At 36.0% G+C, this 71,283-nt stretch overlaps 7 protein-coding genes across 8 annotated transcripts in view; 4 read left to right on the forward strand and 3 right to left on the reverse strand.

Annotated features, from left to right (window-relative positions):
* Positions 1–12,601: 12,601 nt before the first annotated feature.
* LOC112747870 (uncharacterized) lies at positions 12,602–13,087 on the forward strand. Its single transcript, XM_025796078.1, has one exon. It carries the CDS (start codon positions 12,602–12,604, stop codon positions 13,085–13,087), a length of 486 nt encoding a protein of 161 aa, XP_025651863.1.
* A 10,409-nt stretch (positions 13,088–23,496) lies between these two features.
* On the forward strand, positions 23,497–26,078 carry LOC112749042 (vicilin-like seed storage protein At4g36700). The gene is made up of 5 exons (XM_025797310.2): positions 23,497–23,816; positions 23,890–24,053; positions 24,132–24,212; positions 24,293–24,607; positions 24,686–26,078. Exons 1-5 carry the CDS (start codon positions 23,540–23,542, stop codon positions 25,826–25,828), a joined length of 1,980 nt encoding a protein of 659 aa, XP_025653095.1. The 5' UTR covers positions 23,497–23,539; the 3' UTR covers positions 25,829–26,078.
* A 634-nt stretch (positions 26,079–26,712) lies between these two features.
* LOC112749044 (probable protein phosphatase 2C 80) lies at positions 26,713–30,067 on the reverse strand. Its single transcript, XM_025797313.3, has 5 exons — positions 29,645–30,067; positions 28,831–29,471; positions 28,281–28,593; positions 27,536–27,685; positions 26,713–27,194 (listed from the first exon to the last, which is right to left on the reverse strand). Exons 2-5 carry the CDS (start codon positions 29,355–29,357, stop codon positions 26,898–26,900), a joined length of 1,287 nt encoding a protein of 428 aa, XP_025653098.1. The 5' UTR covers positions 29,358–29,471; positions 29,645–30,067; the 3' UTR covers positions 26,713–26,897.
* Positions 30,068–32,430: 2,363 nt separating this feature from the next.
* Positions 32,431–36,383, reverse strand: LOC112749043 (zinc finger protein ENHYDROUS). 2 transcript variants are annotated; one of them, XM_025797312.2, is made up of 5 exons: positions 35,340–36,324; positions 34,832–35,228; positions 34,416–34,741; positions 33,646–33,795; positions 32,431–33,492 (listed from the first exon to the last, which is right to left on the reverse strand). In XM_025797312.2, exons 1-5 carry the CDS (start codon positions 35,461–35,463, stop codon positions 33,017–33,019), a joined length of 1,473 nt encoding a protein of 490 aa, XP_025653097.1. In that variant the 5' UTR covers positions 35,464–36,324; the 3' UTR covers positions 32,431–33,016. The 2 variants fall into 2 exon arrangements, with proteins under 2 accessions (XP_025653097.1, XP_025653096.1); XM_025797311.2 differs by having other exon boundaries at positions 32,431–33,795; positions 35,340–36,383.
* Positions 36,384–44,451: 8,068 nt separating this feature from the next.
* Positions 44,452–48,046, forward strand: LOC112747871 (protein FAR1-RELATED SEQUENCE 6-like). The gene is made up of 6 exons (XM_025796079.1): positions 44,452–44,541; positions 45,366–45,425; positions 45,529–46,265; positions 46,353–46,753; positions 46,879–47,840; positions 47,933–48,046. Exons 1-6 carry the CDS (start codon positions 44,452–44,454, stop codon positions 48,044–48,046), a joined length of 2,364 nt encoding a protein of 787 aa, XP_025651864.1.
* Positions 48,047–61,256: 13,210 nt separating this feature from the next.
* LOC140179100 (uncharacterized) lies at positions 61,257–65,418 on the reverse strand. Its single transcript, XM_072217716.1, has 5 exons — positions 65,411–65,418; positions 64,291–65,253; positions 62,975–63,940; positions 61,975–62,459; positions 61,257–61,564 (listed from the first exon to the last, which is right to left on the reverse strand). The coding sequence occupies exons 1-5, from the start codon at positions 65,416–65,418 to the stop codon at positions 61,257–61,259; spliced, it is 2,730 nt and encodes a 909-aa protein (XP_072073817.1).
* Positions 65,419–69,604: 4,186 nt separating this feature from the next.
* LOC112749056 (uncharacterized) overlaps positions 69,605–71,283 on the forward strand; it is a 7,587-nt gene continuing 5,908 nt past the window's right edge. The window contains exons 1-4 of the mRNA XM_025797326.3: positions 69,605–70,122; positions 70,214–70,282; positions 70,376–70,483; positions 70,739–70,807. Of these exons, the coding sequence (XP_025653111.1) occupies positions 69,727–70,122; positions 70,214–70,282; positions 70,376–70,483; positions 70,739–70,807 (642 nt within the window). The 5' untranslated portion in view covers positions 69,605–69,726. The remainder of the gene's footprint in view (positions 70,123–70,213; positions 70,283–70,375; positions 70,484–70,738; positions 70,808–71,283) is intronic.

Consider the following 71,283-nt stretch of genomic DNA (forward strand, 5'->3'; position numbering starts at 1 on the left):
TCTAAATTTTAATATTAGAATAAAGGTTAAGTTAGGTAATTAATGATTTTCTTGAACAACATAAATAACCACCAATCAAATAAAAATACACTACACTTTTAAATTACCTATTTAAATTTTAATATTAGAATAATCATCCGTACACCTAGTGAAATGAACATCCGATATATCTATTGTTTACATTGTTTAATATTTTCATTGTTTACCTATATTTTTCCGTAGAATAACTATCCGCACACTTAGTGAAATAAATATCCAATATATCTATTATTCACATTATTTAATATTTTTATTATCTACTTATACTTTTTCTTGCAGTAGATAAGAACTCTCTCTTATAATTATTTCTTTGTATTATGTCTCTTTCCTTCTTAATAATACAAATATGATTAAAACTAACTTTAGTTAATTTAATAGTTAATATATTAATCCGTTTGAGTAAATATTTAGTGTTTTAATCTCATCTTATATATACAATAATTCATTGACTAATTATAAAGGTGAACTCTATTATGCCCTCTCTAAAATAAAGGGTAAATTATCCCTTGTGACATATACCATGATTATTGATAAATTATATTTCAACAAGAGTTCTAAAGTTCGAATGAAATCGTCAAATCTAATTGCTATCTCTAATACGATTGCTAGAAAATCCTAAAAACGAGAGAGTTAAAAAACTTATAGAAATTTTTGATATATTAGTTAAAAATTTATTGTTTTTATGACTAACTAATATTTTGGTTTGTTTTTGTTATATAGTTATACAAGGCTATGAGGGTTGGTTATCTGAAGAAGAGTATCATTGTTGATTTGACTGAATTTTAAGAAAAATACTAGGAAGAAAATCTTAGAAAGGAGAAAGCTGAAAAATTAATAGATGTATACAAGGCTACGAGGGTTAGTTATCTGAAGAAGAGTATCATTGTTGATCCGACTGAATTTTAAGAAAAATACTAGGAAGAAAATCTTAGAAAGGAGAAAGTTGAAAAATTAATAGATGTGCTCGTTAAAACGAGAGATCGAAAACATATGAACAAGTTTAAAATCCTAACCTAATTGATTGGAAATAGTGCTTGAATTTGAGAGGAATTATGGTTTTAAAATTAAAGAAGAGATGTATTTGGTGCGGATTATAAAAATAACACTACTATCAAGTTTCAAGAGAAACATCGCGTCAATTAAAAAGAAAAGAGAAGATAACGTGAATCTTAAAACTCCGGTAGAAGAATAATTTATGAATAATCACTGTATATGTCACAAGGGATAATTTACCCTCTATTTTAGAAAGGGTATAATAGAATTCACCAAAAAATATACATATCATTAAAAAACATAGTTACCGCTATAATTTTCTTTTCCAAAAATAAATGTAAGACATGTAAGTTGAAGTTTATTTCTAACTGAAATAATATTCCCAACACCATTTATAATTTCTTTTGTTACGATATTACATAATTAGACTTTCTCCAATCAGATTATTTCTGACGAACTCAAGTTTTTGCATGCTCGTGTTCCATTGAATCAGTTCTTACAAAATGGTAGTGGTAAGCTTAGCTTTATTCTTGTGTGGAAATTAACGTAACAGATCCATGACTGGTGACATTTTTTATTTCCAGGATACTTTGTTTTTTCATGGAATACTATTAACTAGCTTTTTCCTTGCCTTATTTGACATTTTAATCCTTAATTCAATATCACAAAGCTTAATCACTTGAATCTTCGAGTCGACGACTTCACAAGAATAGTTTAACTAGGAACTTAATTAAGGAAGCACTCCTTGTGCTGAAATGGTAATTAATTATAGTATTTATTAAAAAAGGTATAATTATAGTAATTTCCTTAGGTAATGCAACTATCTAGTACAATTATATTAATTTAAATAAATTACATTATCATTTTGGAATATGCATCTGGGTATTTATTATTTAACTTGTTTAATGATCATCAATGTAAACTTAACAATGAAGTAGAGAATACATACTCGTGATGTTTGAGTGGGATTTGTTATGTTCATTTTATTTCCTTATCATTTTCACTTTAGTTAAGGGTCGGTTTATTATTATCATATTTAATAATGGACGATAATACTAAAGGAACCATAAAAAATAACTCTAAACAATTTAAATTTATCTTATTCATAAACATTATTGTTTTACGATTTAAGCACTTAAGCCACACAAAAAAGAGCGAGAGGGAAACATAGACGTACTTGTCAAGATTCCAGCAGCGTTCACACTAGCTATGGGTTATGGCCAATGAAAATCACTAATTTTTCTATGATTATCTACCGTTTTCATCTTAATATAATAGTAACCTTCACTTTTAGGCACATTAAAAAAACGATTATATTACGTATTATTAAAATCACTTATTAATATAAAATATATATTAGAATATAAATATATATTAAAAATAAATTAAATTATATATATTTATATATAAATATATATAATTAATTTTAATATATAAATAATATTTTTATTAAAAAAATAATTACACATAATTAATATTCATTTACATTAATTTGTTTTAATAAATCGAAAAAAAAAACATCAATTGCCTTAAAATGAGTATATATTATTAAATTTTTGTCAGTAAATTAAAGTTATCATAAATATTATTTTTTAAATTTATTTTAAATGTGATTTTCTATTTTACATTTATTAATATTGGATAATTTAATATCACATTTATGCACATTAACTTTTTGATATTAAATTTTAATTACTTAATTAAACATTTTTTGAGAATTATTTTTAGAAAAATATTACATAACCTACAAAATTTATTATTTTTTATTAATATTTAGTCAATAAAAATATTTTTATATTAAATTTTAACTAAATTAGTAGAAATTTGCATATAGTTATTATTCATACCTTGACCCAAAACTCAAGCCAGACCCCAAAAGCAGAGAAAGCCCAAAAGGCAGTTACCAAATAAGCCGACCTCCTAGGAGGTCGGACAAAAACGCTACCAAGTGACAACTCCCTCCTGAAGGAGTTATAACTAATCCCTACTATCACTCACCTACTTCTAGAAGAGATCTCAACAACCCCTAGATAAAAGGGGATGGTTATCCACCACTAATGGTGGAACTACTCCAACGGTGGTTATTGGCTCATCACCTATAAATACCCTGACTCCTTTCAGGTATACTTAAGATCCAATCTACTATAAATCTGCTTGTACCCTTGCTGACTTAGGCATCGGAGTGTCTTGCAGGTACCACCACATCTCCCCACGAACAACTCGGACGCGGCCACTTGACACAGGATAAGTTAGACACTTCCTCACTAGGAGTCTCGACCTCACGTTCAGGCCCAAATTCCATCCAATTTCAGATAACCCTCGGAACATTGGTGTTATTGCTAGGGACATGGGATTAACACCCTATGGCGGACGATCACTTGAAAGACAGACGTACAACGTCCGAATCAGATCCAGAGTACCAAAATTAGGGGAATGATGACCAAGCCATCATGATACCCACTCAGAGAACAGAAGGACCACATGGTGAATGCACCTCGAATCCTCTTCGTAGGAGAATCAGTTCTGAAATTCACCACCCAGAAGATGAAGATCAACCCCATTCTATCGAACTTATGGGACTAGTGCACGGACATCACGGCCGACTTGAACAACTCAAACAGGAGATAGAGCGACAAAGGGAGGCGGAGATAAATCTGAGGAAAGAAATTAAACGACGGAGAGAGTTGGAAGAAAAGTTCTCAAAGTTGGAATCCGACCTTCGAAGTAGGAATCCACGCATGACTCGGGAAGACACCCCTTTTAGGAGGGGAAGACACTTTCATCGAAGACATCATGCGGGCAAGGATTCCTAGAAACTTTAAAAACCCTGACATGAGCTTTTATGATGGAACGACCGATCCGAGGCACCATTTAAGCAACTTCAAGAGTCGGATGTATTTGGCCGATGCCTCAGATGCGACTCGTTGCAAGGCCTTCCCAACAACCCTAACCAAGTCGGCCATGAAGTGGTTTGATAATCTGCCACCTAGGTCGGTCACCAGCTTCGACGACCTCGTAAGAAAATTCCTCATCCGATTTTCAATTCAAAAAGACAAAGTCAAACACGCACCTAGTCTGCTTGGAGTCAAACAAGAGATCGGCGAATCCCTTAGAGACTACATGGAGAGATTTAACAAGGCATGCCTGGAGATCCAGAATTTATCCATCGAAGCGGTAATAATGGGGTTAGTCAATGGTCTCCGAGAAGGACCTTTTTCCCAATCTATTTCAAAGCGTCATCCGACCTCTTTAAATGATGTAAAAGAGTGAGCTGAAAAGTACATTAACATTAAGGAAAATGTCAGGCTATGAGAACCTAATTTCCAACAAGCATAACCTTATCAAGCTCGAGAAAAGGAGAAAGAACCCAAAAAGAAGGAAGAATACAACTCAGAAAAACCAAGGAGGTACCACAATTACACCCCGCTGCGAGTTTTCCTTGTAGACGTTTATAGGAAAATTTTCCATACCGAGAAAGCTATATGGAAATTTCACAAATAACTGTTACGACTTAAAAAATGTGATAAAAAAAACTGGCCAGAAAACGTTGGTTGGATAAATATCTCATAGAAATGTCGGACAGTCAGGGAAAGAGAAAAAGGGATGATGAAGACACCGGCCGAAGAGATCGGCCCACCCAAACTCCAAAAAGACATATCCACATGATAACGGGTGGATATGCCGGAGGAGGGCTAAAAAATTCATCCCGAAAGAGACACATAAAAGAAGTCTATCAAGTGGAGGAAGAAACTTCCGACTTTCCAACCATTTCTTTCACAAAAGAAGACGTGCAAGGTATAACACCCGGGCATGATGACCCCGTGATAATCACCATAATACTTGCTAATGCAAACCTTCATAGGATCTCGGTGGACCAAGGAAGCTCAGCTGGCATTCTATTCAAGCTTGCTTTCAACAAACTAGGGTTGGAAAAGAAAGAACTGAAGGCATACCCAGACACCCTCTTTGGGCTAGGGGATATGCCTATCAGACCATTGGGCTTCATTCCCTTACATACTACCTGTGAAAAAGGGATGAGGTCCAAAATCCTGAGTATTGACTACATTGTTGTTGATGTAGCTTCAGCCTAGGGGTGCACAAGACCCGGTCCGGCCCGAAGACCCGGACGGGGTCCGGTAACTTCGGGGCTAATTTGGCCCGGCTTTGTTATGACCCAGTCAGACCCGAGGTTTCAATAAATGGCCCCGGTTATTTATTAAATCGGGTTCGGGCCAAGTTTCGGGTCATCCGGCCCCGGCCCGTTGGACCCGTGCGTGCAGTAAGAAAAAATAAAAAAAATATGCACTATGTTTTATTGTTTCTTGGCTTTGTGTTTAATGTCCACAATTTCATTTTTCAGGACTCAGGCTTCACACTTCACAGCCCAATAGCCCACAATAACAATATTCAGGGGTTAGGGCACACTTCACAGCATACAACACACTCTTTCAGTCTCTCACTCTCTCTCACTCAAACTCGTTTCCCACTTCCCCTGAGGCGCAGCGCCGTAGCCCCAAGCCCCCAACGGCCAACGGAAAGCTTCCTCTTTCTCCACCAAGTCTAATCAACCACCACAACTGCTGACCGTCAAACACCGCGCGCACTAGTAACTCGCATTTAATCATCTCTCAGAGACTTAAAGTTCTCACCAACGCAGTGTTCATCACAAGACGCAGAGCAGGTAATTTGTTTTTGCTAAAAATTATTGATTTTCATTTTTTCTTGCAACTACTAGCCTATTGAGTGCTAAATATTTCACCTATTTTGTTTGTTTTGTTAATTTTTGGAAAGAACTAATGAAATCGTTGATGTTTTTCTTGCTATAATTGGTTTAATTTTGAGAAAAACTAACAAAATTGATTTTTTTGTGTTTAATTTTCTGGTTTGTATTTTGAATACTTCAATGATGAGAGTTACGGGTTAGGTGAAAGTAGGAAGAAGTTATTGATTAGAGATAGGAATTAACAATTGAGAGGAATTGGGAGCAGGAAGCCAGGAACAATAATTTGCAATTATAATTATTGGCTGCCTTAGCAAATTCTTGGAAGTAGGAAATAGGAACAATAATTTTTGTTTTATAATTTGCACCGCTAATAATTATAATTGATCTCTTCCACTTAAAATTTGATTGTTATTTAAAAATTGAACTTCCTGGTTTGTGCACTACTGCACTTTATGTTATTGTGTAATAATGCTTTGGTAAGTATTGAGTAATGCTTTGGTTTGATCTCCCGCTAATAATGCTTTGGTGAGTATTGAGTAATGCTAGCTGTTCTGCCTCTATCCTTACGTGCATTTTAACCTACCTTCAATTATTATCTATGGCTCTATGCCTTATTTCACTTAAGTTTTACAATAATAAGAATGAGACCGACATACTTATGAATTCTTTTTTGGATTAGTAAATTAAACATTTAATTCTTTTTGCATTTGTTATTGTTAAATGATGAGACTGAACAGTGAACAGTTGTTTAAGTATGCTCAGTTTTATTTAGATATATTGAATTTATGATAAGTTATTTATGTTTAGTTTTTTTTAGATATATTGTTATATGAATCTTTTTTATGTTTAGATAAACACAAATGGGAGGAGGAGATCCTAGTTCTATTGCAGTCCAAAGTAATGAGGACAATAAAGCTATGGACATAGAGCATAAGGTTGCTGCTGTCGAGGGACAGCAGGCTAACGAGGGACAGCAGGCTAATGAGGGATAGCAGGCTACTCGCAAGGGGAAAAAGTCTTATGTTTGGACGCATTTTAAACAGCTTCCATTTAGCGAGACCAATGGAGAGCACAAGGCCAAATGTAATCACTGTCGAAAAGTATATCTATGTCATCCAACTAGACATGGCACACATTCTTTGAATAAATACTTGAAAATTTCTCACAAGTGGATATTTACAAAAGCAGGCAAAAATGGGACACTTCATGGTTATATGCCTAAGGTTGGTGAAGAAGGTGAAGCCGACAAAACTTTCAAAGTCAATGGCTATAGCGTGCAAGATTGTAGGAAGGAAATGGCTGAGTTTATTATCCTTGATGAACAACCTTTTAAAGTGGTCGAAGGGATTGAGTTTCGCAAAATGATTAATCGATTTGAGCCAAGATTCACTGTACCATCCAGGATGACAATGTCAAGAGATTGCTTTCAGCTTTATTTAGATGAGAAGAAAAAACTTAAAGCTTGGTTGGCAAAGTCATGTGCTCGAGTTTGTTTGACATCAGATTGTTGGACATCAAATCAAAATTTTAGCTACATGAGCCTAACTGCACATTTCGTTGATGATGAATGGAAGCTACAAAAGATAATTCTCAACTTTTGCTTGATTAAGAACCACAAGGGAGAAACAATAGGGAGAGAAATTGAGACATGTTTAAGAGAGTGGAGAATTGAAAAGGTCTTCACAATCACATTAGACAATGCATCTTCAAATGATGGGGCTATCACTTACCTTCAAAGAAAATTAGCTGCAAGGTGTGGATTGGTGTGCAAAGGAAAATATTTACAAATGAGGTGTTGTGCTCATATTCTCAACTTGATAGTGAATGAATGAATTAAAGAGCAACATGCCTCCATTGAAAGCATTCGGAATGCTGTTAGGTATGTTAGATCTTCTCCCCAAAGAATTAAAAAATTTAAAGAATGCATTGAGGCTGAGTTGATAGAGTCTAAAAGTATTGTTTGTTTAGATGTTCCAACTAGATGGAATTCCACCTATCTAATGTTGGAACATGCTGAAAATTTTGAAAAAGTTTTTGATAGACTTTATGATCAAGAAACTGATTTTTTTAGATGGTTTGGAGAGGATAGTGGGGGTAAAAAGAAAGTTGGTCCATCCACGGCACTTGATTGGCAACATGCTAGGCTATTCATTGATTTTTTGAGAATCTTCTATGAGATTACTTTGTGTTTCTCATCTTCTTTACATGTTACTTCAAACAAATGCTTTCATGAAATTGCATCTATAAATTCTCAACTAACATCTTGGAGCCACAACAATTCTGAATTATTAGGAACTATGGCATGCTCTATGAAGGCTAAATACGATAAATATTAGGGACCAGTTGACAAGTTTAATCCTTTGATACTTGTTGCCGTTGTTTTAGATCCTCAATACAAACTTGATTATCTTTCTTGGTGTTTGGAGGATGTATATGATAAGGAAGTGGCTACTAGTATGACTAGTTTTGTGAAATTTACATTGGAGACATTGTACAAATTTTATTCAAAAAAAATTGTAGATAAAGTTTCTGATGATGGTGTCAGTTCCTCTAGAGCTGTTTTGGATGATAAAGACAGTAGTCAGTCTAGTGCTAGGTGTGTTGCTGCAAATAGAGTGAATTTGTGGAAAAAATAAAAGAAGGAAAAAGCTAATGCAGATAGAAAATCTGATGTTGAGAAATATTTGGCCGAAGATCCTGTGGACGTCGAAGATGAGAATTTTGATATATTGGCTTGGTGGAAATTAAATGGATCAAAATATAGAATTCTTTCTCCCATAGCCCGTGATGTCTTTGGTATTCCAGTTTCAACTTTTGCATCTGAATCATGCTTTAGTATCGGTGGGCGTGTGGTTGATCTTTATCGTAGCTCTTTGTCACCAAAAATGGCAGAAGCTTTAATCTGCACTCAAAGTTGGTTGTATCCTTCTAAGCAGATATTTGAAGAACTTGAGATTGATCAATTTGACAATAGTGACAAGATTGTTAATGGTATATTTACTTTATGATGTCTTTACTTTTTTTTTATTATTTAATTTAATTCATATGATAATCTTGAGAGACTAATTTTTATGTTTTGCAGATGTTACTAACACATCCACACAACAAGAATCAAGTTCACAACCTTGAGAGCAAGCTACGAATCAAATGAATTTTATTCTGTAGTTGTTTGCTACTTAATAGTTTGTTGTTATTGGTTGGTATGACACTATAAATTATTATTATTATGTTAATCTTGTGTTGGTTGTTAACTTTGTTTTAATTGTCTTTTGAACTTTGAATGTTTAGTGTGTAATTGACATAATTATTATTATGAAACTTTAAATTATTATTATTAGATTCTAAATTATTATTATGTGAATGTTACAATGTTATGGAATAATTATTTTCCAAAATTTAGAGGTTCAAAAGATGTAGAATCTAATTTTTGGTGATGTCGTGATAAAGTTGATCAAGACCCGGGCTTCACCCGGTCTAGACCCGGCTTAAGTGTGGCCCGAAAGTAACACGATTTCATCGGGTCTAGGGCCGGGTAAGGGTCTCATAAACAGACCCGGTCATTATTTAGGGTCGGGTTCGGGTCACGGCGAACCCGACTTCACCCGGCCCCATGTGCACCCCTACTTCAGCCTATAACGCTCTGATAGGTTGGACGACCCTGAATCGACTAGGAGCTGTTGTCTCCACCCCTCACCTCTGCATGAAATTCTCGACACAAGAAGGGATTGCTATGGTAAAGGGAGATCAAAAGTTAGCAAGAAAATGCTATAATGAAAGTTTGAATCTGTGTGGCAAAAGTAAAGAAGTCAATTCAATTGAACTCGGTGGAGTCCGAGGAAGAGATGACCTAAGACCACAGCCTGAAGGAAAGACGGAGTTAGTGCAGGTCGGAGATGAAGTCAGAAAAAATACCAACGTAGGAATAAGTGCTTGTTTGGGCACTATTATTTTGATAAAAAAGATCTTTTTTCAATGAAAAAATATCTTTTTTTTTATTTTTTAGCGTGTTTGGCAAATTTCTAGTAGTAAAAGTAAAAGTACTAGAAAAATAAAAAAATATCTTTTTTGAGAAGCTGTAATTTACATCTTTTTTTAAAAGATATTTTTTTCCTTAAAAAAGATATTTTTCATGTAATAAATAAACAAAAAAGCACTTTTATATTGTTATACCTAAACATAATTGATAAATAAAAAGATCTTTTTGTATGAGATACCGAAACATAAAATTACTTTTACTTTTCCTTAAGATCTTTTAAAAAAAAGATAACTCGAAAAAAGATCTTTTTTTAGAAGTTCACACAAACAAGCCCTAAACCTAAGGGCAGATTTAAAAGAGGGTCTCATCAAGCTCCTACGCAAAAATTTCGACCTCTTCGCTTGGAAAGTAGCCGACATGTCTGGAATTGAACTTGAGCTCATGATTCACAGGCTAGCAGTATATTCTGGGTCCTGGCTTGTTCAGCAAAAAAGGCGTAAACTTGGACCTGAACGAGCTCAAGTGGTCAAGAAGAAGTTCAAGCATTGCTAGAAGCCGGGTTCATCAGGGAGGTTAAATACCCATTATGCTTAGCAAATGTCGTGTTGGTAAAAAAGTAAAATGGGAAGTGGAGGATGTGCGTCGACTACACCGACCTCAATAAAGCCTGTCAAAAGGATCCATTCCCTCTTCCCAATATTGATACTCTAGTAGATTCATCTTCAGGATATCAGTACTTATCTTTTATGGATGCATACTCAGGATATAATCAAATCCCGATGTTCAAGTTGGATCAGGAGAAGACGTCATTCATCACTCTAAGAGCAAACTACTGTTACGTGGTCATGCCATTTGGTTTAAAAAGCGCCACATATCAGATATTGATGAACAAAATGTTTGCACCTCACCTCGAAAACTTAATGGAAGCATATGTAAATGACATGTTGATAAAAACCAAGAAAGAAGCAAATCTCCTGTCCGATCTCTCACAAGTATTTGATATCATAAGGAAGCATGGAATGAGATTAAATCCCACAAAGTGCACCTTTGCGGTGAAAGCAAGAAAATTTTTGGGGTTCATGCTCACACAAAGGGGAATTGAAGTCAATCCCGACAAGTGCAGAGCTATCTTAGATATGAGGAGCCCGACCTGTATGAAAGAAGTCCAACAGTTGAATGGCCAGCTTGCGGCACTATCCAGATTTTTGGCAGGGTCAGCTTTAAGATCCTTGCTTCTTTTCTCACTACTCAAAAAAGGATTCCAATTTGAATGGACTCCAGAGTGCAAAGAAGCTTTTCAATAATTCAAAACCTTTTTAAGCCAACCACCCATCCTTACTCAGCCTAAAATAGGGGAGGAACTGGTACTATACTTAGTCGTCACTAACAAGGCAGTAGCTTTAGCTTTGATACAGGAAGATGAAGACGGACAACACCCCATCTACTTCACCAGCAAGGTCTTACAGAGACCAGAATTGAGGTACCAAAAAATAAAAAAATTTGCATATGCCTTAATCCTGGCGTCTAGAAGGCCCCGAACTTACTTCCAAGTACACACCTTAAAGGTCTGAACTAATCAACCCATGAAGCAGATCCTCTAGAAAACAGACATAGCAGGTCAGATGGTACGATAGATCATAGTGTTGTCCAAGTTCGACCTAAAATATGAAACTTGGACAGCCATTAAGACCCAATGCCTCACTGATTTTTTAGTAGAATACATTGGTGACAATGCTGAAACCTCCATGACCTAGAGCCTATATGTGGATGGATCTTTCAATAAAGTCGGGAGCGGCGCTGGCATCATCTTGGTCAGCGAAGAAGGGACTTAAATTGAGCTCTCCCTAAAATTTGAATTTCCTGCTTCTAAAAACCAGGTCGAGTATGAAGCCATGATTGCAGGCTTAAAACTTGCCAAAGAAGTCGGAGCAACAAAGGTCGTAGTCTTTAGTGACTCTCAGATAGAAACCTCTCAAATTAATGGAGAATATCAAGCGAAGGACCCCAACATGAAAATATACTTAGAGAAAACACTCGAACAACTTCAATAATTCCTTGAGACGGAGATCCGACATATAGTTCGAGAGCTTAATAGTAGAGTCGACGCCCTTTCCAAATTGGCAAGCACTAAGCCGGGAGGAAATAACAGGAGCTTGATTCAAGAAACTCTCAAAGAGCTATCAGTCAGCAAAACAGACCACAAGTCGGACGTATTACCCATCTTCGGCATGAATCTCGGATGGATGAATCCCCTTATCGAATATTTGAAATTCGACATCCTCCCCAAGGAATAGAAGGAAGCCAAAAGAATCCAAAGGGAAGCACAAAACTATACCTTAGTGCACAATGTCCTTTACAGAAGAGGGTTATCAACGCCCTTGCTAAAATGTGTCCTGACTTGCAGAACTGAAGAAGTCTTGGAAGAAATACACAATGGCATATGTGGGAACCATCTCGGAGCTCGGTCACTAGCCCAAAAAGCAATCCGAGCTGGATTCTATTGGCCGACCTTACAAAGAGATGCGATCGATTTTGTCAAAAGATGCTCTCCTTGTCAGATGCATGCTAACTTTCACGTCGCTCCTCCTAAATAACTCATCAGCATAACCTCCCCATGGTCTTTTGCAAAATGGAGGTTGGACCTACTCGGGCCTTTCTCCCAAGCTCCTGGACAAGTTAAGTACCTTATCATGGGAGTGGATTACTTCATCAAATAGATTGAATCTGAACCATTGGCTATTATCACGGTCCAAAAAAGCCAAAAATTCCTGTATAGGAATATTATTTCTCGGTTTGGGGTCCCACACTCCATCACCACAGATAATGGTACTCAGTTCACCGACTCTACTTTCAGGAGCTTAGTGGCGAGTATGAAGATCAAACATCAGTTCACATCGGTGGAGCATCCCCAAGCTAATGGACAAGTAGAAGCAGCAAATAAAGTTATATTAGCTGGATTGAAGAAAAGGTTACAAGATGCAAAGAGAGCATGGGCAGAAGAACTTCCACAAGTCCTGTGGGCTTCTCGGACAACTCCTCACCCGACAACTGGGGAGACACCATTCCGACTTGTATACGGGGTAGAGGCCATAATTCCTGTTGAAGTCAATGAACAAATTCCACGGGCAAGATTCTATGATGACGTAGAAAACATCCAAGCCCATAAAGAGGAACTCGAACTCCTCCCAAAAGTCCGAGAACAAGTTCAGATAAGAGAAGCCGCGTTAAAGCAAAGAATGTCAACCAGATACAATAAGAAGGTCATTCAGAGAAGATTCACCACAAGCGACCTCGTTCTGATAAAAAATGACATCGGGATAACCAAGTCGGGAGAAGAGAAGCTCGCTGCTAATTGAAAAGGACCTTTCAAGATAACTGAAGTCTTAGGAAAAGACTACTACAAGGTGTCTGACCTAAACAGAACCGAGCTCCCAAGGTCGTGACACACATGCAACATGAAGAGATATTATAGGTAGAACTGTAGAAGCGCACTTTGCTCCCTAATGTACTCTTTTTTCTGACTTCATGGTTTCTTCTCGAAAAGGGTTTTCCTGGAAGGGGTTTTAACGAGGCATCAAAGCAGGGGCTAGGGGAAGAAAAAATTACCACCCTTAGTAGTCTAAGTTTTGATAGTCTAAGTTTTGATATAGCTGACTTGTAAGAAGAGATCGGCCATCCGAGTATGACAATGGAAAGGTCTTGAAAACAGATTCTAAGTTAAATAAGGGTAATCACTCCCGGCATGCAACAAAACTTTATGAAGCTTCACAAATAATCAAAATAGCAACTTCAACACATATATATGAAGTATTTAAAGAAGTTGTTAAAAAGGTTGCTAAAACCCTAGGAAAAGGGACTGGCATCCACAAATGTATGCAAAAAACATACAAAAAAGGTGTTTGTAAGGGATCCACAAGTCGGGCCTTGTAAAAAGCAAACTAAACAGGACCAATGAGAGGATTCTGATCATCAGGAGTCACGACAGTAGAGGAAGTCGGCATATTCTCCTCGGTCGGAACGACTTCAGGCTGAGGAGAGGAAGTCAGCTCGGATAGAACGACTTCAGGTTGAGAAGACTCTCCGATAGGCCCCCCCCGAAGCTTTCAGATCGGACAATTGAATGTCCCCTTCTTGAGGAGGAGGAACGATTTTCCCATCAATCACGACTATGTCTGGGTTAAGAGGTGAGATGTCCAACTCGGGAGCAATAACCCGAAGCTGAGCGTTCAAATTTTCAAGCATCTCCTCCATACCCTCCGCAACCGACTCCGCCAACTCGGGGTACTCATCCCTAAGTCGGTTTACCTCTTCATGCAAGTCCCAATTTTCTCCGAAAACTAGGGTATAATCTTCCTGGGTTTTCTTCTTCAGACTCTCAGCCAAAGCATAAGAAGCTGCAGCCTACTTCTCACTTTTCGAGCCTTAGTGAGGTCAAATTCCAACTTAGACTTCTCCTCTTCCCACTCGTTCTTTGCTTCACGGAGGGAGGCCACCTCGGCTTGCAAAGCCTCCAAAGAGCTTTGAGTAGCATTCAAAGGAGTCTTTTATATTTCCTTTAGTAAAGCAGAATATACCCCAGCCGTCTGAATCTCACCTCAAATCAAGACTTGAAGATGGTTTTGGATCGAAACATCATCCATAGCAATGAAGCTATGAGGAAGGATATATTTGTCACAAAAACTCACCCCATCAAAGCCAGTATCATAAATATGACACTTTCAAACTCTGAGGTCTTTCGTTTTTTAGAACTCGGATCCGAGACAAGAGGGACGGGAGGGGTAACAACAAAAAGAGGAGGAGGAGGAGGAGGAGGAGGAGGAAAAACGGATACCGGCTTAGGTTGAGATGAAGTTCTTGAGTTTGACTTATTCGGGGAAGGAGTATCCGACCTTCCAGAGTTGTGGAGTCGCAGGACCCGAGCTTTAGCGTTCCTCTAAGCCTCTTGAACTTTCTGGTAAGCTTTTGAACCACTCTTCATTTTTTTTCACAAGAACATTGATAGTTAAAAATAACTCGGATCAATAAACAAGTATTTACAAATAATATCAATAACTACCTAGCTCAGTACGAACATAACTCGGCTTTCCGAGAAGAAATTTCTTCGTATCAAGGTTTAGAGCTCGTCCCCAAGCCTCTCAGAAGAATTCTACAATAGCTTCCTCAACCTCATCCAAATCTACCAGGTTATACTTATCAATAGGAGTTGACTCTATCCAATATAATTGGATGCGAGGTTCATTATTTTCATCCAAGAAAAAAGGACGGTGACCCTCAGCAGCTCGAACTTTAAAATAGAAATTTTTGAAATCATGGAATGACTCATCAAAAACAGAGAATACTTTTCGACCTTGTATAGCTCAAAAAGAAACTCATTGTTGTTTATTGGTGGAACTGAAAGGTCTTATGGGTTGAAATAAGAAGAAAAAGACCTTTAGGGAGATCGGAAAGTTAAGCTCACGACTTACGAGCTGGTAGATTTTCAAAAAATCCTAGAAGTTCGGGTGAAGTTGGGTGGGAGCCACTTTACAGAAAGACAATATGTCAATTTCAAAGTCGGAAAACGAAAAAACCACCCCAAGTTGGGTAAAAAGGCAGTCATACATAAAAATAAAATTAGGCTCCGATATGATAACTCGGTTAAAACACATTTGGTCCTCAGGTTCAGGGAAAACTATCTCATATTTCCCTTCATCATCCCTAAACTACAAACCCTATGGTGTCTACGGAAATCATCTACAAAAACATTATCTATTACAGAACTGCGAAAAGAACCGAGATATCTACCAATCTCAACAAATCTTCGGGGACATTGAACGACATTTTCGAGACAATTGAACGAGACATATAGAAGAGATATATCTACATTATAAAATAGAAATTATCACTACGAGTCAGAAACAGGCAAAAAGCCTTTTTTTCAGACAAAAAGAAGCAACAACAAACATAGAAGGAGCACCTTTGGAGAAAGAAAAATGACATTGTTGTCAAAAGCCAAACAATTTTATTTAGGGGCATCACAACATGCAAAGAAGACAACAACGGTGTCACAACAGTACAATAAACCAAAAAAGAAATATGGAAGAATCAATTTTCATGTAAATACAAAAGGCAAACACTACGAAAACAACAAGTCCAAAAAGTAGCAATGTCAACAAACAAGATTTCATATTTATGCAAGATTTTCTAGTTCTAAATCAAATGCACAAAATAGTTCGCAAAAAAACAAGAGCAACCACACAGTAAACGTACAAAGAAAAAAAGAAAGGCCAACTTAGAGGAAGAAGTAAAGGACCCCTACAAACAGCAAATAGCAAATGAAAGATCCTAACACCTCAAGGAACAGCACGAGAAGATGCTCATCACTAGAAATAGAATGCAAGAAGGAAGTTCTTTGCAGAAGAAAAACGACGAATGGAAAGAATAGAAGGCGAAAAGCTTGAGAGAGAAGATGAAAAAACGAAAAAAGAAGAATGAGAAGAAGGTAAGGTATTTATAAGTCCCAATAGGCAAAAATGTAAAACCACCCCTCATTTAAAGACGTGTACAGTTGTTACCAATGTAACCGTACCTAACGTGTCAAAGTTGAAAGGAAACAGACACAATGGTTGACGTTTCAAAATCACGTAAGGTTTCCAACTTGAGCACGGAGATCCAAAAATCCCGACATGATAATCCTACTTACCAATACTTGTCCGACTTCTCACATGCTTGAGTACGACCTAAGTAAAAGATCGGAATCAAGTAGGGGCACTATTCATATCCTGGCCAAAAACTCAAGCCAAACCCAAAAATAGAGAAAGCCCAAAAGGCAGTTACCAAATAAGCCGACCTCCTAAGAGGTCGGACAAGAATGCTACCAAGTGACAACTCCCTCCCGAAGGAGTTATAACTAATCCTTACTATCACTCACCTACTTCTAGAAGAGAGATCTCAATAATCCCTAGATAAAAGGGGACGGTTATCTACCACTAATGGTGGAACTACTCCAACGGTGGTTATTGGCTCATCACCTATAAATACCCTGACTCCTTTCAGGTATACTTAAGATCCAATCTACTATAAACCTACTTGTACCCTTGCTGACTTAGGCATTGGAGTGTCTTGCAGGTGCCACCTCTCATGTCCCTACGAACAACTTGGATGGCGGCCACCTGACACAGGATAAGTCGGACGCTGCCTCACTAGGAGTCTGAACCTCACGTTCAGGACCAAATTCCATCCAATTTCAGGTAACCATCGAAACAATTATCTTCGTTGAGAATCGTTAGATAATTTATTATTTTTGATTAAATTATTATCTAATAACTTTTAATTATTAATTTTATATGAAATCAACTACATGTATGTAAAATTTCATCTTTTAAATTCTAACAGAACAAATATAAAGTATTGATTTAAAATATTAATTAATAATAAAAAAATTAACTCTTTAATATTTATATTATTTTAAACATGATCAAACCCAAATTTAATAGTTAAATTTTAAATTATTTTTTAAAAAGAAATTAAGAAATGGGGTAATTGTAATTATTAAGTGAATATTTTTCCTAAGATGAGACCCAGCAGATGACGTGGAATTATGACGTAATTGGTTAAGGGTTGAGATGTTAAAGGGCCCCACTGGTAAAGTTTTGGTCGGATATGCTCATATGCATGGCTTGCTATTTGTTGTTGAATGGGGTAAGCGCGTGAATCGGGTGGCGCGTGGTATGGCAAGAAGCAAAGAGTGATGAAGGGAATATGTTCGGAGGCATGATATTGATACGTGACAGGGCATCGATTTTCTTTCTTTGTTGTTAGATAAATAAATACGTCCGTTCATTTACGTACCCAATAGACACCCCAAATATCCTTATCTACTACCCTCTATTATTTTGTTAAAACATACAACCATTATATACTTTATACTTTTTTCAAATTTATTTTTTCTCTCTATCATTGTTCATGCCCACTTTAACAGAAAGTTTGGCCACCTAAAAAATAAAGTGCCTTTTATCTCCATTTGCTTATCAAAATATAAAGTTAATAATCAAAATAGTTTTCGAAAAATAATAAATTTGGTTAAATAATAATATGTAGTTTAATCATCTTGCGACATATTGTGATCTAAGTCGTCTAACTGAAATGACCAATTTAATTCACAATTATAATTTTTAAAGATTATTAGCGTTTGATGTTTAAAGAGACTAATTATTAACACACAATCTTTTAAAATTCATTTTTACCATTAACCCTCGAGAAATATTACTCCCTATGTTATACTATGCATTTAATGACCAATTTTCTAGGATTTCAATTTTCTTAAGAATTGGTTGTTATTGTTAATCAAATAATTAGTCATATAGTAGTATATATAATCTCTTAGAATGGAATCAGACATTCTAGCAGTAAATTAATAAAAAAGATGTTGTTTACACTACTTTGTGTTTGTATCTCTTTGAATATTTTTTTATAGTATAAAAGATAAAATGTTTATCTGATTTTATTTTTTTAATCAATCACTTTAAGATTTAATATTAAAGAAATGTATAAAATATATACAAAACTAATACACATAATATTCCGCTAATCAAACTAATTTGGGGCATGTGGTGGAATAAACTAATACACATAATACTCATACATACTATAGTTTTGAAGGATCCAATGCTAGTTATCCGTTGTAAGAAAAAAAAAAGTTATCGATCTCGTTTGTTCTTGTATATTCTTCTCTAACCATACAATATTACTTTTTTTTTTCCTTCTCTTTTTATCCATATAATAAAAATAATAATTTTTGACATCCTATTCCCCGTTTTATTCATTAAATTTTGGAAATTCAATTGCACATAATTCAGCCAAGAGTTGATGAGAGATTCTATATGCATAACTAACCCTAGGTCAATTCTGTTGTCGATGTTGAATTTCCCAATTAGCTTATTTGTTGTATTTCTAACAATAGATAAATAAAAAGTTAAAAACACATGCCTATAAATACTCCCTGCTCATGAATTTTTGTCTTTGGTAGTTGTGGATTTTGATCATATCTATCGTAGTTTTAATCAAATTCGTCGCGCTAATAATCGCTGTCAGATTCTATTTAGCAGCGATTTTTAGAAACTGCTGTTAAATATCCGTCGTTATCTGTCGATTTTCTTGTAGTGATTTTAGGGTTATTGTTTCGTGGTTATACAAGGGTATGTTTAGAAATATTAATTGATAAGTGGTTGTGTTATTAGTTTTTCTGATAATTAGTATCTATTTTATTTGGGATGCTTCAGTTTACACATTGAAAAAAAAAAATCAAAATTGGTTAGAAAAGGAAAAGCATGCAGAGATAAAGAATTACGCAATAACCAAACGTGTCTGAAGTTTGCATGAGTTGGATTGCTCAATACTGATTAAAGTACACAAAAAATAAAAAATATTGAAATAAATTACTCCATCATGCATGATTCGATTACGATTCCAAAATCATAGAGCTAATGAGTGATACTTTGTGTTTTTTAAAGGTAGTGTGAAGCTAATCTGATTTTAACGCGAGTGTTGTGTGTATATATGAATATTATAATCTTTATTAAATACGTGTATATAAAAATAAAGATTTATGTATGTATAGTTGCCTTAGCGATTAAGGTTGTAAGGAAAGAAGAAGAACACGAGCCTGACGCGGTGGGGATAGAGAGGGAAGCTTGTGTGAGACAAAAGAAGAGAGAGAGAGAGAAAGAGAGAGGAGTTGAAGGAGTAATAAGAGAGATTCTAGCTTATATCATGGGTCACATAAAAAAAAAAGTGCCTAGGTCCATTCACCTCCACTTCCACTCCAAAAGGAAAAGAAAATAAAAACAAAAGGCTAAAAGGTTGAGAGGGTTGAGGAAGTGGAGGATGTGAGTTTTCTTTTCTTTCTTTTTTTTTTTTTTTTTGGGTGGAATAATAGTGGAGGATCTTCTATCTTCTCTTATATATGGTATGATGCATGGCACACACCCAGAGCTTTTTTACCATATGGGATCCATAAGGATATGTTGTTGTCTTTCATAAGTATAAAGATACACTCATTATGTATTATATTCAATTATACTATTAATGTTATTTGATGGGCACATTTTATTTTTTTATTTTTTGGTAGAAAAATAATCACATTTTGGTGGAAGGGAAGGTGATTATATTCCTACTCCACAAAATTACGTGGTCTTCTTTATGTGATATAATGTGTGTTATTGATGTGAGACACTATGGAACACGTTTGTGGTGTGAGATGAAAGTCTGAATTAGATTTGTTCTTCTGCTATTTGTTTTGTTTTCGGCCACTTCAATTTATGACGTTACCAACTCAGATGGTTCACTTCTAAAAGCAGTTTTTGTCGTCCGAATCACAAATAGTTTCGTTTCATTTGAGATAAGACTGCCTCCATCATTTTCCTTCTCAAGTTTTACTACTATATATAGAAGATGTGTTTTCTTGTAAATTAGTATTATTAAGAAAAACAAAAATGAAATTTGGGTGTCTACTCATAACCAAAAATAAAAATCAAATGACATAAAGAGTTGAAGACATAGAATTCGACCTCCCTAACATAAATAAATACAGGACTAAAGAGTGAATCATCATATTTTCAACATCCCAATGATGATAATTTTTTAAAAGAATAATATAATATTTTAAATAATATGAGAACCATACAAACATATATCTAACTTGATGTGACTATTCTAATAATTTATATTCCGTCTTCGCAATTGATCATCATAATAAAATAAAGAAAGCCTAAATTTCAAAAAACATAATAATAATAATAATAATAATAATAATAAAATAGGTTTTTTAATGTGTGTGTTTACTGATTGAAAAGTTTTACTACAAACAAAATAAATAAAAATGCTAATTATAATTATCCTTTTTTTTATTTAGGATCACTATAAAAATTTCAGCCGATAACGGTGGAATTTTTGTGACAATTAACAAAAACCGCTGCAAATAAAATATGATGGCGATTAATGCGTCAAAATATGTTGATAATACTATATTATCAGAATTTAGCGACGGTTGTTACGGCGAAAAAATCTTTGTGTAATTAAATTTATTGCGTTTAATAGCAATTAGAGCAGAACCATCGCTATTTAGTTTATTTAGCGACGATCTCCTTTTAAATTGTTGTAAAATTACATAGTTTTTATACATAATTTGTATGTTGTTCCTTTTAAAAAAATTAATGGAGTATAATCTGAATATATTCACACAAAAATTTTTTAATGTTGTGCTAATTCAATGTTACCTTTCATGAAATTAAAATTTTTATTTACTACTTAAATTGAGTTTTCCCGTATTTAATTTTCATTTTATATATATATATATACTAAAAACTTATTTCTCAAAATTTGTTTGAATCACCGTGACATTAATTTTGTATTTAGTTTAGGATAGCAAAAAACAAATTAAAAGACTAAAAGTGATATATTTTTTACTTTTTGTTAATTATTTAAATTAATTTTTTTTTGAATTTATAATATAATTTCACAAAATATAAATTGTTGCCAAAAAAATTAAAAAATAAAACAAAATAATATTTTAAATTTTTTTATCATGTGTACAAATTTACTAATTAAATTTTCTCCTTTGGTATAAGATCTTTTAAATTTGTATTTAGACAAATTTAAAAGAAAAAAAATAAGTGATGAATGTCTAAAATAAATTTATAAAAATAAAACAAAGTTAAATTAAGCATAAATTAAGATTTCTTTCAAGTTGTACCTTATTTAACCTTACCAAGATATTTATATCGTAGACAAATATCTAATACGATTCTAACCATCAAAATATGATAAATCAACCCAAATCTTAAAATCAAAGATTCTATTACATCATTAACTATTAATGCTTTGTTCAGATTAAATTTTTCTTAAAACATCGTATTGGTTTGGCCAACAATACTCTGACATGGATCTACATATTTTACATGCTAAAAAATTTGATAAGTCATCTCAAACCATGGTTCTTTATTCAGATTGAAGTCCCTATCTATAACATGTATATAATCTTTTATTTGTTATCCATCTAAAGCTCCATCGTCTTCTTCCAAAACCTTGGCAATAATGTTAGTCTCAAGAGAGGTGATCTCAACTAAATTGACAGAATTGTCATGTGTCTCAGTCTCTACTCTATTTAGTTAATCCTAACTGTTTTGTCTGACTTTTTAGTTAATCCTAAATTTTCAATATACATAAAATAATGTAAGTCTACTCAAATCATAAATAAGAAGTTTTAAGTTGAATTAGATGCTAATTTAAAGAAAAAAAAAATTAAAAAGTACTTTAAAATGTTAAGATATTTTCTAAAGCTAAATAAAGTAACCAAAAAGTACCAACAATCTTATTAGGAGTGGTAGTAAATTTTTTAATAATTTTGGAGCTGTTTTTTTTCTCTCCTGTAAAGTATAATTTTATAATATTTATTTTTTTCTGTGATGCAATATCCAATTCAACAAGATGTTTGTTTGTATGTTGTGTCTACACAATAAAAATATAATTCAAGTTTTTTAACTTTTATGTAAAACACATCATCACAAAATGATGAACTTTTTATATAAAAAATTTATTTATTTGTCTTGAATTCAGTAAGTATATTTTTAGAGTTATTTTCAGATGTATATGTGACAAAAATATATCTAAATTTTTTTGTGGTACTTTGATTTCCATTATTCACGTGGTCCTTACAAGTTTTAATTTTAACGTAAGAAATAGTTTTGGAGTAACTAGAATAGCCTAGATCAAGTTAATACATATTATTTATAATGCAACAAAAATTTTAAAAGGTAGCATATTAGGGAGTAAACCTATATGATATATTCAGTCATCGTTGTCAAATATTAATTAAAATAAGAGCGTGCTGATATAATCTCTAACCAACACCTAATACAACAGAAATTGTATGTTTCATTGATGGTACTAAATAAATGAGTTATTGTTCAATAAAATACTTTGATGATACGAAAGTTTTTATGATATGATATTAAAATTTAAAATTTTTATGGCTTAATTATTTTTTATTTGTTTTTGTTATTAAAAAAACCATTAGTTTGAAGATTTAATTGAGACGGTCACAAAAATATTCACTAACCCGGTATTTTTATTTAAGTTATTCATTTGGAAAAACTCAAAGCGGAAAAAGAAAAAAAAAAGTTAAACACAAGAAATTAAACAACCAAATAAGCCTTATAAATGTAACAAAAAATAATTGGTGAATTGTATTGTAATGCTGTGTTTGTGATTTTTTTTTTTTTTTTGTGGGGGGAAGGGCGTTGATCACAATGACGGGTGGAAGCCCAATATGATACTAGAGGATTGTTTTGATTAACTGATAGTAGAAAATTAATATGTACTTCTTGGCCCGAACCGCTCTTTAGATAGTCAGTATAAGATTGGGCCAACAAGCTTGGGCTAATAACAAAATACTTCTTTAAAGTACAAAAAGATTAAGCCCAATTATCCCCTCAATGGGGCTTAGTCGTTTATACTCTGAAAATATATTCTCTCTGAACAGCAAAAGAAATCCCCCGATTACCAAAATTTTCAATGTAATATCTGCTCTTTCTTTTATGTTTTCCTTTTTGTGTCATGGTTTCATAGTGATCTTGATCGAGTCTGAATCCCAAGTGTTTGGAATTTTGTGGTATAGACATGGACACCTTAATAACTGGCCATCTGTTTAAATAATGCACGTGTCTGAACAAAATTACATGCAGTTTTAGAAAACTAGTATATAGAGCCACCTTTCCAATCTTGGGAACTCACTTGTATTCCTTTCACCTCCTCCTTTTCTTGTGTTAAATATGGAGCTTCGCAAAGCCATCTTAGCCTTCGTGTTGATCTTGGTTCTTTCCTTATTGTATGGCGGGGTTAAGGCATTGAGTAGAAGGGACTACTCTTTGGTAGAGAAGAGTGAGAGGATACCTTTAGTTGTTTCTGAATATGGAACGGTCTCCGCCGTTGATGTCCAAGCCGGGCATGGTGCACCCTTACACCATCTTCAGTTCATCACATTGGAACCTAACTCTCTCTTCCTTCCCGTCCTTCTCCATGCGGATATGCTCTTATATGTCCACACAGGTACCCTTCACTTGCTTATTGCTCTATCTTCTCATGTATTTATGCACAAATTGAGTTATGCGATTGATTTCAGGGAGTGGAAGATTGACTAGCGCAGATGAAGATGGAACAAAGAGCATTGATTTACGTGTAGGAGATCTGTGCAAGCTGGATGAAGGAACTGTTTTTCATATACAGAGCAACTCTGATGAACTTAGCCTCTATGCCATGTTTGCCAATTCAGACGATCACACTTATGTAACAAGTGCTTCTGCTAATCTACTTTTTAACTAGTCTAACTAGTTTATAATTAAGCTTTAATTTCTTTCAATGCAGGATCCTTCAATCGGTGCTTACTCAAGGGTCAACGAACTCATCAAAGGCTTTGACAAGAGAATCATTCAAGCAGCATTTAAGGTGTCAATACACACTCATCTTATACTCATATTGCTCAGCATTAAGTGAGTAGTGTAATTCTGATATTGTGAATTTTGAAGGTTTCGGAGGATTTGGTTGAGGCGATCACAAAGAAGAGCAGCATCCCAGGTATCGTGCATAGCAAGAATGCGACTTCAGAGGAGCAGCATGCTCCAAAGGATGATAGTTATACTCCAGAGATAGACCTGGAGGCTTCTCTTCTTGGAAACATTTTAGGGATTCATAGCAGCAACAAAGAGAAAACCAAATACAACATCTTTAAACATGACCCTGATTTCAGAAACCGCCACGGTTGGACCCTAACCGTCACTAAAAAGCAGCTCAAAGCATTGAAGCACACCAACCTTGGATTTCTCATGGTCAATTTGACTGCGGTAATTACCTTATACTATATAGTATATACTCATCATAACAACTTCAATTTGATTGATTGATTTATTTTATAATGGAAGGGATCAATGTTGGGACCACATTGGAACCCAAGGTCTGCAGAAATAGCAGTGGTGTTGTACGGACGAGGCATGGTTCGTGTGTTATGTGGAAGCAGCAGCAATGATGATGTTGATAAGCAGAGAAGGAGGAGAGAATGCAAGAATAGGAGGTTTAAGGTTGAGGAAGGTGAGGTGTTTGTGGTGCCTAGGTATCATGCAATGGCTCAGATGTCGTTCCAGAATGAGTCACTGGTGTTTCTGGGGTTCACCACAAGTTCTAAAAAGCATACCAATGTTCGTTTCTTGGCTGGAGACACGTCCGTGCTTCAAAACATGAACAGAGATGTATTGGCCACCTCTCTTGGCGTCAGTAACGCCACCGTTGGCAGGCTTCTTCGTAATCAGAACGAGTCTGTGATATTCGCCTGTAATTCTTGTGCGGAGGAAGAGAGAAGAAGAGAGGAGGAAGAGGATGCAAGAGAGAAGGAGAGAGAAGAAGAAGAAGAAGAAGAAGAGAAGGAAAGGAAGCGACAAGAGGAGGAGGAGGAGGAAGCAAGGAGAAGGGAAGAGGAAGAAGCAGCTAGGAGAAGGGAAGAGGAAGAGAGGGAGAGGGCTGAAGAGGAAGAGAGAAGAAGAGAGGAGGAGAAGGAGAAGGAGGAAGAGGATGCAAGAGAGAAGGAGAGAGAAGAAGAAGAGAGGGAAAGGAAGCGACAAGAGGAGGAGGAGGAAGCAAGGAGAAGAGAAGAGGAAGAGAAAGAGAGGGAAAGGAAGCGACAAGAGGAGGAGGAGGAGGAGGAAGCAAGAAGAGAGAGAGAAAGGAGAAGAGAAGAGGAAGAAAGGAGAAGAGAAGAAGAAGAAGAAGAAGAAGAAGAGAGGGGATCAGAGGCAGAGAGAGCTCAAGAGGAAGCTAGAAAAGAGAGGCAAAGAAGAGAAGAAGAAGAAGAGATAGAAAGGGAGAGACAAGAGGAAGAAAGGAGAAGGGAGTTCGAAAGGAGAAGACAAGAAGCTGCTGAGAGGGAAAGACAAGAAGAAGGAGGAGGACGAAGACAGCAGGAAGAGAGGGAGGGAAAGCGCCAAGATGGCGGTGGTGGTGGTGGTGGTTATCATGTTCCAGTGGAAACACAAGTAGAAGGAAGGAGAGTCTTGAAGGCACGCCATGTCTGAAGAGAGTTGCTTATGGGTGTACTCATGTGTATATACAATAACCAGTAACAACCCATCACCATCTCTTTGTTTTCTTCTGTCTATGCATGTGTGGGCGTGTGGATTACATCACACTACTAAGAATAACAACTCCATCAATCTCTTCTCTTGTCGTCTTCATGTGTGTTTCACTTAGCTCTTTGCACCTACCCAAACAGGTGTTTGCTACCATCTGCCACCGAAATAATATCTCTGTTTTATTTACCTGCCACTTTGACTGCATCATGTCTTACTTTTTCTTTACATAGTAATTAATAAAAAAAGAAATCGTCGTAAAAATGATGCAAAGATAATTTTACTATTTTTATTCTTTTAACGTTAAGAGGTGGAAACAATGGACACATAAAACGAAAGTTGTATTTAAGAGAAATTGTTTCACCTTTTTCTTTTCTGGGTTGGGGAACTAGATCACTACGCAGTTCCTACCTCTATTCAACAGCAAAATTGAAGGCAACGGTTACCAAATTTTAGGTTAAGCACATGATTCAACGAAACTTATAATTTCTTTACAATGTTCTCCCTCATTACATGACTAAAAGATGTAAAAAAAAATGTAAATTTTATTATAAATAGTTAAATACGCACAATTCTTTTTCTGTTACCAAACATGACCGAAATTTATATAAAATGGACCTTATATAACAAGAGAATTGATCAACTAATCAACTAACTTTAGAAGATTACATGATCTTGCTCTAGTTTCTTATTGTCTCATTCCCCATGGTTTTAGTCTTTCAGAAGATTACATATGGGGTGATAACTAAATTCTCATGGTTAACATTACATGTGCCTATATTTGAGATAACATTCAATCCTTCATGATGACCGTGTAAAACTGGAAATAGTGAAGACACAAAGCAAACAAAGCCGTTTAAGATTATTGATCACTGTAGGTAGCTCTAGTTTGAGATAGTAAAGCAGTGTTAGAGAATATGAGAGTGCATTCAGGTCAAAATTGACATGCAGGCCTGGCCACTGCAAAGAACAAGTCAAAATTTACAAAATGGATAAAAGATGGCAAGAAACCAGCTCACTCACTAGTTGAGCTGGTTATATATGACACAACAACAGTAATGTCGTCAAGCTTGCCGCCATAGTATCGGAATCCAGCCTCCTGAGCAGCAGCAGCAAACGGCGACAGCCTAGTCTTGTCGAGTGCTCGCTCGCGAGCTAGTGCCGCTATCCTCTGAGCGGTTACTTGCGGTTCTAGTCCCGCTCTAACCGCATGCACAACCACTGCACTGATCTCATTGTTGTACAAGTTGTCAAATAACCCATCTGTTCCAGCAACTATGACATCTCCTGGGGCCACAGGTATTACAAAAACCTGCATGTATTGCAAAAGATATCCTCAGTGCACAGAATTGATGAATTTGTTCTGAAGAGAAGAACATGAATATCATCTCCCATAAGTCTTACTAGGGAAGAAACTAGGATCATAATCGTGCAAGAACAGAAAAATGAATGAAATTGGAAAGGAGGAATTTGGAGCAATGAGAGTTTTGAAATGCAAATAATCTTTCAATTGAAAATGAGGGAAAGCTGAAAATGGTATGCACCTTATATTCATTTTTTACTCCCTCTACCAAACACCAGCGAGGGAAAAACAAAACCTCTACGAATTAGGCCTTAATTTTCAGATTCTCAATGTTGTTATGTGAGCTTTACCTCAGCAGAGCTAGGTAGGTCACCACCATTGCCACTCTCCAATTGATATGTGAAATTGAAGTCATGCTGTTGAACAGGGGACCTGAAAATGGTGCTACCATCTCTAACCACAATGAATCCACTGTCACCTAAATTGATAGCATGTAATCCCTGGACCAAATGTAAATAAATCACTTGATGTTACTTTTCTATTCTATAATCTATACTAGCTGAAGCAAGCAGAATAATTTTACTGGCTAAGAAAGAAATGAGCCTTATTCAATTAATAATTTAGAATAATGCATTGTGCTTGTAAAGCCAAGCATTGCCAAAACATGAAGCACAAGATGCTGATAGAACCCCAACATGGTTTAGGTCGTTTTTTATTTTGACATCGAAAGAAGCCTAATGGTAGACATGCTAGTGTCATCAATCAATATCATCATAATTGTAGTGTTGAATCACTATTTTTATTATAGAAGAATTTTACTTCAAATTCATATAGCATGAACATAAACAACAAAAAGATGTTCGGGTTATAGAACATAAAATACAATTCATTCATAGAGTCAAAATAATGTTTATCCTGAGTTCAACATAATTTTCACAATGCTCACAGCACGGCAGTTAAGTTGTAGAAAAACTTCATGATGATGCAGATTTGAAGATTAAAGTCATCCAAATCTAGAGTCACATTAATATTCTCTAGAGAGAAAAGGTTTAGCCATTTTTTATTTATCAAAGCATAGATTAGGAACTATGATACCTTATCAGTAAGGGCAATGATACAAGCTGTTGATGAACCCTTAGACTTGGTACATGAATGAGCCTTCTCTAACACCCTTTTTGGATCAAAGGAACCTTTAGGCTCCTCTTGAATTGCTCTCACTGAATTGGATATAAGCTCCTGGGCAAAGAGCCCCGCATTAACACCAACGTCTGCCCAGCCACCAACACCATCTGCAACACCAATCGCTTGTTCTTCTCTGCAAATGAAATGAGCATCCTCTCCCCCTGTCTCCTCCTTATCTGGGTGAGGTAGGTAACATGATCCTGAAATCATCTTCAATGTCTTTCCACTGAAAAATAACACTGCTTGTTAGTAACTACTCAGGAATCAGGATAACCACAATTTGTCAAATGAGAAAGATAAGATAATGTTTACTACTCAAATATTTTTAGCTTCCAGCAGCATTGTCAACCTCTCTTTCAAACAATTTATATAGGACCAACATCATTAACATCTAAATTGGCATGTAAAGAAAAGGTTCTTGCTGAAGCAAAACTTTAAAACATAAGGAATAAGAACCACATACTATTCAGGAGATATGGTAGAAGTTGCAAGCTGTTCTTCAGGTTGGCTTCCCTCAAATGAAACACCATGTGGAGCACCAGCCGAGCAGGAAGTAGAAGACGAGGAACAGAAACTCTTCAACCATGGTCCATGAAGCGAACCTGAATTCCGGCTCCTCCAATCGGAATCAAAGGCAGAGGAGCACCCAAAACTTAGAGAACCACACAAAATCTGTGGCCTCCTTAAATTCACACTAGCTCTCAAGCACCCTCTCTGAGTCCTGTCCTTGAAGTACACACCAGCAGGCTTTGTGAAATCCACACCACTGCTGCAACTGGAGACCAAGTCATCAACATAAACATCTCCAAGCACAGCTTTGGAAGGTGAAGTAGCCATTGATTTTCTATAAACCTTGTGGCCTGAAGAAAGAGACAGAACTGGATTCCTGTACAATAATGGTGTTGGCACTGCTTGTTGCCGTGTAATTGCTTCCTGAATGCGTTGACAGTAAATGGTAGTGTTCACCTTTGAGAGAATGCCAGATAGCATCTTAGACCCTTATGCAAGAGCTTCTGAGTTTCTTTTAACTAAATTGAGAAAGCTCATTTCTTTCCCCGCCACCCACCAAACCTTTCCCAAAGAGAATTGAACTGCACGCAGATTCTGAATCCAAGAGATATATTGATTTGAAATTTCAACTATTAATCACTTCAAAGTTTCAAACTTTATAAAGAACAAGAACATGGCACTGATGGAAAAGGGAAACCAACTTGATGAAAAATAAAGAATTAAATCTGAAATGTAAGGAGGAGCTTCGAAGAGTCAAGGATTGTTACCTGTTATGCTATGAATTTTTTGGGATTTTGAGTGTTGTTCTGTGTGCCCCTATCTCCACAAAAACCTAAAGAAACGTCAGTGAATGAATGCTGATATATCTATAGTTTCAAATTTTTTCAGAACACCGCTATCAAATGCCTCCTTGTCTTTTTCGCCCCCATTCTGTCTCCCCATATATTTTTTTTAAAAAGAAAAAGAACTTAGAAAATTAACAACCTTATCTGAATTTTAGTTTTATTATTTTAGCAACAAACAAGGATAATTTGGATATCATTCTCGGATTAGATTTTCCTTCGGCTTTTGTTCTTGGCCTTGTAATAATCTACCAGATTTTAGACTTTGGATTTTTCCTTTTTGCCTGATTTTATCTCCCCAAACATGTACACGGCATTGAAAGGGACGTTAGCGGTTTAGGTAAATGGTGCAGGTTGTGTTTCTATTTGAGTGGCATTTTATATTTTATCAAGTGATAAATCTGTCACTGAAATGAGATTAAATAAAATAAAATCCTGTCTTGGTCTTTGTCCTTGAAATTAGAAATATTAATTTGACTATATTATAGCTTAACCTAAATTTATTTTTACGAAGACAAATGCCTTTTGTATGTCTGAATAGGAACAATATCTGAATAGGATCTCTACTCATTAATTGTACAAGAGACACATGGTTTACTCAATTCAAGTAAGAGATGTTGAAAGTCTAGCTAAAATTAATCTCATTCTGTTCCTGACAAGTGCATAAGTTAATAGAAAAGTAATTAGCAACCCTAGAAATTAGCATTGGAACTATTTACAGTAATTTACAAGCTGTTGTTAATTAGGTAGTTATTATATAGGATTTAGCTAACAAATGAGGTGTTAAATATGAAAAGTTTTAACCAACTTGGTTCGTTAAGTGGTCAGCTTATTCGTTCGTTTAAGTATGCGTTGAGAATTCGAATTAGCAATTCATTAGCCAGTGGCAGACATTTAAATAAAATTTAAAATTGTGACAAATTAGTTTTTAACTTATTATCAAGTTAAATATATCGTAGACAACAAAAAAATATGAAAAATTTTATTAAAAATTAAAAAATTTAAAGTTTCTAATGTTTTTGTAGTACATTTATCTTTTTTTTTTAAATGTTTAAATTTTAAAAGCGGGCACCTTTACATTGTTATGACTCATTAATTTAGATATGTTTTATCTATGTGTGTAATGCATTGGTATGGAGTAAGGAGATGCTTTACAAGGATGTGGGACAACTTTTGACTGTATCATAAGCAAGAAATCGGAGGGAGGGAGTTCTGTGTAAAAAAACAATGAGGCACCAAATCGGAGGGTCCGAAATGTGAGGATAAAAATTTTAAATTTTATGGTGAACTAATCGGACCCTCCGATTAGTTTTTTTTTTTTTAATTAGAAAACAGATCCTCTGAATTTGCATAAAAAAATTATATTTTTGAAAACGGACCATCCGAATTCTACTACCACAACTCCCTCAGTCCGAATTGTGTTCCACTGTCACCACATGCAGGTAAAGTACCTGTGTACTCCATAACGAAGCAAGACAACAAACTTACCTCCATATTAAAAATAAAAAGCGCATTGGTATTGAAGGTGCATGTTGTATATGCTAAATGAGAAATTTCTCTCGGTAACAAGGGTGTTGCTTCTATGTAGTTAGTAGTTACTAGTTACTGAAAGCTTATGTTGAACAGCCAAATGAAACTAGTTGAAGGAACAACCAAACAATGGCATACATAGATTTTGAGTTAATACTCAAAATGATTATTGAAATTTGATTTCGACTCAATTTAACCCTCAAATTTTTAATTGACTCAAATTGTGTTCTGAAATTTTAAAGTGTGACTCAAGTTGGTCATTCCATCCATTCCCGTCACCACCAGAGAGATGACATGGCACGATTAAATGTGTCATTTTGCTGTTTGTCCCTAACATCGTCGTTTTACTCTTGCTTCCTCTTCTTTTTCCTCCTCCTCAATGTCTGAACCACCCACCACCCCATTGTCACCATTCTCATACATTCCCAATCCTACCACCACCACCACCCTCCTCCTCCTCACCTCCCCCTCACCTCACCACGTCGTTTAAATTTAGCATTAATAATTAACTCTGTTTTACCATTACTAGATCTGAGTGAATGAATATATCAAAATCATTTTTTTCATCCAAATCCACATAACCAAATAAGTTACATCATTAGAAGTATGGACAAATAAACAAGCAAATAACAACTAAACCCCATCAAAAAACCTTATGTATAACTTTTCTCCACTATAATAATCGTAGCTCCACCTTCATACACTATTACCCAAATCTTTGAAGAAATGGAAAATGGAACATTTAAGAAATTATCTGAATCTTTGCCAGAATAGTACTCTAAACAATATCATGAAAAGGCGAGAAGGAGCGCGAGGGGGGTGGGTGATGGTGAGAGTGGTGGTTGTTGGTGGTGTTGAAAAGATATGATTGAGTGGTGACAATGGGGTAATGGGAGGTTCAGACATGAAGAAGAAAGAGGAAGAGGGGTTAACTTGAGGCATGTCTTAAAATTTCAAGATACAATTTAGATGAAATTTAATTTCAAGAATCATTTCAAGGATTATTTTAAGTATTAACTTCATTGATCTCCTTGCAAAGTTGTGCTACTACATTAGTAACCTTGCATTGTATGTCCCAAAAGATTGAAGAGCGAGGCCCTGCATACGTGGTTGAGGATTCATTTATGGAGAAAAATGAACTTGAATGGAATACATACAATTCTGTACAACATAATGAGAAATTGATATGAAAGTTCATATACGAGATTGATTTTATATCCAACCAACCGCGTACTGCCAAATTCCACCTTGTGACAATAAATTTCAACCGTCAACATAAAACACAAACATCAAAAGTTTCCTAATTCATGCCTACATGCTACAGCCACTGACCAACCAAAATAATCCAAAAGGATTTCACTACTTGATCAAAAATGTATATGCTCAAGAAGCAAAAACATCTTTTAGATGTGTACCCTTCAAAACTCGTCATTGTCCCCATAGCCTACGACACCAATACATATATCAAATTCCAACCTTTTAGTTCACCCAGATAGAGTGGTCCGGACCAAGCTATTTACTAAGAAGAAAAGCTCTGGCCCTTTTCATTTTTACTATAATAGTGTCTTTTCCCACTCATATTAGAGGCATAAATAACCCTTTTTTCACAATGCTTGATGCACTGCATATTAGGATCATATACTATATCTTACTAATCCTCCCTTCCTGATGCATTGCAGATTCATATTGTACAAAAGACCATACAATTCTGTACAACCAGAACTTCAAGGCCCTGAAAAATTATATGCAGTCCTTGCACCAAAATTATCATGTGCTCCGCCCAATGTCTTTGCCAGAAAACTCTCCGTTTCCAAAAGATGCTGCTGCCGCAGCACTAACATCCAAACCACCACCAATAGATGTGATGAGTGCCGACAAGCCTCCACCAGGAGTTCCTCCAGCAGCCATCCCCAATCCTAGAAAATCGAGGGTGGTATGCTTTGGACCAAACATGGAAGGAGTCCCCATCATTAATTCCTTTAGTCCAGAGCCACTGTCAAAAGACAGCCCAAGTCCAAGCCCCGCCGGAACTGAGGCACTCTCTGGTTCGGCCGGCTGCTGACCCCATTGCAAGCCATCTTGCTGAGCTGGTGAAGACGAAGCAGAAGAGGACACTATACCTAAACCACGAAGCAGCGAGGCATTGGTTGCAGCCGCACCCATTTGAGCTGCTTTTTGCAGCAAAGCAGTGGCAGACATGGTTGGCTGTGGCGGTGGTGCATATTGGCGGCGGTCCTGCCCTCCTGTTCCAAAAATCGACGAGCCATGATTAGTGGCAAGGCACAAAGAAATGGGCTCCGAGGAGGATGGCCCTGGGAGATCTGTTGGATGATCATGGGGCCCCATGGCCCTAACGAGGTCGGTAAATGCAGGTGGTGTTTGGGATTGCAGGTTACCCGACGCAGTTGATGAAGCGAACAAACTTGCAAATACACTGCTGCTAGTACCACCATTGCTTGTTGAGCTAGTGCTGCTGCTACAGCTCCCATTCAGAGCAGTGTTAGCTTGTGGCTCCTCTATGATTTGTGGCGAATTTTCTGGCAACTCTGAAATAGGTGGAGAAAACAGTAGTGATATTAATAATAATCGTTGATACTAGTATTAATAAGAGGGAGAAGTGAAGAGCAAAAGCAACCACTTAAGAAGCATAATGGTTCAGGACTTGGAAAGCATGCACCTTTCTTTTATGTGTTATATAAAATAAAGTGCAGTAGCGAAAAGAACATATAATAGTTTCCTTTTTCTCAAATCCACTCCCCCTTCCCTTAAAAAACAAAGCTTTTCTCTTTTTAGCTTTTGGATCTTTTGAGTTTCTTCGTCCACAATTGCATAGTTTAAATCTCACAGTACCGAAGAACACAATTTTTATTATACTTAATTAAGTGTTCAGTTTTTATTACTTAATTAGCTCTCCGAATCTCTTGCCACTGAACTTCGGTGTTACGGATAACAAACAAATTGAAAAACCACAGATGAAAACAAAGAAAGATAACCCAAAAAAAAAAGACAAGTTCCAAGATCAGATAGAGATAGAAAACAAAGTCAACAAAAACAGAGTTCTTATTTGTTTTCTAGTTTTAACCACATCATACCCGACAAAATAAGCCGAAAATTTGTTTAAAAAAATAAAAATCAACCCTTTTTCCAGAGTCGGATATTGATCTACCTGGATTCTGAGTCTGCAAAACCAGTGGCACAACAACACTGTTTGGCTGGGTGGTGGTAGTAGTAGTAGTAGTGGCCGGCAGTGGCGGAGCTTCCGGCTGAACCGGAGGAGGCGGCGGCGGTGGAGGAGCAGGAGCAGGAGTAGGAGCAGGAGGTGGAGGTGTCGCCTGAGGCGACGAAGATTCAGCGTTAACAGCCTTAGAATCTGATTCAGAACTAACCTTAACACCAATCTGAGACTGAGTAGTTTGTGAATGAGTTTGAGATCTCGCACTTTCCTCGGCCAAGGCATCACAAAAAGCCCTATGCGTGATGAAGCTATCCCTCCTTCAGAAACATAAAAAACAAAACTTTTAAAAACCCCAAATCCCTAAAAAGAAAAGATTAGACACCATCGTTGAAAAACAAGAGAGAAACCTTGAGAACAAAGTGCCACAATCGCATTTGTACTCTCTAGTGCCGCAAATCTTAGAGTGAGCCTTCCAATCTGATTGAACAGCGTATTTCTTAGAGCACTTGTCGCATTTCCACTTCTTCTCGCCGTGCTTTCTGCAGAAGTGCTTCTTGATTCCGGTGAGATCCCCGAGCGCGCGTGAAGGATCGTGGTGAACGCACGTTGGCTCAGGGCACACGTACACCCTCTTCTTCACCTCCTTGCTCGACCTCTGCCTCAGCTTCCATGGAAGGTTGTGACCCCTTCGATGGAGCTGAAGGTTCTGATCCCTCTGGAAACCCTTGTTGCAGATTTCGCACACGAATCTGTTCGTCGCCAATAGGGTCTTCGGAGACAGAGCAATCACCTCTGCATCTGGATCTGTAAAGTGAACGGGTATACATATATTTTAAGGAAAATAAAATTATAATAAAATCAGAAGAAGGAAGAAGACAAAGATGAAGTTTTTTTTTTTTTAATTTTTGTTTGTACCTGGCATTCCTGGAAGGTTACGCTTTTTCTTGGTGGCTGATTTTGAAGGTACTGTCTGATTGCCAGAGGAAGAAACACTAGCTTCCCCTGAAGCTGTTGAAACATTGTCTAAATCAACCGGCATGGCAAAATTTTCTTCTTTACAAATCTCAGGGCATTTACCCCTCTCTATAAAAATTTCAAAGCTACGTTTTTTTTCTCTTCTGAGCTATAAAGTTTTAATTTTTTTTCCCTTTCCCCTCTTTCTCTCTGTTTGTTCTTGTTCTAGGGTTTTCTTTTTTGTTTCCCCTGCTCTGTAAGCTTCTCCCACTTTCCCCCCTCTCTCTTTCTATCTATATCTACCAGTCAACCTTTGATTTGTTTTTCTTCTTTCTACCTCTTTTTTTTTTTTTTCTGAATTTTCGCACCACCTACCAGCTCTGATGATGGGGTCTCTGACCAAAATTCACGTTATCCAAAGAGCTCAAATGATTAAACCCAATAGTGGCACCTTAAACAACTCTGCCTGAAGCCATAAAAAGAGAGAAAAAAAGGAAGGAAAACCCTCTTAACCGGAAATCACTCTGATCGAAAATTGGACAAAGAGAGTGTCCTAATAAGGTGGCGGCGCCCCCAATGAGAAAGAAAAGCAGAACCGCCTCAATATCTCTCTACCCTTCTCTTGTTTGTTCCTAAAGTTTGTAACTTTTTATTTTGTTTGAGCTGAGTTAAATGAAAAAGTCTCGGGGGAGGGGCAGCTATAATTATAATTGGATAATTAGATTAGTGTAGTAGTTATAGTAACTGATTACTGATGAGATTGATTGATTAGTGGAATTCATTAAGCATGGTGGTTGTGTGTGAGAGCGTGGTTAATGAAACGAGACTCATTTATTATTATTGGGCTGGGTCGTAGAAAAATTGAGAGAGAGGGAGAGAGAGAATGAATGAGGGTAAGAAAAATCTTTTCTTGGTGTCCAAGTTCGTATCCTCTTCCACTTTGAATGAATTTGCAAATTGGGAACACAGCACAGTCTCGTTGGAAGTGTGTTTACTCTAATGTTTGTCGTTTTGTGATTTGTTTGGACCCTTATTTCTGTACAAACCGACAGGGACACACCATTTCACAGGTACACTATAATCAGTTTTATATAAATGGTAATAAAAACAAACAAACTAATATAATGTAATCGAATTAATGGATTAAAAAAACTGTGAAAGCAAAATCAATTTTCAAAGATTGTACAAAGTCAGAGAACTTTAGTCTATAAAATTGAACGGGAACTTTTCACTGTTTTGGACCACTAAGGAATTGGCACGCACCCTTGGTTCCTGTGCATTACACCATTCATCACTGTAATTTCTTTTATAACCTGTGCTGCACAAGTTAAAAAAAATCATGTGACGTTAATATGAGATATAGAGTGATAATAGAAACGTAACAAGGTTAACAAAGACGTGCCTAAATGTTTCTCAGTGGGTCAAAGATGTATGTTAATAGCACATGGGTTTCTGATGGTAGCTTATTATTGAATTATTATTCCCCCTTTTCCCTATTTTCTCTCTGTATGTAGGTCTATAACTTTGGCAAAATGTTCACACTTCACCCTAACAATTTACAATGAGCAGGTTCCTTATCGCCAAGAGGAAACGGTAGCTGGCCACCACATAATACAAGAATATATTATTCTATTTAGGGCACGAGCATGACTTTTATCAATATTCATGAATCCATTAGCCACCGTTGACATTATCATCATTATTTACTATTTCTAATTTAATTTCTTTGGCATCATTCAGATTATATGATGAACCATATTTAGAAGAATTTAATACAGAGAATCTCTTTTCTTTTTTATTTCTTTTTTTTTGTTTGTTTGTACCTATCTAATTAATCATACCCCTTTTTCTACTATAGTTTATACTACTACTACTACTACGTTGCATGTTTACCTACGGGGAAAGCCACTTGCCGTCCGAGTTTGAATAATATAATGATAATTATGTGATTTAATAACATTTGTTAACTTACAAACGATGATGTAAAGTGTAAACTAATTAATCTCATCTTCTTTAGCTTCAAAGTTTAAATCCGAAGTCTCATGCCCTTATCCCTTCAACCAATTACCGTTTAAAAGAGTGGTGGATCATAATCCTTTAGCTTCTTTTTTTTATTTATTGTCGATTGAATGAATCATAATAATCTTAAGAGAGAAGTTAAGATTATTTTGATAATCCATCACTTATTTCATATAATTGAATATATAAAAAATTATTATTATAACTCAAATAAATATATATACGAGGAATGCTAGGGGCCAGCAATTTTTGGGATTTATAGCCATCAAATAGTCATCAATGAGGCTTTTAATGGTGTGAAATTAATGTGAGATTTCATCCAATAACTCACTCTTCTTTGATGATTATATACTGGCCAGAATTTGATAAAATTGCTGCCCCAAGACTTTTCCTATATATATTTGTTGGCAGATCAAGTTGCTTAGTGTCAACGGTGGAAGTTCTTATAATGGACACGTCTGCTAGTAAATCTCTACCTTTTTGCAATGGCAATTAAAGTCCTGTAATGATCTGATCCAGTATTATAATTTTCAAATTGGTTTCGTTGTCCCTTTCAACTTTTGGTAAATCCAAGTCCATAGTATTTGATCCTATCCTCGTAAATAACAGGTAGCAAGTGCTTGCTGGATATGGACATTAGCCATTCTAAAATTAATTAACCATGATTACCACTCTGCAGTATATGTTTAAGTTTAACACTACTTAAGCTAAAGATTTATGAACTGACTATTCATTCTTCTAAATTAATCAAACTTAACTAGAAGGATCAGCTAGGGAATTGAAGATATCAAACTTCACAACAAAAAGCCGGCACATGTTGTATGATTACCCTTTAATATATATAAAAATAATTTTTAAAACTTGTGCCTGCACTATTTATCCATCATGGTTAGCATTGACTTAAATTGTTATTTTTCTTTTATAGTTCAAAGTTCAAACAATGCATTATTTTTGGGCACAGGAATGGGCCCTTTAATTTGTTTAAGGTGTTCAACTTTCTTGCTTTACATCCAAGAGGAAACCAATCACTGTCTTTTGAGTTTTGAGTCAGCACTCAACGTAGCTATATTCACATTTACACATTCAAATTCAAGCCCATTCGGTTACGCATACTCCGGACCTTAATTAAGGATATGTTTTGATTGAGTTTTTTTTAGAAAAACAAACACTAAAGATGTCTAAATATTCCAAATCTGATCATGACAATAAACTCCTTTTAGCAGAATGTGAACTTTCATATGTGATGGGTTCAAATTATGACATCTAACTCCTTTTCTTTTATAGCAGGGTGAAGATTTTAGCTAGAATCATTCTTCTGCATATGATATTCTTTTCTAGTTACTTTTTTTCCCCGGAAATTGAAGAAAAAAAGAAAGAGAAGAGGATTGGTGGAATTAAAAAAATCGTAGGACAAGATAAGAGATAATGAAGAAACATTAAATTTTGTATTTTTATATTTTATTTATTTACCGATAAATTAGAACAAATTATGAAAATTTAATTTATTTTTATTTTTTCTATTCAAAAAATTTAAAAAAAAATATAATTATAAAAAATTAAGAAGAATAATAAAATAAAAAATAAGTTGTGTTTATTATTAGTGTCTCTAAGTCTTTCCTATCATAATAGATACAAAATATACTAATTTAATATCTCTAACACACAATATCTCTGTTACATCTCATCTATAAAATACTATTTTGTGTTTTTATATCTCTGTCTCATGTATTATCTCATAAACAAACACAGCTTAAATGAAAGCATTGCAACCAACATGGGCGATCTACTATCTTGATTTTCCAAACCTTAAGGAATAAATTAATTAAAAAAAAAAGCAGGTATCAAATTGATAGTTAATTATTCATAAAATAAAATAGTTATAGAACTTTGATCGGCTTTTTAGTTCTTCCTAAAAGAGAAAAAAAAAAGGAATGGGTTACTTTTTTGCAAACTCCATGGGTGGATACATGATCGTTAAAGCATCCATTTAGGATCATTAGACCACGACCACAATTTTGGTGTGTAATTACTTTTTTGCTTTGTTTGTGGAACTCCACTTCTTTCTCCCAAGTAATGAATGAACTAAAGGAAAGGATGGGTCCTTGGTCCACCAATCAAACTCAACGTTCTTAAATCTTAAGTAGTACCATATATGGTTATGTAAAATGCAATGCACCGGAAACTAAGAGTGAAGTACTCAATACTAATAATAATTAGTATATCTAATCGTGTCATGTAGACTTTCAAACTCATAATAGTGTATAATAAGGTATGAAAAGTTAACAAATGAGAAGCTTTTTGCAAACCATAATTCTAGACTTTTAGATGCAAAATCAAATACGCCACCAATGTAATTAATATAATTAAATTAGTTATAACACACGATCAACTCATCAAAATTCTCTACCTATGTCATCATCATCATCGCTGAATTTTCTCTTATTTATGAATTAATGTACAATAATTTTGAAAAATATAATAACAAAATTATGAATTTGTTTAATACACTAATAATAAAATTCAAGCATATTCATTTTCTGATTATTATTTATAATTATAAAAAAATTAGTTATTTTTACTTATACAATAATATATAATTAAATATATATGTAATTTTTTTTTTATATTTCTAGTATATTAAAATTAAATTGTTTATTACTTAGAAAATGATGTAATGTAAAATAGTTTTTCATTACTTAGATAAGGATAACAATTAAATGGAGGTATACTAATTTTTTAGAAATTGTTCGGTAGGTCGGGTACCGGACTGATCGGGTGAATATCCTGATCAACAAAAGGGGAGGTCGTCTGGTCGTACGTCTCCGGGCTGGAGTGGGCGAGGTCCCGAGCTCTTCAGATGTGAAAAGGGGGTGTCACCTGCAAAGACACTCTGACGCGCAAGTCAATGAAGTGTGCAGGCGAAAAAGGGGGTAGAGTCATGTAACGTACCTTGGGGGAAGGGTAAAAACCTTTCCCTTATATACTGTGTCAGAGGTGGGCCCTGCAAGGACAGGCCCACTTCCTCTGAGGCGTTCTCCTCACAGCTGTAGGTGAGCTGTCGGGGACACGCGTCCGGGTCGGCTGTGGAGCGCCTTAACCCTGACCGTTAGGGTTGGGTGGCGCTTGGGTCGGGCCAACCCGTATAGGGTTTGGGCCAGGCCACAACAGAGATTATTTTATTAAACTTATTATTATACATATGTTATGTGTACACTAAAATTAACTATCAAAATCAGCTATTAATATAAAATATTTAAAATATAAATATATATTAAAAATAAATTAAATAAACATGTATTTATATACAAATATATTGGTGATTGATTTTGATAGCTCATTTTGAAATACAGAACATTTTTGTTATACATATTGAGAGATGTATATATACTATTTTTGTGTATATATATTTTAATACTATTATTTTTAATATTAAAATAATTAATAAAAATGAGAAAAAAAAAGATTTTATATATAAAATGATATATTTGTGGGCAGCAAGAATGTTAATGGTAATAATAGGATAGCATGTCAATCAAAAGTTTGGCTCTCCCACTAATGACTATAGGGTTGGATAAGAATGGAGGAGGATTTGGACGGTGAACGTAACAATTCTTTTAGGAAGCTCGCATCTGCGTTTGACAGAGACGTTAGTAAAAAGGAAAATTCCATCAAAATTTCTCTTTTGTGAGATGCGATGGCGACTATAGATGCCCATACTTTCAACAATGCCACCCCCTTCGTTCTCTCGTGTAATAAAGAGAAGATGGAAGCAGATAACTTTTATATTTGATTAGACTCATGCAGTATCAATTTTAATAAATTAAACTAATGAGTTCTATACTGGAAATGACATTTTGAAATAAATATCTTATGAAACTTGTTACTTTATCACTTTAATAATTACTCTTACTTTATACTCTTTTATTTTAGGTATTGGAATGAAATTCTTTTGTGCTAGTCTTTCTTGTGTGGCATTATTATTATAATTTTGATGTTGAAGTGTGCCCTGAAAGAGGTTCAAAGGTGTAGTGATTAAAGATCCAATCGTCTTTGACTCCCATTCTAGCAGCAACTATTGGCTCTTTTAATTCGTAATGCCAAAGAAAACATAAAATCCTAATAGGAAATTCATCAGCAAAAGCAAATAATCTATTCATAGTTCACTAATTGGTAGTAGTTACAACTCACAACTTTTGCTTTTGCCTTTCTCGATGGTTTTGGGACCAAGTGAAGTTTGGGGTCTCTCCATACACGAGTGAAACGCCATAGTAAACTAATCATAATGGTTGGCAACTTCTTCACAGGGATTGTTCAATTCCCAACTTGGCATGACTCAACTTATTTTTGTTAGGTTTAGAATGTAGAAGTTGTTCCCATGTTTAATGTCCAAAATTCTGATTTTTGAATTTTTATGCCATCATCGTTTAAAATAAGTTCTAATTAAGTTAGGTTGTTCTAATGGTTAGTTCGCATCTTAGCTTGTGTACACAGAATGCAGTAAGTCAGTAGTAACTAAGACTAGTAATATGTATCCTACGTGCGGTATCCAACTCGATCGGATTAGGTTACATACCCGACCTGCTATGGGTAAGATATTAAACCCACAATCTCCTTTTTGTAAAAGCTCAAAGTAACCATTAAGCAAATCATTTAAACTACTAATTTAGTACGTTTGTTATTTAAAGAGTAATGTTGCAAGAATTGAGAATTAGAAGAAGAGTAACAAGATATTTAGTTTTTTGTTTGTGTTATTTTAATTTTATTAAGAACTTGATGATCATGTTATTTGTAATTTTATGTTGAATTTTTTTAAGATTTTATTGTTTTAATTTCAATTTAAACTTAGTTTTTTATTTTCTATTTTATTAATATGTATAAAATATAGAATGATTGAATTTTATATTTGCTTAAAAAATTTGATTTTCCTGTGACTCTGTGAGTAGGGTTGAGAACTTTAGAGTGCGAATAGGATATGTGTAACACCCTACCACACAGAGCTTTACGCTTAAGTCGTAAAACAAAGGTGGTGTGATATTACGACCTCTAAAATAAAATATACATACATAATATATTTGGAAGAATATAATATTCGAGGAGTTTTGAAGGTTGGGTAAAGCAAAATCGTAAAAAAATAAGAGCGCAACACTCAGGATGACGGTTACTTGCATACGAAGAAAGCATATATATATATATATATAGGGGAGTTCTTTGGTGACCAAGATAATATATATATATATATATATATATAGGGGAGTTATTTGGTGACCAAGATAATGGTGTCCAAAGATGGCCAAAGATTGACCCACAAATTAAAAGTTGACATGTGGAATGGTTGAATATAGTGAGAAACATTTTAAGAATATGCTTTTGTGAATTACATTAAAAATGAGAAAAACTAAGTTATAAAAAAAATATAAATACATAGAAGGAAAAAAAAGAAAAAAAAAAGCTGTGAAGTTAATAAAAAGGGATTTATTTAAATAAATTAAATAAATATTTTATTTATTGGAATAAATAATTATAAAAATTATTACAAAAATACGTCTCCCAATCTTATCTTGTTTATTTACACTGTGAACGATATAATTATGAATATATTTCGTTTATACTGTAAACGATATATATGAGATTTAAAAAAATACACGTATTTTGATTATTGTGTAAACAAGATATATTTAAAATGATCCATTTACCGTGTAAACAAGATATGTGTATTTGTAAATATAAAAATATAATTTTTGAAAATAATAAAAAATATTAATAATTTAAATTAGACCAAACTCTTAAAATGAAACGTTTCAAATAATTTGTCAATGAGTAATAGCTCAAATGGCATAGTCTCTCCATACTCAATTAAAAGGTTGCAGGTTCGAGTCTCCTATCTTTGGTAAAAAAAAAAAACGTTTCAAATAATTTAATATATTTTGAAACTGTTAATCTTCTCTATTATTTGAAACCGCCTATTTTCCCTATTATTTGAAACGTTTTATTTTTAAGAGTTTGGTCTAATTTAAATTATTAATATTTTTTATTATTTTTAAAATTTATATTTTTATATTTACAAATACACACATCTCGTTTACATTATAAACGAGATAATTATGAATGTATATTGTTTATACTGTAAACGAGATATGTGTATTTTTTCAAATTCCATGTATCTAGTTTACCGTATAAATAAAATATTCATAATTATATCGTTTATCGTGTAAATAAACGAGATAAGATTGAGATACGTATTTTTATAATAATTTTTATAATTATTTATTTCAATAAATAAAATATTTATTTAATTTATTTAAATAAAAAATCTAATTTTTATTAACTTCACATCTTTTTTTTATCCTTTTTTTCCTTATATATATATATATATTCCACATGTCAACTTTCAATTTGTGGGTCAATCTTTGGCCACCTTTAAACACCATTATCTTGGTCACCAAAGAACTCCCCATATATATATATATATATATATATATATATATATATATATATATATATATATATATATATATATATAATAAGAGTGAAGAGTCAATGATACAAAATATTCAAACTCTAGGCTCAACCTACGAAGCAAAGACTGGCCGGAGAATACCCCATACATATTATGTTAAGGAAAAGTATAGGGGAACAATAATCCTAGTGAATAATATGAACAATGGAGTTACAAATGTAAATTACTCATAAATTTAATTAATGATGTAATTAATTTAATTATACTAATAACTATTTTTCAAAATTTAAAATATCATATTTTTGAAACCAGGCAACTAGCACACGTTTCATATCCTCACCATATCTCCTCTCTCTTTTTCCTTCCCAACAAAGAAGGCTCACTTCCCAGCCCACCCACAACCCACGCTCCCCTCCCTGTTCCAACGTCCGGCAGCCCCCAAGTGGAAAAAATTTTTTTTCACCACACCTGTCAACCCGTGCACCATGCAGCCCGGCGTCGATCACCGTGATCACGCCCTGTGCAGCCCCCGCAGCCCAAGGCCTCCACCATTGCAGTTCCTGTAGCCCAAGATCTCCACCTATCACAACCATTTTAATGGAGCACAATTTCGTTGAACCGAGTTGTCTCGTGCCAGTTTCTTTTACCGGTGATTCACTCGACGGAGAAAGTGAACAGTTGGACAAGGTAAACAATGTATCTTGTTTCTTTTAGTCGTATGTTTATTTTCATATAAATTAGATAGTTATTAAAAGCTCAACTTTCTTAATCCATTATGATATTTTGTTACAAGCGGAATAATTTGGATGGTGTTCTTGTTCATTCATGTGGTTATTAATTAAAGTGTAATATATAAGTGGATGATACCGTGAAAGGATTAGTTTGAATTTTTTCTACCTAAAAAGAGAAAACAATTACATTTTTAGAATGGTGGAATGTTATAATACAATGTACTAGTTAGTTGTTACTACTTACTAGTTACAGATTGGGTTCTTGTTAAGTTTTTATAACTAATTTCAATGAAACATGTGAAAAGTTCTAAAGAAGATGAAGTTAAAAATTTATTTACTGGATATGATGAATTGTTACAATACCTTTTTAATAGGTCCCCTGACATGTTTTGAATATATGTATAGTGTTAAATAAGAAAATTTTGCACATGGTTGCGACTAAAATTGTTACAATCCCTATCTGTATGGTATCAAACCATGCATGCACTAACAAGTTTGGATAAATATGGAGGAAAATTATAGGAGCTAATAACGAGACTTTTTACATGGTAGTAGAAGACTCTATTTTAGTTTGTGTAGTGATACTTGATATGTGGTGGATTTATACATTCTCTATATAAATAATAATTAACACAATACTAACTGATTAGGTGCCACTTTAGCTTAATTCATGCATATTAATAAATTTTAATATCATATTTTTGGATATAGTATTAATAAAATCTATTTAGTTGACATTTTATTATAGTATCTACTTACGTTGTGTATGTTTGATTGTAGGCCATAGAATATACGAAAATTACTGAGTTGGAATGTGATGACACGGAACTTGTTGATGAGGTTTGGACTCTATTTTATTGTTATTTTTTAGTTAACCGTATGTTTGAATAGACCATTTATCGTCGTGTGGCTGAAATAATGTCTATTTTGAACTGATTTGCAGTTACCAGACCATAGTTGCCTTGCTGATGATGAAATACCAAGAGTTGGGATGCGATTTGAGCATTTAAAGTTGGCCCAGGATTTTTATGCGACCTATGCAAAAAAAGTTGGTTTCATAAGTAAGATAAGGGCCACAAATTTTGACAGAATGACAAAGCAACCGATCAACCAATCTATCCATTGCAATCGGGAGGGTTTCTGGGCGTCTCGTGTCAAGGCACCCATACGGAAGAACATAATGGCAGGTGTTGGATGCAGAGCAAGAATATATGCAAAGTTCGATAGGGAAAAGCATGATTGGGTCTTGTTGAAGGTTGAACTAAATCACTCGCATCCGTGTTCAACTAGGAAGGCGGTGCACTACCACGAGAACAGGGAGTTAACAATGCATGCGAAGTGTATCATTGAGGATAATGATGAGGCGGGCATTCGACCCAACAAGACCTTTCTAGCATTAGCCAATAAAGTTGGTGGGCCTTCGAACTTGGGCTTCTCAGAGAAGGACGTCAAGAATTATATTTCATCAAGACTCCGATCCACAAATGTCAACGTAGATGTCAAGGAGATGCTGAACTACTTCATGCGAATGAAGGAGTTGAATCCGAACTACTTTTACGCAGTGAATATAAATGAGGATAACAAGTTTACGAGTGCAGTTTGGGTGGATGCAAGGTGTAGGGCATCTTATGAATACTATGGAGAGGTGGTCTCATTTGATACCACATATAGCACGAACTGGTAAAATGTATTTAAGTTCACATTGTTTAATTATTTTATTATTTTTTATTAGTTTCATGTTTCTAAATATAGTTGTTCGTTCTTTAGGCATGGATTGCCGTTCGCTGCTTTCATTGGTGTGAACCACCATGGTAAGTCCACTTTGTTAGGCTGCGCTCTGCTAGGCAGTGAGGAGATCCCGAGTTTTGAGTGGGTGTTCACACAATGGCTGGAGTACATGGGAACGGCACCGAAGGGCATCATCACAAACCAATACAAGTCTATGTTTGGTGCAATTAAGAAGGTCCTGCCCAATACACGACACCGGTGGTGCATATGGCATATAACCCAAAAGATACACAACAAGCTTGGAGGTTATTCTAGGTTCAAAGAGTTGAATGCTGAGTTGAAACACATTATATGGAACTCTAAGTCGGTTGAGGATTTTGAGGATCATTGGGCTGAGTTCATTGATGAGTTCAACTTACATCACAACAGATGGCTATCAGGTTTGTGTCTTTTTAGAAAAATCATGTGCCGGAAGTGCTTAAATGTTGTTGTGTTCTTGTATTATATTCTGGAAAAATGTTCTTATGCATGGTTTTGTTTTTTGGTGGGTTTGTTTCCTTTTTAGATCTGTTTGAGGACCGACACATGTGGGTGCCTATCTTTTTCAAGGGTCAATTATGGGCTTCCATGAGGAGTACGCAGCGGAGTGAGGGTATGCATTCATTCTTTGGTGGATACTTAAATTGTAAGACTAGTTTGGTCCAGTTCGTCCACGAGTTCAACAATGTCCTAGGAACGAAAGAGCAGAAGGAACTGGAGGACGATGCTGCAGACTCGAGAGGTCTAATCCCATGTTCAACTAGATCAGCCATCGAGAGACGATTTCAAAAAGAGTATACCAACAAAATGTTTAGGGATGTCCAAACCGAGTTTGGCAAGAAGGCTGATTGCACTATTCGTGCCGTGGATGAACAGGGCAACTTCACTAGGGTAAAAGTGGAAGAGGAAATACAAGTCTATGAGACGACTCGATATGTTACGTTTGACGTCCATTTTGATCGTTCGACACACGAGGTTCGATGTGATTGCATCTTGTTCGAGAGTGCAGGTATATTATGTTGCCACTGTCTTGTAGTACTTTCATCTTACAAAGTTAATGAGGTACCTTCCTTCTATGTTTTACCTCGTTGGAACAAGAACATAAAGCGCAAGCACACCTACATTAAGAGTAGCCACGACGTTAGACGTTCAAATGAAAGCCACAACATATTCAGAGAGTTGTGTGCACATTTCTACAATGTTGCACAGGAATTCGTGGACTGTGATGATGAGGCAGACATGCTGCATAATGTTCTAGAGGATGCAAGGGCCAAACTAGTAGATTACCGTGGCAAGATGCGAAATAACACTGTCGCTACTGCACACAATAGCATCATCACAGGCCCTTCAACCGTTTTCGGCACAGAGGACATTCAGGCCCCATCAAAGGTAACCACTAAAGGTCGTCCAAAAGGCAAAAGGCTAGGATATGAGTTGGATAAATCAATCAGAAAATCCATGCAGAGAAAGCGGAAGAGTGTACGCAAGGTATGTATAGGAATTAAAGTTAAACTTCCCTTTTACAACGGTTTTTATTACGTCGATAGTGGGTTGGTTTTGATTGAGCTTGTTTGTTTCAGGATAATCGTGTAGAATCTGCTGCAAATCAAGCTTCAGAGGCTTCCGCTCAGCAGATTGCAAAGCAAGGACTTGGTGGATTCATGTCGCTGTTAAACTCCTTTGACAATACCTAGATTGTTTACGATACTGCATCCATTATGTTATATTAGAGGTCCCTTTTGTTAGGTCATACAATTCAATATGTATGTTTCATGGTCGTTTTCTTTGTTTAGGTTTTCTATGATAACAAAATTATGAAATTGGTATTTCCATGGCATTATCTTGATGCTACTCACGTATCTGGTCTGTTTATATTTGTTTGGATGTCGTTTGACTGATTGTAGAATACTGTCTGCATAAATACATGTCGTATAATCTGTATTTTAACCATTTAATAAATTTGGGATGTTGTGTGCTTTTAACTTCGAGTGGCATGTCTAGGATGTTCGCTTTACTACGGTTATTGATTGTTATTTTTCTGGTGTTTGGATGGTTACTTCTTATCGGATTAGCTATTTGTTTTTGATTCTTTAAATGTCATATAGTATGGATGTTCGATTCCTTAGGCTTGTGCATGGTTATTTTTTTATATACAACAAGTGTCTTAGTAACTAAGATAAATAAAGCAGATGTTCGGTTTAGTAGGTTTGCAGATGGTTATTTCTATTTGTTTTTGGATGGTTATTTAGTGTGTATGACAAATGGCATGTTATTAGTCACGAGTTATAATGTGGATGTTCACCTCAATATATTACTGGATGGTTACTTTTAATGTGGATTACGAATGACAAATGATTAGTTACAGGATTTATAATGTGGATGTTCGCGTCACTAGGTGAGTGGATGGTTACTTTTAGTGTGGATTCAAAATTGCATGTTATTACTTACAATAGTTATAATATGGATGTTCACTGGCTCAGGTTCGTGGATGGTTATTTCTATTTGTGCCAGTATGATTTTTTAGTGTGGATTGCGAATTGTTTTTTTTAGAGTATATTACGAATGGTGTGTTAGTAGTATATCGCGGATGGTCGGCTTAGTAAGATAGAGTATGGTTATTTCTATAGGTTTCGTATGTTTATTTATAAAACTTAAGAGTTGTCTGTTATTAGGTACAACTAGTACAAGGCAGATGTTTGATTTATTAGTTGGGTGGATGGTTATTTCAGTTTTAGGTTGATTCACCTTGTGTGTGGATGGATCCGCTTAATACCTTTGTTGTTCCTTACACTTAGCTTTTAGGAATCGTTAACTACATGCAACAAAACCAAATGTATTGCAATAGAAATAAATCATATAAATGGATTTTGCCATGATAATGTAGCAACTCTGTTGTAATAAAACTCCAACCCATGGACACAAAAAGAAGCTAAGAAGATTTGAGAGTATTGTTTGAAAACTAAGTACACCTATCGCATTCTCCTTTTCCGGGTCTTCCTCACAGGTATTTCTCCCACTCTTTCCATCAATGACCTTGTGCTTGGTGCTGTGAAGGGTGATTTTACCACCTTTTTCTTGTTTCTTTGACGGTTGCGGCGAACACGTCCGTCTTTCTGCTCCAACAAAGATCGCACCAGCTGGATTGATTCATTATGGGCTCCCATGACAATATCTAACATCAGCTCACATCTCATTGACAGAAGCATTTCCTATGTAGTTTTTAAAAATATCAGCACGTTGTTTAATGTTTCAAATTAACATGAGATGGTAAAAACAACCAAAACATAGACCGACATGTTAACTTACATCATTCCATTCATCTATGTTACAATCTTCATTCCATGTCTCTATGAATTTGATGGCATAGATACCGCAGTCCCAACTAGATAATCAAGTAAAACCGATGCCATCAATAAAATGGTTATGCTAAACCCACTAACGAAATGATCATTTATTGGATTTGTTAGTTTGAACTACTTACCCGTTTGGTTGCATGGGGACTTTGGCATACGCACACACTGGACCGTTTGGACTCCGGTCATACGTAGGGATGGCCACCCTAGCCATGTCTTCAATTAGCCGTCCCTGAAAATCACTCAATAATCTCTCTTTAGCATATGTTTTAAATGGTACATATATTCATTAATAATGCTTAAAGAAGTGTTTGATCTTACCGCATATGAATCTAGTTTCTTCCTTTCATCGTCAGGTGCCTCATCATGAAGACTATCGATTACCACAATCATTTTCCTTGTCACTTCAAATGCATACAGCCACCAGTATCCTTTTGAACACATCAGAATAAACCACTGTCACAAAAATTCACGCGTCACAACATAGTCAAACATTAAACGTATGGTGTACCATGAAGCATAAATAGATCAAATTCCGCACAAGTGAAACAATCATCCCAATCTACGGGCACCAATAGGCGATACATCCCCCGTCCTAATTATGATGGATTCTATTCAACAAGCACTACTCAACAGGCCGATCAAGAAAAGACATCAAGAATTGTGTTACATATGCAACAAACACCTAGCAAACTATGCATACTAATTGACACAGACAACTACATTCTCGTCTAAATATGTTGTGTCATGCAACGTAAAATACATCAATGTCTCACCAATTTTATTTTTGCTGCATCCACTTTGTTAAAGAATCTGGAATCCTCTCCAAAGTTTGGACCCAATACCTCATACACCACAACTGGCCCGTTATGGAATGATTTGAGGTTGTGCGGTTGCATGACTGTTTCCTGTTGTAGGAGGATCAGTCAGTTATAAAGTGCCTACAATAAGTTGTGAAAATATTATATTATTCATACCAATATGCCTGGACAAACACAGTAGAAATCAAGTTTGAATCTCTCGGACTGTGCATCATTGAATGCGTAACACATCCATTGAATGATCTGCGGTGTAAAATTTAAAACCATGATATAAAGTGTACGAAGAATGCAACAAGTGAAGCTAAAACATCGAGATTAAGCACTTACGTTGCTGTTAACCCAACCACATGCTTTCAATGTTAATAGACCCTTCCTCAACAGCCGAAGATATGGCCTACCTTCGTAGGTTGCCAACAGCTCATCTTCGTTGAGGGAAGAGTTCAGAATCCAATCTCGGACCGTGTCTTCCTTCTCCTCTCCTAACTTAACATCTTTAAGACTTGGATGTATTGGTGTGATGGGGGGTGTGATTGGTGGCTTCTCATGTTGTGTCAAGCCCAGTGAAAAGCTAGGCCTTCCGGGACTCGGGGTCTGGCACTGTGACTTATTCGGCATCACGGTCTGTAGGGGTTTCATTTCCAAAGGATTGCTATATTTCTTCTGTTCAATTTTTACCAATATCTCCTCGACTTCTGGACACTGCACGAAGTTCAAATCAAACTCTCTGCATTAAAGTCAACAAAATAAGGCAATTCATTTATCACTCTGATGTAAGGCACATGTAAATCAAGATACATCCATTACATATCTACAACAGATGTAAAATGATAGAGCTTACCTGTCAAAATCATATTCAGTTACTTGCCCTGTTACTGTGGAAGGTGTAATTGGATCAAATTGCGGCCCATCAAACTGTTCGGCATCCTAATTTAGGTGCTCACCTGTCAGGCTTGAGCTGTGATCAAATAAACGGCGCTTTGGAATAACATGTGGCACGTGGTTGTCGTCATCGGAGTCAGAAACAACTGCACTCATCTTGTTGCGCATCTCGACAACACGTGCTGTATGGCTGCCTTTACCGAATTTGGGTCTGACGACCAGCAGCTTTCTTCGGGTGCCTATCTTGCTTTCCTGAATATGAAATATACACCAAATTATCATGCTTCTAGAAAGAAACAACTATGTTATATACTCGCATACAAATTCATGACCACAACAGAAAATTCACTTCGTAAGAAACATCAATAGTAGATCGTAGTAATTAATTTATGATGCCAACACATGTAGACACTAAGATGAACTCACCTCTGGTGGTTCTGTAGGGCTTCCAAGAAGTTTTGATTCACATGTCCTTGATGGTGTTTCAGCTGGTTTCTTATAGTCCATATTTTTAATAGATGCCTCCTTGCATTCCTGTGTACATTAAGCGACAATTCCACATACCAACTTTAATTAGTTCGACATACAAGTACACTGTTGTGGAACCTATAAAGCATCCAAATTCTATAGGAGCATGAGTCCATTTGTGCAATTAAAAATAAACACCAGAAGTTATAATCTAATCTAAACGCCTATGACTTTAATGTTGCCCGTGCTTTAGATTGCAAAGGACACATTACCTTTTGAGCCACTTTACTTCTGCATTCTCTCTTTCCGCTCTTTTTTTAGCTGCATATTCTCCCCCTTCTTCCTGGTTTGCAATTTTGGATCCTCTCGAAATTTGGCCCTCTTTCCGATGGGACCCTAACATCAAAGGGTCAACTGAGCTTACGAAACGCTCATCCAAAAGCCCAAGGTAGAAAATAATAAATGTCTTAGGTTGATTATATTATAATAGAGAATATATCATCCATCCTAGTACCTCATCAATTACATTGTTTGCCTTTTTTTCAAGTTCTGATGCAGTCCATGCAGTCAACCATGGCTCCGTTTCTCGACAGCGCTCTAGTGGCCCATGCCTTAGCCACTGAAAGTACAAGAGCTGGATGGAAAGATTGTACGATTTCTTAGTTCATCATTACCGCAAGTGGGCTAAATAACTAAATGAACAATTAAACTTACCATTAGGGCAAACATGCAGTCGCCACAGGTTTCAAGCTTCTTATTTTGGTGTGTTTCAATCGCCTTCCCTAGCCACTTGAATGTCTTCTGTGCCCAGTTAAATTTGCTTGGATCTAAGACATCCAAAATTGGAGGAATGTGCCATGGAGAAATTGTTTGTTGGCTGGTTGGACACAGGAACGTCTTTAAGACCACCAATATGAAGTACCTTCTAAAATTAATCCTATCCGCTTCTGTTTCCATAGGACAGGCATAAACAAAGTCTCACAGCTGAGTGGTTGTCTTCTTTTTAAATTGCTCTTTGATTTCCCGGTGAGCCAGATTTTTTTTTTCTATTTTCGGAATGTCAACCGCTACATTTCATATTGAAACAAGCAAATAGAATAAATTTAACCATACCTAAGAGCAAAACCCAAAGCAAAATATATGACAACAAATTCACAATTTAATATAAGGAGCTGACCATTGGAGGGTATCCCCAACGCCCTTCCTATTAACTCAGAACTAACTGGAATGTCGCCGACATCCACTATAAGTGTGTCTGTCTCCACATCATAAGCCCTGGCCAGTTGAATCATTATCGTCTGCTTGACTGCCCAGCGAGGAATCTGCTTCACAAAGCCAAACCCAATAGAATCAATCTCAGCTAGCTTCACATCGGCATTCATTTCTTGCAAGTGGGTTATCATCCCGTTGATGTAGCATGGAGAACATCGCGTCTCCACTAATTTCTGTTAAGCAACACAATACAAGTTATTAGAAATAAAAAAAATCAAACATTTGTTAACACAAAGTACTGCTTACCTTTTTTCCCATTAAAATGCTGCTCAGCAGGTGAAAATCAAAGCAGGTTCTTGCCTGTCAGGAAACATTCAACCATAAGTCTTGATACAAAACACACATTATCATTTGACTATAATTGAAAAAACAGCCAAAAAAAAAAAAGAAATCACTGGCAGCCCAACAAAATATCCTGCGCAATTCAAGTAAACAACAAAGAGCCTGACATTGGTCATAACATGCTCCATATAAAATAACGAGTTAAAAAATTGGCATTCCGATTACAAAATGAACCCACCCAATTCCTGATAACAATTACTTATTATTATTAACACTGTAAAATATTAACAGAAAACAAATCCTTCATAACTGCTGTAGGTCAACTCAAAAACGTAAATTGTTTCACCTTCATTATATTAGTCTGCTCGCATTATTTAGCAAAATTTCAAAAGGAAACAAAAATTGTTTCTGTCTAACTATGTATTATTATCTAAATTTTAAAACGATTCTCTACAACATCCAAGATTGATAATTATGTATTCATACATACCTAGACATGATACATGATGCAACTATGGTTTTTACAACCAATCTTACTCATATCTACTAAAGCCACCGCTAAAAGCCATCTCATTTTTTGCATCAATCTTTTCGTAAAAATTGAACATCTTTAACTTATTGAAATTAAAGGTCAATCAAATGAACCAAGAAAGATATAAAGAAAAGAATGCTAAAATATCAAGTACAGGCTCCATCAAATTTCAAACATGTTTGCTTTAATCCAAAGATCCATGAACCACGTGCTATTACTATCTATGCTGTTAATTAAAAAAAACAAAATATTAAAATCACCATCATAACACCCACAGCCGTGTGCGGTAAGAGTACATAGGCAGTTTAAAAAAATTAAGTAAAACAAGGTCCTAGGAAGCATAGATGTTCACCAAAATAAGTCCTAATATTGCCAGCTTGCTAGGCTCCAATTATTTGCAATATCAGAAATTACTACCTAAATGATGTAGATCATGTCACATTTTTTCATCCATCATTTCTTACAAAATTGAACACCCGTAATTTATAGAAATTAACGATCAATCAAATGAACCAAAAACAGACAACGAAAACAATACTAAAATATCAAGAATGGCTCCAACAAATTTCAAACATGTTTGCCTTAATCCAAGGATCCATGAACTATCTGATATTACTATCCATGCTATAATTTAAAAAAGAAACATATCAAAATCAACAACATAACACCCCACAGTCGTGTGCAGTAAGAGTACATAGCAATTTAAAAAAAAATTAAATGTTAAACAAGGTCCTTGGAAGCTTAGCTATTAAATTTGAAGTTCTAATTACGTAAGTCACCAAAACAACACCTAATATTGATTGCGATGGTTATCAAATATGCTGATCAACATGTAAATAGAGTCTTTGCACGGTTAGACTAACGCCAATAGTACTTTCACTTATATCCATTCCAATCAAATAGATCAAATGCAAGTGGACATGTGAGGATTAAGTAAAATACACTTTTAGCTAATACTAGAATATTGTCAATAGATCCCAAATTATACTTACAATTTTTTCTTAAAATAAACCAACAGGATTCCAATTCAAGCCTATTTCTACTATATCAAATATTCATAATCAGAGTATTTAAAAGTTTATAAATTTTGACACCCTCTTAGGTTAGGTTTTGGAATGAAAAAAAAATTTTAACATTGTCAACCAACTTGCAAACACCTGGAAAAAATTTTCAACCATACATTAATGAATAAAATGAGAATCAAAATGTAATTAGAGTACATAGGCAGTAAGAGTACAAAGGCATAACACCCACAGTCGTGTGCAGTAAGAGTACATAAGCAGTTTTTAAAAAAATCAAGTTTAAAAAGGTCCTTGCAAGCGTAGCTACTTAAAATGTTGAACTTCTAAGTACCTAAATCACCAAAACAAGTCCTAATATAACCTGCTTTCGCAACATCAGAAAGTACTACCTAAATGATGTAGATCATGTCACATTTTTTCAATCCATCCTTTTTTACAAAATTGAACACCCGTTATTTATAGAAATTAACGGTCCATCACATGAACAATAAACAGACAAAGAAAACAATAATAAAATTTCAAGCCAGACTCCAACAAATTTCAAACATCTTTGCCTTAATCCAAGGAACCATGAACCATTTGATATTACTATTCATGCTAAAATTTAAAAAAAAATAAACATATCAAAATCAACAACATAACACCCCACAGTCGTGTGGAGTAAGAGTACATAGCCAGTTTAAAAAAAATTAAATGTTAAACAAGGTCCTTGTAAGCATAGCTATTAAAAATTGAAGTTCTAATTACGTAAGTCACCAAAATAAGTCATAATATTGATTGAGATGGTTATCAAATATGCTGATCAACATGTAAATATAGTCTTTGCACGGTTAGATTCAACACCAAAAGTACTTTTACTTATATCAATTCCAATCAAATGGATCAAATGCAAGTGGACATGTGAGGATGAAGTAAAATACACTTTTAGCTAAGACTAGAAAAATGTAAATTTATCCCAAATTATACTTACAATTTTTTCGTAAAATAAACTAACAGGATTCCAATTCAAGCCTATCTCTTCTTTATCAAACATTCATAATCAGAGTATTTAACAGTTTCTAAATTTTTACAGCCTCTTAGGTTAGGTTTTGGAATGAAAAAAAAATTTTAAACATCATCAACCAACTTGCAAACAACTGGGAATAATTTTCAACCATACGTTAATGAATAAATTGACCATCCGATCTAGATTCATTAAACAATTCACAAAGCAACATATTCATAGCACGTGCCTAAGACGAATTGCTGACTTACTAATAACCAGAGGCAAAACATAGCCAAATACAGTAACTCGTTAAAATACAAGACGCGGAAACCCGGATGCTCATAAATATGTACTTATGATTATTTCTTCCAACTACATTACGTTCACAAACAAATGGATAAGTCAAACAGACCCAGGAATTTCTGAAAGCAACAAAACCCTTATAAGCAGCCAGAACATAAAAGTTACTATGATCATCTAAACATTCAATATACAGTTATCGGTTTTCTGACCTTCAATCTGGGAAGAGAAACACACCCCACGGCTTCTCTTGTTGCACCCGGTAATGACTCCAACAATGCGAACATGCAACGGCAACAACCTAGGGAGACTGCGGTTAAAGGCCAACGCCGGTGGTTTCTGGGCGACTTCCACTCGACGGGGCCAGGGATTCTCCTCTGCTGCTGGTGGTCTTTGCAATGGAGGCGCTGGCGGATGCTCGGTACGGCGATTGGCAGGATGAACTACGGATAGCAGCAAAAAAGGAGCGGCTAATGGGGGAAGGTCCTCCTTCATCAATGTCATTCGAAATAGCGGTGAGGGAAGGCTAACGTTTTCTTTCCTGAAGGGTATTCGAAAGTTAGGGAAGGGGAAAGGTTTTGACTGTTGGGTCAAAGAAAGGGGGAGTGGATGGGATGATTACAATGGTATTAATTAAGATAATTAAAATTAGGATTTAAGAGAGGGGGTGTTTTTGAGTATACCTATGTTATGAATCTAATTGGGCTAATTATTATGGCCCGTTGTTCATATTGTTCATCAAAGTCATTGTCCCTCTAGCATCTCCCTTATCTTAATAATCCTCCCAAAAGTACTCCAAACACATGACATAAACTCCTACATCTCCATGGAAATATATAGGAGAAACAAAAGTAAAGTATACACAGTGGAGAAGTCTATACATGTAACTATATACATATCAAAAGTACAACAGACAACTCTCCGTCTTCGCTTGCCAAGAAAACTCCAGACGCCTAGCGAGGTGCCTCTCGACCTGCATCTGAAAATCATAAATATTCGTATGGAATGAGAACCGGAGGTTCTCAACATGGTAATGGTGCCAGCATACATAATATATAAGGTCTCGAGAAATCCAAAGGCGATCATAGAATTTCAACACTCAGATTTAAAACTTAAAGATTTAAAACGGGAAACCATAAGTAGGGTAGTCATCTAAGGTTCTTAGTCTTAACTAAGCTCTAGCTAAGTCTGTTAACATTCTTCACTTTCTTCCAAAATCCTCCAAAACTCCAGTAGAACCATATAGACAAACAAAAAAGACAAAGGCCAACACAAATAGAGTACAGTTATTGTAGGTAGCAAGTATGACAAATAGCATGTTGATTCACAAAGGCAAACCCAAATAATGCACAAGCAAACAAAATAAGCATATGCATATGATGTATACTTGCCCTATGGCTGATGAGTCTCATCTGTCAGTTATCAAGCCAGTCCGACATGTCCGGTAGCTAACCCTGGACAGTCCCTCATGCGCGCATCCCCAAGAGTCTATGCATAACTTGTTCTCAATCATAAATATATCAAATTCAGCTAATTGGGAGAATTTTTGGAGAGTTAAAGTGTCAGGCCACATCTTGCAACATAGGATCAATAAAATATTGAGTCTCAACCTGGAGCAAGTGGTGGCAAGCCACTGCATCTACCCAGAAAAACTCGTATCTCAGATAATAAGAAGTGCATAAGCCAAATTATCATTCATATTCATTCATTCAATATCATTATGGCCAATATTCATCAATTATATAACATTTCGCAATTCTCAATCATAATTCATCATATCTCAAACTTTCTTCACTTCCAAGTTACCACCCCTTCATAGTCCAATTCCCTTCACTATTATTACAACTCAATTCTAGGGTCTTAGAGAATAAAAATAGAGATTTAGAGGTTCAAAATCATGTTTCAAATCACAAAACTCAAGTTGCTGAAAAACAGGGTCCGCATATGCATGCATGGTCTTGCGTACCCGGGGGGTACAGTTTTCCTTACTCGCGTACGCGACCCCTGCTCGCGTATGCGAGCCCCCTGACCCGAATTGATTGCTCGCGTCACATGCGAGTGTCTGCATACGCGACCCCTTAAATTCACATCCTTGCGTACGCATGCACCCTCTCGCATACGCAGGACATCAAACCTGAATGGAATGTCCGCTTGCGTGTGTGCTCGCGTACGCGAGTTCTGCAGAATGGCTAGAAATTTGTTAAGTGCTGCAGAATCCACCTTTACACACCAAACTTTTGACGCGCATAACTTGTTTGTTAGTAATTATTTTTAGTCCGTTCTTTGAATGACGTAAACTTCACAAACCCAGTTTTCATTTAAGACAAGTTTGGAAAAGTTTTGGAGTCTGAAAGCCAAGTTATGACCCATCAGTTTGGTCAAAAATCAAGTTTTTCTCAAAAAACCACAAACCTCTATTTTTACCAAATTTTCTAACTCCAAACTAATATTCCAAGTTTATAAACAACACTAATACAAGCTAAACTCTATCTCAACCCTTCTCATTTATTCTATCATCCAACAATACACAAATTCATCAATTTCAACCCCAGAAATTCATAATCAACAAAATCTCATACTCAATCATCAAGTAGCATCATTATTCATTCAAATAATCATTTCATCAATCATATACCACAAGAATCAACCATCAATCCATTTTCAACCCATTTCAATATTTTTCATCAATTCTACTAAACATTTAACATAATCATACATTCCAACCTATCCTATGGTCATCTAGCCTAAGTTTTCACAAAATATTATATATTACATATGAGAAACCAAAACTATACATTGGCCGATTTCTCTTAAAATCCAAAGACACCTCAAGGTCACCGTTCCTCAATATCCATACTTAATTCTTGAAAATTAGGGAGAAGAGAGGTTGAGATAAAAAAAAAAATGAGATTTTCTTACCAAATTAATTACTGTACTTTGTATAGTTTGACGCAATAGACGTGTGGCTGCAAACGGTGCGGCGATCGGAGCTCGGAATTGAAAGTTATATGAGATTTGGTGGAGGGCTAGGGTTGGTTCTCAAGTTCTTCTCCCTCTCAAAGTTTCCAACGTGTATTGTTGTGATGAGGGAAGAAGATGAGCTGATGCTCATATGGGTTAGTGAATTGGTTGGGCTTTGGATCCGGTTTGAATTCGGTTCGACCGGTCCGGTCTAATTTTGGGCCAAAATTTTTAAAATTAATGTCAAAATTTATGTTTTAATTTATTCAACCTCATTAAACTATAAAATTCTATTTTTTAATTTCTTTGATTAATAATTAACTTATTGACTAATTATTCGTTAATTACGCGGGGCTTACAGTAAGATTGAATTTTAAGAAAGTTTTTAACCCTCGGATAAGGGTAGAGTCTAAACCTTACCTGCCCATTGCCAGTCCTAGCAGCAACCTATTGGGCAGAAGTAAAACCTTAAATGGAACTCAGATCCACAACAGATTAGTTTTTAACCTATCGAGATGAGAAATACTATGGAAAACAAAAAAAATTATGTTATTTTGATTTTTGAATTTTAACGTTACCACTTAAATATTTTGAACTTGAGCTAAGCAAAAATTCAAACAAAAATAGGAGGATAGTCCCCAATTTTTCTTTCAAAACTAAAAACAAATTGATTTCATATTTTCGTATATATATATATATATATATTAAATTATCATTTCTACCTATAAAAATTCAAAACGCTGAAAAATTTACCCATAAAAAAATAAAATTGACTTTATACTCAAGAAAGATGGGCTTTTACAAACAAAATTATCCGAACCCTAAAAAATTAAATAGAATTCTCAAATTACCCTTTAATATAACCTAAGTTTAACTTCTAGTTTCATTCTACAATACCACTCTCCCAATCTCAAATCTTACCACTACTCTCATCCTTAACTACCACCATCACCATCACCACCACCACCGTCTCTACTGCTCTCAAACCGGCCCCAAAGCACTAATTTCTTCCTAATCCACTTCACCGAGAAGCATTATTGGAACATCTCCGACTGCATCCTCCCTACCTCCTCTCACTCCATAGTCGTCAAATCAAGCAGCATAATCAAGATCGTCGAGCATAGCACGTTCAGCGAGAACAACGACTTTAGTCCACCAACCATCGGCACCATCGCGTGACCTCCATCAGCCATGACGAGCCAACATTGCAAAGCGCGAGGACGCAGTATCTGACAAGGATCGGATTTTGTGGCTTTGCAGGAAGATTGGAGGAGAATTTCATCCATTGGTGGTTGTTGTCGCCAGAGAAATAGAGGGTGGCGACTTTGGTCATAACCATCATCGATGGTTTCAACGTTTGGTTCTATGATTGTACCCTTCAAATTCTTTATTTCTTCTCTCGTTTTCTTTTACCCATTTCCAATTTAACGCCAAAACCATAATCAAGCTCTGATCTTTTGAAGCTTTGGAGGAGAAGAAAAACTGTAGTGTGTTTTAGGTTAATAGTTCACTTTGCCATTTGAAATTTATGGAATGGATATTTGTGCTGAATTTGAAGGATGAAATAGAAGGGGAGGAGGTGATGGAATTGGAGTTTCGGAAGGGGAGGAAGGTGAGGGGAAAGGGGAGCATGCGGTTAAGGTCAGGATCGAAGAGGTAGAGGGAGAAGGAAGGGTGGTGATGGTGATGGTGATGGCGACAGTGATGGTGGTAGTTGAGAAGGAAAATGATGGTAGAGTTTGGAATTAGAGTAGGGGCGTAAAGTAAAATTAAAAGTTATAGTTAAGTTATATTAAAGGGTAATTTAAAAATTTTATTTAATTTTTTAAGGTTCGTATAATTTTGTTTGCAAAAACTCATCTTTCATTTTTTAATAGGTATAAAGTTAATTTTATTTTTTTAATAAATTTATCAACATTTTAATTTTTTATGAATAAAAATAATAGTTTACTCTATCTCTCTCTTTTTTTTTACGAGGATGGGGGGTCAAAGACCCCAAACAAGAAGAAGCAAAAACAGCAAAACAAAACTAGGAGCCCCTAGGACGCATACAGCCAAAGCAATCTAAATCTAAGGCCAAAGTTATATCAGGAGGGGGCACATCATAAACATGGAGGCCAAGGGGAAGAGTCTGTCCTTTTTTTGCAAGGATGTCTGTGACATAATTCGCTTCTCGCATAATGTGGGTCCATTCAGAGATAGTCAGACGTTGAGCTTGAGTGTTAATATCTGCGAGGAGTGATGCACATGGGTGTCTTATAGCGCAACCACTCTTCACGAGTTCCAAAACTGATGTAGAATTCGTTTCAACAATGATTTGGTGGAAGTTCTTTGCCACTACAATTTGAAGGCCACGCACAACCCCCAAATTTCAGCTTGCATTATGGAGCAACTACCCAAATTGTAAGAGAAACCAGCAATATATCTCCCCAAGTGATCTCTAGAAACTCCCCCACATGCTGCATTATTCTGATTTTCATAAAAAGAGCCATCAACATTGAGTTTAATAACATCTTCTGTAGAAGAAAACCAGCGGATGAGGTTGTTGTGGGCTGGATTGGTGTGCTTCGTTTTCCACTGGTTCTCTATAACTCTAAGGTATTTCTCATGTCTCGCTTTAATATTGATTAAAGCCAAGGTAGAAGGAATCAACTTATTCTCAAACACCTAACTGTTTCGGCAGAACCACAGGTGGGAAGTCGCGTAACCAAACATATTTGACCAGTTTGTTTCTTTTGATATATTACTTAAAAGCCAGTTCGAAAGATCAGAGCCGAAGAATGAAGGCAGTTGACCTGAAGGAAGGAGATTGCACCAGATGCTCTTGGCGAAGAAGCAGTCACGAAGGACATGTAAAGTGGATTCTTCATTGCTGCTACACCTGGGGCAGCGATCATCACTTGTCATGTGTCGTCTCTTCCTTGCTGCATTAGTAAGGATTGCGTCATGGGCCACTAACCATAGGAACATGCGGATGCGTTCTGGGCCTTTCCACTTCCAACCATGGCTGAAGATGTTGTTGGGTTGACCGGTGGTGTTTTGAATATCTTGATAAGCCGATTTAGGTTTGAAAGACCCATTTGAGGTGAGCGCCCAAGCGATTTGATCTTTCTCCTTCCAAGGGGATGGTGGGGCCAATGCATTGATCTTTTTGACAATATCGTCTGGGAGCCATTCCTTAATCCTCTCGATGTCCCAATCCCCTGAAATAGACAGAAAATCCGTGAGGGAGCTATTATAATTAATAGTATCAATACTTACCTGATGAACATGCTTATCCAGGCTCCCTAAATTAGGCACCCAATTATGTTTCTAGAAATTGATTTTCGAGCCATCCCCAATCTGCCAAATGGTGTTTTTTTTTTTTAAATTTTCCCAGTTTTCGTAAACTCCTTTCCACAGATTTGAGTTACTCCATTTTCGCTCTACTCTCGGGATAATGTCTTCACCTCCTCCATATTTGGATCGTAGAACTCTAGCCCAAAGAGCATCTTTCTTCTCAATGAGGCCCCAACCCACTTTCATAATGAAGGCTCGATTTAGAGTACGAGCATGACGAATGCCCAATCCACCATTATTTTTATGCTCGCCAACTTTTCTCCAACTCAAGCGATGAATCTTTTTTTATTGAGCGATTTCTCCCCATAGAAAATTTCTGCATTTACGGTCAATAGCATTACAAGTAGTAGAGGGAAGTAAGGCAGTTTGCATAGTGTATGATGGAATAGAAGAAATGATAGATTTCACCAGGGTGTTTCTTCCTGCCAAGGAGAGGGATGAAGCCTTCCAAGAGTTGAGTCTCGTGTTGAGTTTGCTAATGATATCATCAAAAGTACTACCAGACACCTTATTGTGATGGAGAGGAACTCCAAGATATTTTCCCAAGTTGTCCGTTCTGGCGAAGCCAAAGGCATCACTGATCTCTTCTCTGATGGGCCCCCAACATTGCTAGAAAAGAAGATACGAGTTTTTTCCTGGCTAATTGTTTGCCCAGAGCTCTCACAGAAGGCATTAAGACATCTATTTATAACACTAGCCTGGTCCATATTAGCCTCAGCAAAAATAATCAAGTCGTCTACAAAGCATATGTGAGATAGTGCCGGACCCCGTCTCTTGATGTGAATCGGCTTCCAAAAACCGTGATTGACCGCACAGTTAATAAGCTGAGATAGGCGTTCAATGCAAAAGATAAAAATATAAGGAGATATTAGGTCCCCTTGTCGAATACCCCTTGTTGGTTTAAACTCCTCCAATTCTTCACCATTCCAAAGAACTCGCATTCTTGCGGAGGAGATATAGGAGATAATAAGTTCAATAGTATTGGAAGGAAGCCCAATGTCCTTTAAAGTATCCTCCACAAAATACCATTTGAGCTTATCATACGCCTTTTCGAGGTCAATCTTGATCGACATCCATCCCTGCCTCCCTTTTTTATTTCTCATGGAGTGGATTACTTCCTGTGTAATGATAATGTTATCTAAACTTTGTCTTCCTGGCACAAAGCTGTATTGGGTGGGACTAACCAGCTTCTCCATGATTCTTCTCATACGACTAGCCAGAATTTTAGTAAAAATCTTGTACGAAACATTACATAGGCTTATGGGCCTCATTTGTTTGAGGTTAGACACAAAATCTACCTTTGGTATAAGAGTGATGAGGGTTTCATTCAGCTCACTGATGTGCTTGGGATTGTGGAAGACAGTTTGGATCAACCTACAGAGGTCAGGTCTGACTTTATCCCAATACTATTGGTAAAAAACAGCTTGTATGCCATCTCTACCCGGCGCTTTTAGGCTCCCAATGCCAAATAAAGTATCCTTAATCTCCTGGTGCATCACTTCACCACCCAAGATATTAAGCTCAGTAATGTTAAGAGTCGGAAATTCATTTTGAAGCACATAAGCTCCTTAATCTCCAAATCGTTTTTCTTAGTAACCCAAGTACCATCATCATTTTGTAAGGCAAGAACTCTGTTTCTTCTTCTTCGAATCATCGTACACCCATGGAAGAACTTGGTATTATGATCGCCAAATTCGATCTAATTACTCCGAGATTTTTGGAACCACAACAATTCCTCCTGGGCAAGCACTTCTTCATATTCTTTGCATAGCCAAAATTGCAGATCCTTTAGGTAGTGGTTGACTCCATTAGAAAGGAAATTTGCAATGCCTTGAAGTCGAAAGAGAATTCTTTTTTTTCTTTTGAAAATATTTCCCAAAACTGAATTGTTCCAATCCTTGAGAGCTCTCTGAAAATTGTGAACACTGTTTGACCAAGAACTTTCAAACTTCCAACAGTTTTTAACCATGCCATCAAATTCTGGGTGGTGCAGCCAAGCTGCAAGGAAGCAAAATGATCTTTTCCTTCCATTACCCATACTGTTTTGAGATAATTGAAGGCAGAGGGGGGGGGCATGATCCGATTTGATCATAGGCAAATGTTTAATGTAGGCCTCAGGGAATTGGATTTGCCAATCTAAATTCTCCAAAGCACGGTCCAGCCTGATCACTAAGTTATCCCTTTTCCAGGTAAAAGGCCAGCCCACAAACCCCAAATCAATCAACCCACAATCAGAAACAAAATTCTGAAAGTCAGAGCAAGCGCCAGAGTCATTCCTAACAGCACCTCCGCGTCTTTCATGGTCATGTAAAGTAGCATTAAAATCACCAATTAAGCACCAGAGAGCATGATTGTTCCACAAAAGCTTTCTGTTTACTTCTTGGGGACTACCATAAATTGCTGTGAGTAACCAAGTGGTAGAATTATTACAAGAGACCAAAAGATGAATGAATTGTCTATTATGGCTAAGGATGTCAACCTTCCAAATACTTGAATCCCAAAGAGCCCATATACCGCCGGAGTGGCCACTTGCTTCCTCCACAAAGCAACCATCAAATCCTAATTTATTTCTAACATCTTTCCCCCGATCCCCACTTAAATGAGTTTCAAATAAGAGAAGAAAATTAGCATCAAATTCACGCCTTAAATCTCTAATAAGATAAGAAAAGGATTTAGCACCAGCACCTCTACAATTCCAGTTAATAATATTCATAAGGAAGACATAACAAAAGTAGGTTATGAAAAACCTGGAAATCATCTTTGGGAATTCGCCTTTTGCTTCAAGCCAATCCGATCCCGGGATAAGCTCCCCTCTTTATGTTTGACTGTTGGTAAAATAATCACCTGCCCATCAGCTGGTTTGCTCGGCTAGCTAATCGTTAGGGGTGTTTGCGGTGTGGTTTGGTTCGGTTTTTTAGAGAAAAGTCATCCGATCCAATCGTTTAATTAAACTGTGGTTTGGTTTGGTTCAGTTTTTTTATCGAGACCATCCGAACCAAACCAAACCATTAAAATCGGTTTGGTTTGGTTCGATTTTTTTGGGTTTTTTGAATCAATTAAAAAAAAATACTACCATACTATTTCACAAAGTCACAACATTGAAATCCACAAATCCAAATACACAATAGCTAACAAAGTCTTGATCTAATAAAATTTAACGACAAAAGGAATTCAAATAATCAATTATTGAGTCAGAAAGAAAATAAGTATAAGATGAACTGGTGTGGTACCTAATTTTTGGAGGTTTAGAGTCATATATACACAATATATAATTCGTGTTAGGAAATATTATATAAGCCCCACCCCTCTCCCTTTGAAAGTTAACGATATACACTCTATTTTCTCCTTTTCTTCCTGAATACAATGATATCCAAGAAAATTTAATTAGCAACCTATGAGTCAAGTGTATCTCTAATATATAACTGTATTTAAAGCTTCAAAATAGAGATCTTTATTTAATTGTAAAACAAACTAATTAAATAAGAATTTTATCACAGTTGACTGGTTGAGTGAGGTGCCTTTTCGTTGGAGCAGAAAAAACATATGGTCTAGAATTGATGCATAGAGAGAAATCCACTGAACCAGTGAACCACCAATCAGAAGCAATTTCCCTGAAGAATGAATAAGAAATAAAACAATGAACACTGAACTAGCAATAAAACAACATCCAGCAACAATGAAATCAATGAATCAATAACAAGTAAAATAATAAAACAATGAATTTTCCTAAACAATGAAAAACAAATAAAACAATAAACTGAACCAGCAATAAAAAAACAACCAGCAACAATGAAATCAATGAAGCAATAACAAGTAAAACAATAAAACAAATTACTTAATTCATGTATTATTGTTGCAATATCTTTGAAACTAGATCAGGATGGATGGATGTTCTGTTATGCTCAATAGCTGTCTAATCTATATCAAGTACTTATTTGTTCTTATAATTATGCATTATGAGTTTGGATCAAAGAACTCCTAAATCACAGTATTATTACTTTTAACAACTACCATATGCAAAAAATGGAAAAGCTTTCTATGTTAATTGTTAAGGACATCCTTTGAGCTTGAACATTGAATAATGAACAACAGAACAACAATCAGAAGCAATTTTAGTAAATTAACAACAAATATATTATACAATGAATAATAATACACTGAACAATGAACATAGAACAGAAATTATTCAAACAGAAGCAGAAATTCAAACAAAATAAAATTATTAACAATTACCAGAAATTCAAACAAAAATACACTGAACATAGAACAGAAATTATTCAAACAAAAGCATAAATTCAAACAAAATTACACTGAAAAAAGAACAGAAATTATTCAAATAAAAGCATAAATTCAAACAAAATAAAATTATTAACAACTACCAGAAATTTAAATGAAAATTCACTGAATATGAAACAGAAATAATTCAAATTAATACCTGATTTGGATGAGTTGGATCCTCCATATCTGGTGTTCGGTGTTGGGAGGTGCTGGGAGGGGCTGGTCCAACGCTGCTGGGAGGCTGGTTTGATGCTGCTGGGAGGCGTTACTGCGAGGCGCGGCTGGGAGGCGTTGCTGTGAGGCATGGCTGGGAGGCGTTGCTGCGAGGCGCTGGTTCGCGGGACTGGGAGGTGCTAGTTCGCGGGACTGGGAGGTGCTAGTTCGCGGGACTGGGAGTGGGAGGGGCTGGGAGGCGGGGCTAGGAGGCGCTGCTGGGAGGGGCTGGGAGGGGTTGTGGTAATGGGGTTTCTTGGCTGCGCTAGGTTAGGAGAATAGGAGTTACTGAGTTAGTAAGTTAGGTCATGTTAGTTTATCTGATGGGTTGGGGGGTGGGAATGGTTTTTTTATGGTTTTTAGTTGACCGATTCGGTTCGGTTAGGATTTTCAGTATCAAAATCGAAAACCGAACCGAACCGCATAAAAAACAACAAAATATAATTTTTTAGTTTTTTCGATTTTTGGTTTATTCGGTTTTCAATTTTTCGGTTCGGTTGGTCGATTTTGTTCGATCCGGTTCGGTTTTGAACACCCTTACGAGTAATCGTGGTTTACTTCATCATAACGCCACCAGATGTGGAACTTTCGGTCATTCTGCGCTTGGGGAGATCAGTTCTTACAAGGTTCCGATCAATGGACTTTCCGGGCTCCTTCATTGCTAGATATGCCTCCGTTTGCTCTTGCTGAAGGCGACGCATGCTCTCAAGCATCACTAATTGTCTAATTCCATAGCTTCTACTTCTGGGTTCCTGCACTTTGACCTCTGCGGAGAGGGTAATAGCATCATCGTGAATAGCTACCTGTTTTTCCTGATTCTAGACTTTAGGAGGAATAGACTTCTCATTCCTTGTAACTCCTATTTTGGCATTTGGGCCACTCTTGTGACTAGCTTGCTTTTTTGAAGCATTAACGTTAAGGAATTTTTTTCTCAAGGCTTGTCCTTTGTCTAACCCACCTTAGGCCTTAACAAATAAAAGCCCATTATTCTTTAGTCCATTTTCCTTTTCCCCATTTGGGTTTTAATGAGATAAATTCCATTCCTCGTAAAGGGCATTAAAGCATGACCCCCCTTCCAAATAAATGGCTTCCTGATTAGTCTCCCTTTCTATATTAGAATTGGAATCATAATCATAATGAGCTCCTTTCTTTTTAGGAAAAAAAATATCTTTTTTCCTTCTAATTGGCCTTTTAATTAGCATTCATGGGCCAAAATCCAGAGAGTCTTTAACATTAGGCTCCTGTGCATTAATTCCTGGATTATTATTTCGCTTTTGGTCTTCCTCACCGTCAACAGTAGCTCCTTCCCCGGTCGTCTCACCGCCACCTAGGTTTGCCGATTGTGACGGCATTTGTCCTCTAAGATTTTCGTAGTAAGAGTCAAGTCGATGCCCATATTTTCCACAAGAGAAGCAGATTTGATGCAACCCTTCATACTCAATATTTAGTTCACTACCCAACACAGAGATTCGAGGCACCAATTTTTTAGCCAGATCAATTTTAACACATATTCTAGCGAATTTTCCTCTTAAATGTATAGAAGTCGTACGATCGATTTTGAGCATATGACCAATGGCTGATCCCACCCTCCACATGAAGCGTTGATTATAAAGCTCAATGGACAAGTTAGGTATGCGAATCCAAACAGCAATCTTTCGAATAATATCTTCTGATGTGAGGAAGAAGGGTCTCCATCTCTGGACGACGAGGTAGTGACCCGCAATCATCCATGGTCCTTCCATAAGCGCATGAGAGTAGTCCTCATCATCTGAAAAGTGAATAAGATAATAGTCACGGTCCATATCAATAACATTGATAGTACCATTTCTTACCCAGTTCCTTTTTAGACGTTATTCCATGAAGGCTAGACCAACCCTTTTGCCCAGCAATTTCACAATATGAACATTTTTCTAGGGCTTGCACCAATCCTCAAATTCTTCCTTTGAGACGGAAATAACTGGGCATGGGTCAAATTTCTTGGCATTTTTCTGTTGATCATTATTTTTTTGATACCATCGATCCTCTGGGTTATGATCGTCTTCCGTCATATCATCATCCAGATCAATGTCTGGGATACCTTCAAGTCTCGGCTCGGATATAGTCAATAACGAATCTTTATAGGTGACCTTTTTCACTATATGTTCTGTAGCTGCCACCCCGTCCGAGATGCCCATCGACTCTCTCGGTTGGTTTAGATCAACTTTATCGCGAATTTTGACCTTTTTCGTACTTCGTTCAATCAAATCTTCCTCCTGAGAAGAAACCTTAGCAAAGCAATCCATAATTGAGAAGAAACCTTAGCAAAGCAATCCATAATAAAGACTAGCGAGCTTTACTCTATCTCTCTATATATATCAAATAACGTATAGGAAACTTTTAGTAAAAATATATCATTTGATTTTAAAGAAATTACCACAAGATGGAAAAAAAAAAAAAAAAAAGGAAGAAGCATGGTTAGAGAAATTTTTTGAAAACAAACAGAGGAACAAACGAGCCGGGCTTGAGCATTAGTTATGGGCCGGAAACGTAACTAATTACTCTTAGAAATTAGTTTTGGTTCGTGTTCGTGATGCCTTGGGGATTTTGTTTTGGAAGAAGCAACCGCCAAACCTCAATGCAGCACTGAGAAAGCAGTGTGAGTGATACAGACTACACAGATAGTTGAAAAAATGGACATAGACGAGGTCGAAGCCACGGGCAAACTCCCTTCTCGAGTCACCAAATTCGCGCCAAAATCCTCCAAGCCTAAAACCAAACCTAAACCCCCATCCGAACCTCACCTACAACCTAAACCTGAACCCCAACCACCACCCCCCTTCAAACCAGAGCCACAGGAATTCGCAGCCAAGAAGGAAGATGTTGACGAAATTGTCGCACCACCAACTCACACGAAGCCCGAGCCCAACCACACCGCCAATACCGAGCTGGCACCCAAGTCCGAGGCCCAAGATGAAACGGACCAAGTCGATTCCATGTCCCTGGATCTTCCGGAAGAAACCGCCGAGGACACCGTCGTTCGCGAATTCGACGTCTTCTTTGGTCCTTCTGTCGATGCTGCCACTCAGGTATGTTTACACATGCTTACGCGAATTCGTTTACGCGTGCGGTTGCTCCTTAGGAGTCTGATGTGTATATTTTCTTCGCTGCTTTTGTTAGTTATACGTTTTGCAATATCCGTTGAGACCGCGCTGGCGGCCATATGAGCTAGAGGAACGATGCGAAGAGGTGCGGTTCTTTTTTCTTCTTGTTTGGTCCTTGTGTTAAATGAAGAATCGAGCTAGGTATTGTCATTGTGTTTTTTTTGCTTATGATTGGTAGGTAAGGTTGAATCCTAAGAGTTCAAACATGGAGATTGATTTATCTGTTGATTTGGACTCAAGTAATATTGACACTGAGACTGCTAGCAGATTCAACTTCACTAAGCAGGTTTGTTCATTAGTTGAAGTTCGCTTCTTTCTTTCTTTTATTTTATTTTTTTCAACAAGCATTCAACTGGAGCTCCAACTTGCTTGTATTTTGAATGCAAGAGTTGACTTGGGTTTTGATGTAGCAATAAAATCGTCCTTTTTTTTTAATTGTAATGAGAAAGGTTCATGATCTCTTGTTGAATACTGAGTAATTTAGAACATGATTCCAAGATATGGTACAATACATTTATTTATTTAGTTATTCTTCTTTCAGACTTTAGCAACTAAGTGGAATCCATCTTCTGCAAACTGCTATGCTGTTGGACTTCTCAAGGGTGATAAGGTATTATGTCTCACATTCTGTTCTGTGATGTCAGTCTAACTTAGATTCAGGGTGGTATATTACTCGATCAGTTAGATATACTGTTACGTATGCCGATACTAAGTGGAAGATTGTTTTAATATAGTTGAACATATGATACTTTCTTCTATTAAAATAGGCAGATGGATTTTCCGCTGGAAATACTCCTGATGATGACTTTCTTATTTACAAGAAATTATTCTTGTGTTACTTAATAGATAGATATTGCAGCAAGGATTGGGTTACATGGTATGTTCGAATTAGGTGTGGAAGTGGAAAATTAGTAAGATCAGATGCACAAATAAGATATCATGTTTAACATAATTAGTTTTCTGTTTTAGATTGTTACATGAGTTACCTTGCAAGCTTGTTATATTCCCCCTTTCTAGTTATTGCTTATGCTGATTATATGAATAGCATAAAAAATATTCCACAGTTCAGTCCTATTATGTGTCTAA

This window comes from Arachis hypogaea, chromosome 15, assembly GCF_003086295.3.
Source record: "Arachis hypogaea cultivar Tifrunner chromosome 15, arahy.Tifrunner.gnm2.J5K5, whole genome shotgun sequence".
Taxonomy (NCBI): domain Eukaryota; kingdom Viridiplantae; phylum Streptophyta; class Magnoliopsida; order Fabales; family Fabaceae; genus Arachis; species Arachis hypogaea.

What these genes read in the sequence shown, in the direction of transcription:
- LOC112749043 (XM_025797311.2), bottom strand. Translation starts at nt 35,463, where the DNA reads ATGCCGGTTGATTTAGACAATGTTTCAACAGCTTCAGGGGAAGCTAGT. An exon ending in TAACCTTCCAGGAATGCCAG is followed by an intron (nt 35,229 to 35,339) that starts GTACAAACAAAA and finishes TTCACTTTACAG; the next exon opens with ATCCAGATGCAGAGGTGATT. An exon ending in TGTGGCACTTTGTTCTCAAG is followed by an intron (nt 34,742 to 34,831) that starts GTTTCTCTCTTG and finishes ATGTTTCTGAAG; the next exon opens with GAGGGATAGCTTCATCACGC.
- LOC112747871 (XM_025796079.1), top strand. Translation starts at nt 44,452, where the DNA reads ATGGAGCACAATTTCGTTGAACCGAGTTGTCTCGTGCCAGTTTCTTTT. An exon ending in TCACAACAGATGGCTATCAG is followed by an intron (nt 46,754 to 46,878) that starts GTTTGTGTCTTT and finishes TTTCCTTTTTAG; the next exon opens with ATCTGTTTGAGGACCGACAC. An exon ending in AGCGGAAGAGTGTACGCAAG is followed by an intron (nt 47,841 to 47,932) that starts GTATGTATAGGA and finishes TGTTTGTTTCAG; the next exon opens with GATAATCGTGTAGAATCTGC.
- LOC140179100 (XM_072217716.1), bottom strand. An exon ending in GCCCAGGAGGAATTGTTGTG is followed by an intron (nt 63,941 to 64,290) that starts GTTCCAAAAATC and finishes TGACCTCTGTAG; the next exon opens with GTTGATCCAAACTGTCTTCC. An exon ending in TCTTTCGAACTGGCTTTTAA is followed by an intron (nt 61,565 to 61,974) that starts GTAATATATCAA and finishes TTCAAATTGTAG; the next exon opens with TGGCAAAGAACTTCCACCAA.
- LOC112747870 (XM_025796078.1), top strand. Translation starts at nt 12,602, where the DNA reads ATGAAGATCAAACATCAGTTCACATCGGTGGAGCATCCCCAAGCTAAT.
- LOC112749044 (XM_025797313.3), bottom strand. Translation starts at nt 29,357, where the DNA reads ATGCTATCTGGCATTCTCTCAAAGGTGAACACTACCATTTACTGTCAA. An exon ending in TCATTGCCCTTACTGATAAG is followed by an intron (nt 27,686 to 28,280) that starts GTATCATAGTTC and finishes CATTTGGTCCAG; the next exon opens with GGATTACATGCTATCAATTT. An exon ending in ACCTACCTAGCTCTGCTGAG is followed by an intron (nt 27,195 to 27,535) that starts GTAAAGCTCACA and finishes CAATACATGCAG; the next exon opens with GTTTTTGTAATACCTGTGGC.
- LOC112749042 (XM_025797310.2), top strand. Translation starts at nt 23,540, where the DNA reads ATGGAGCTTCGCAAAGCCATCTTAGCCTTCGTGTTGATCTTGGTTCTT. An exon ending in GCTCTTATATGTCCACACAG is followed by an intron (nt 23,817 to 23,889) that starts GTACCCTTCACT and finishes GATTGATTTCAG; the next exon opens with GGAGTGGAAGATTGACTAGC. An exon ending in ATTCAGACGATCACACTTAT is followed by an intron (nt 24,054 to 24,131) that starts GTAACAAGTGCT and finishes CTTTCAATGCAG; the next exon opens with GATCCTTCAATCGGTGCTTA.